This window comes from Varanus komodoensis, unplaced genomic scaffold (assembly GCF_004798865.1).
Source record: "Varanus komodoensis strain SLA01 unplaced genomic scaffold, ASM479886v1 scaffold15, whole genome shotgun sequence".
Classification (NCBI taxonomy): Eukaryota; Metazoa; Chordata; class Lepidosauria; order Squamata; family Varanidae; genus Varanus; species Varanus komodoensis.
The window spans coordinates 14493439-14565527 of NW_025335440.1; the positions used below are offsets into that span (position 1 = coordinate 14493439).

The following is a 72089-nucleotide window of genomic DNA, read 5'->3' on the forward strand; positions in this document are numbered from 1 at the left end:
TGCCAAAAAGTGTCCTCTTGATTACTATGCTCCTGATATCTTCCATTGGATGTGCCTAATTCTCCAATCCACACTGGATGGCACCCTAAATCTGCACTTCCGTGAATGGGTCTTACTTCCAAGTAAACATGCATAAAATTGGAATGGAAGGAATGAGTTGGGTACTGAGAAGATCCTGCTTGAAAACTTGTCTTCACCATAAATACACCACTTGGACTTAGACCAACATTTCCCTGCCTCATTCTCTACCATCTGCAATATGAGAATTTTGACACTGCCCTGGGTTGTTGTAAAGACCACTGAGAAAAGACTGTGCTCTGGACTCTTCAAAGCACTACCTAAATGCTACACAGTTTTATGAAAGTTCTCCCTCTCCATCAAGGCACACATCCACCAAAATTAAACATGGGAATACACAAGCCTTGAGAAGAGATAAAATATATGAAGAGACATCATATGGTTGCACACAACCCATAAGTATCAAAACATTTGTGAAAATCTGCAAGTGACCATATTAGAATTGTAGAGTCAAGGAAATGTTACCAAAGGCCAGTTTGGTCATTCAAAACATGACTATTTTTCTTTATACTCTTATTCTAGAGTCAATCATGCAGTGAAGGAATAGTCCAGTCTGAGAACTTAAAACATCGTTCTTGATGAGCGGCTGATCCACCAATCCATTTCTTCCCAGATTTTTCTTCACTGGGATTCTGCCTCACATCCAGGCTCCCTGTGGGTGATCACCCATGCATGAATGGGGGCACCGCGCCAGCTGGATTTACTCCCATGCTTGTGCCACATGTTGGGCAGGGGAGCTCTGCAGAGGGGAGCTGTAATTTAGCACCCTGAACCATCTGGGCTGTGGACCATGGGGGGACCTGACATGCATGGAGCGGAGTGCCTCTTCAGCTGCCCTCCCCCACATCAGTTCATGGATGGTGGAGAGCTGCCCAGGGATGGTGGGTTAACAAGCAAGCACCGCTCTCTCCCACACTTTCTCAAGGGTTTAAGGGTGAGTTCCTGAAGGGGCTGGAAAAGACTTAGTAGAATACATGGGCATTTAAGAGGTAACTGAAAACATACTCAGGCAAGGTATGGCAGAGTTTGGGGTCTTCTTAATCCACATGATAACCTATTAACAAACCACGGAGTTCCATAACCTACTGGGAAAAACAGCACTACCATTTTCTTAAGATATGTCCCAGTTTGTATAACGCCTCCTCCAAACAAAAAAGAAAGAAAAAACCCCTTTGGGATAGTGGGGACATTTGTCATTTTGAGAGCATGTCGTGGGCACTCTCACAAAATGCCTGTCACGAAGGGGCTTCGCATTTACAAATTCGCTGCTGTGGTAGGCGTGGCCAGTTGCCGAACCCCATCTCCCAGAAGGGCAACCTGGAGAAGTGAAAAGAGAACTAGCTAGGCCTAGAGCCAAAGGACCAGGCAGAGGAGGGGCTGGCGCTCCAAGGCATACAGGCATTCTCCTGAACCCACATTCTGCACTTCATCGCTTATTTCAAAGAAGGCACCCTTCAAAACATACTATGGGCTACCGTCAACTACTGGTTCTATTTTCCCAGAATGCCTCAGGGGGCTCTTTCCTTCTGCAAAGGGAAGAGGAGGTAGCAGGTCATTCTGCAGCCTATCAGCCTCCCTGTTTATTTTCCAAGAACACATTGCAGCCAATCTCAACTCTCTGGCAACTTGCACATAAGTGAAGCTGGGCAGGGGATGGGCAGCTCCACATGTTTTTTGTGTTTGGATAGTTTATGTATTTTATTTATTTAGTTAGTTAGTTATTTAGAAAAGTTCTATGCCACCCCATTCGCCGAAGCCTCGGGGCAGCTCACAACATAAATAACTTCAATTAAAATAATATAAATTAAAATTAAAATAATATAAATTTTGTTTTGGTAGGTGTATGTTGAGGCAGTACATCCTGTTTGAGTGTGGCTTATCCCTCCTCCTTTAGCTTGTTTCTCAAAACCAAACTAGGTTCCAGACTCACATGACCTCAGACTGAGTCAACCCTCCTTTTGTGAAATGGTCCTAAGAATTACCTCTACTGCTGAGTTGTTCAGGGGGAAAATGCAATCATGATGGCAAAGCAATTGCAAACAGAAACTGCAATACAGCAATCAATGAACAGGGTTAGAAACTAAACAGCAAGCACAAAGAACAATAGTCCAGTGTATGATACGAACGAAGATTCTCACATACAAAAAAAAGCAATCAAATTCTTTGTTAACACACTTAGAATTCTGCAACTGATTTTGGGTTGGGCCACAGATTTATGTTGGATCAACTGGGCTGGAGGAAGTAGACTTCCCCACCCTTGCCTATCTAGACAGTCAGAAGATCCCGTTCGACGAGGCGCACTGTTGTGCATGGGAGAGGCAAGGTCCCCAAAACTGGGTGGAGGGACCTTCTGCCAGCAGAACTTTTCCTCTTGCAGAAGGTAGATTCTGAGAGCAACCTGTACCGCTGGTCAAACCAAGCTTCCACGTATATCAGCAGATCTGCCATCTTAGCCATGTATGAGGGGAGACTCAAAAAGCCCCCCGGAATTTATAAAAAAATATGATTTTATTTTTACATGTTCAAATTTCAGTCACCTTCAACGTACTCTCCGTTTGATGCAATACACCTATTGAGACTTTTTTCCCACTGCTCAAAACAGGTTTGAATGTGTTGATTTTGATGCCTTTTAGTGCTTGTGCCGTTTTTTTTGTTCCACCTCTTCCACATCAGCAAAACATCTCCTGTTGAGGGCCCTTTTCAACCGGGAAAACAAAAAAAAAAAGTCGCATGGGGTGAGAATGGGTGAATAGGGAGTGTGGGGCACAGGGGTCATGCCATTTTTGGCCAAAAACTGCTGGACACTCAGTGCCACATGGGTAGCTGGGTTGTCATGGTGGAAGAACCAGTCACCTCTTTGCTACAACTCAGGATGTAAATCCTTCTGCAAATCATGATGCAACCTTCTCAAAACTTCCATAGAAAAACTTTGGTTTCCTAGAACACTCACCTAGTGGGAGAAGTCTGTATTACAATGGCCCACCTTGCAGAAGATAATTTTGGGGTATTTTTGGGTCGCCCCCCCCCATAGTCTTATCAGGTCTACGCATGAGCTTCCTTGATTTCACAAAGTTTTAGAACGGTCTTTGCACTTTGAAGCTCACTTTCATGGGGCTTGCTAGGGCTGGACCAACATCTTGCGAGGCTGTTCTCTGGGGAAGGCAACTAAGGTCCAGGCTGATGTGTGGCAGCCACTGTGGGCTGATATCATGACCTCTGGGAAAGCGACAGGTGGAAAAGCATGGCGGACACAGACTAGGAATAATTTGGAGATACTGTATAGCATGAAGTACGTCTTCACACAACATGTAATAAACCATGGAATTCACTGGCCCAAGATGTGACGGCCCGTATGGGATAACTTTAAAGGGGATTAGACAGCTTTTTGGCAGATTTCTATTCATGGCAGGGTGCTGTGCAGACTCCAGGTTCCGAGACAGCAAGCTTTTGGATTGTCCAGTTTTTGCAAGCAGCAAGGAAGGAGGGTTCTTGATTCCATCTCTTGTTGTGATTTCCAAGAGACATCCAATTAGCCACTGTGGGAAACAAGATGCTGAATGACTTGACACTTTCATCTGATCCACCCTTCTTATGTTCTTAACCATAGAAATCTCAATTGTTTTGAGACTTGACAGGGGTCAACACTTCTAAATGGACACTACCAATAAAACTGCAGTAAAATACAGCACTTCATATATTCCAGGGATACTTCATATGTTCCCTGCATTTTGACATGTTGACAAAAGAGGTTCCAAAGTCCACAAAAGCCTTTTCCAACCTGCTGCCTTAGCATGAATTGGAGCCCAACACATCTGGGAGGCACTAAGTTGGGGAAGGCTGCTGAAAAAGTTAGAAAATTTAGACCCCAATTGTGAATGGATATATCAATGGACATCTGGTCTGCCTTTGTTGAAGTTGATGTGCAATTCTTAGAAGGCTGTATTTTCATACATATTGCACGTGCATGTTTTCTATGCACATTTTCATTTTCCCCCTTTTCCTCCTTACAGTTTTGTTTCAGTTTGTTGACTTTTTCATAATAAAAAGTAATTTTAAAAAGTTAGAAAACATGACATGGACTGAGCTACACACACAGGAATATGTCCCAGAGTCTTTGCAGGCAACCAGGTGGTTCATATCACTGTGTTTTCCGTCTGCAGAGAAAACTGGGTTGCTGAATTACGATGCAACTGAGAGATGCTTTCTGAGCCGTTTCGAGAGATATAAGAGCTGTGAAGTCTGTAATCTCGGCCCATTCTTTGGTTTAAACACCAGCTCCACCACTTTCGCTTCACTTCGCTTTGTACCTAAACATAAAGCAAAGCATCAGGCAAATTATTACCAATGTGTGTGCATCATGAGAACTGTACCTCATAGGAGATAAAGGTTGGAAGAAACTGAATCGAGAACTCACAAATATCAACAATGTGCTTTTTTCTACACAATTTCTTAACATACGAGCACTGTGTTTCATATTTTGTTTTGCGGAAGAGATATTTTACATATCGATAGTGCAGGGATGGGCAGTGCAGGGCTGAATGTACCCCGCCCCCCCGGGCATCTTTGCAGTGTTTCCAGATTCTCAGTGATTCTGCTGAGAAACAAGATGTACAAACTCCAAGTGCCTTTTTACGTAGCAGCCATGCAGCCACCTTCGTTTTGTGGAGCCAGCAGTGGATTCGGAGGGGGTTCTAAAACAGCCCCTTCCCCACCGTCCTTTAAAGTTGCACTCAGATGCTGGTAGTGGGTCAGGACTCCGAACAGGTTTGGGGGGATGTTGGACACATCGAATAGGATGGGGAATGGGCAGGGACAACTCCTGGAGAACAGCCAGAAAAGCCCCTTCTGCTGAGCCCCCTTAGCCAACAGAGAGCAGTGGCTAACCTTTCATCCCACGGGCTGAATTCCACTTCAGAGAAGCATTTCAAGATGAACGCATTCCAGGGATGAAATGGAATTCATTCCGGGGAGAAAAGGAACAAGGTCAAACCACCAACATATTTTAGCTAAAAGCTCTTATTGCTAAAAGCTCTAATTAAGCGTTAGGAGAAGCATTTCAGATTTTCAGAATGGGAAGAAAGCAAGCCGGGAAGCCAGCAAACGTCTGGTGGTGGGAGGAAGGGAGCAGAGCCGTCTAGGGAAGCATGGGCGCCAGATTTATCTCTTCATTTAATCCATTTCTATGCTGCTCCGTAACTTGAAGATTTGCCCCTGTGCCTGGGGTTCCCCATCTCTGGGCTATCCCCTGGGTCTCCTGCCACACCAGATACGTGGAGCACGGGACCCAGGAAGATGCCTTACCTTGAATCAGACAAACAATCCTTTCAGCTGCTCACACTGAGTGTCAGTGGCTCCTCAATTTTTCATATATGAAATGCCAGAGACTAAGCCTGGAGCATTCTACGTGCAAAACATTTTATTCATTTATTTAAAAATAGTTTTGAGCTGCCTTTAAGGCAAAACCCTTCCAAGGCACAGTACAAGAATAAACCTTGCAAAATGGATACTATAAATATCAATAAATGCACATTCAATATGATCCATGAAAACAGGGATAACCAACAAAAATCAAGACAACCAAAATTTCCAATAAAGTCAGCTGCCCAAGACACAACAGAATTGCCAGAGAAAATAGAGTGCATTTTCAGAGCATCCCATGTTTTATCACCAACTCACAGCCCTTTTCCATAACATTATCACAATAAAATAAAAATAGGCTTACTTCACTGTTCAGGAAGCAATACAGGACTGCAACAACCAGGCCCTGTAAGTGGAAAATATAAATGAGCTAAACCCTAATAAGAAACTATATCAGTTGTAAATATATTAAAATGTGAAAAAAAATTGGAAGGATGTTACCTGAAAAGATCCCAGACACAGCTCAAAAATGATCTGGTAGTTATCAGAAATGGGAATAGGAAAGACAGCAAAGATCATGTAGTGGACTCCAAACAGTGGAATAAGAAGCAATGTTGATTTTGCAAGTCTCCTAAAAACACGCACACATAAACACAAACACCTAGTTAGGATGGATCAAAACTTAAAGGCTTCCTTCACTGCCCCCAATTCATATTCTCCTGATATAGGACACCCCCCCAAAAAAGTGACATACAGAGATTGCAGTAGAGTTTCACTTACTTGTACTGGCACTGGTCATTGCCACCAACATCTGGTGATCTCAACTTCTGTAGCAAAATCCTTATAATGCTAATGAAAAGTATAAAATTCACCTACAAAACAACCAACATGGACATCATGGAGATTAATAATCCCACACATTCATTTCCTGCTTGTTACCCAAGCAATCCACATTTTGTTTTCATTACGACAGGGATAATAAAACACCTTGCTGGGGAATCTTACATATATATACTCAGAAGTAGGTCTCACTGTTTCAACAGGCCGTATTTCCCTTGCCTGCTTTAATCAGAGGCAAGCCTTATTTGTGTTCAAAGGGCCAAATTGTAGAGGAAAGACCTGCACCTTTTACAGTTCATTCTCATCTATGTCTACTCAGAATTAGGTCCCTTTCAGTTTAGTGGTGCTCATTCCCAGGAAAGCCAGGTACAGAATCACCACTAACAGCAGGGGCTTTTTTGTACTTTTCCTCAGGAAGTCCCCTTCCTTCTTCAAGCTTTTAGGAAACTTCCATTTCTCCAGCACAGTTGAGTCAGTTTTAGGAAATGTATTGAAACAGTTTTACTCTGCTTAGGCTCTGAGTGGAGGGAAGAAATACTAGATGGCTTTTCTGTTTTAAAATTTTATGAATTGAATTTTATGGTTTGGTTTCACACTTTCTAAAAAAATGTACCTATTTATATCCTGGGCTTAAATCTAAATATGTTCATGTTGACTTTGAATGCAACACTTAAGAACAGTAGTCAATGCATAGGGGAAGCAGAAGCATCCCAACTTTTTGCAGAACAACAGGCAATAAAAGAAACACAACACAAAGGAAATGGTACTAGCTCACCACCACTGTTCCTCAGAAGCCTGGGCAAGTTAAACAAGAGTCTTAGTTTGCCCTCAACAGACAAATTGGCTTTGTATTGTTTATTCATTACTATTATGTATTTATTAAGTATTTATCCAATCATTCCTCCAGGGTGGCATGTATGACATTCATGTCAGTATTATTTTCAGAGGTTAGGCTTTTAGTAGAGGAAGCCCAAGAAAAGATGCACCCAAGGCCAGCCACAATATTTTGGTACCTGAGGTTCTACTAATGTAGTATATTCCAATAATAATGCATTAAGGATGCAATTCTTTCCTTTCCTGGTGCTTTATTTGTCCTCTGACTTTGGGGGCTTCCATGCATCTATAGGATTTCACCTTTAGAACTCTGTCCTATACATGTTGGACATGTTAAAGGAAAAGTTAAACAAGGTCCAAGTGGCTGGGGCGCAGCATTAGTTGCAGGACTTTTTTCTGTCTAAATGTGTAGGATTATGTCCCGAAAAACTAACACTCCTTTTGCCTCTTCATGACACTCAAAATCTGCTCTGCCTCAGGATAGGCTGGTGCATAATACTTCGTCTAAAGCCACCCAGTACACTTTGTGACTAAGCAACGGTTGGCCTGTGGTAATCCACACTCTAAGTCTAATCCTTTTACTACTGCAACTACATCAGCTTGGCATAAACTGCTTCAGTGCAAAGACAGGGTAGGAAAATGAGAAATTAGCCATTTATAATGTAATTTTGCAAGGGCCCCGTGTCCTTCCAATTCAGGTTTTTGCTAGCCTAAAACAACACTTTCATGGAAACAGAGAATAACGAAAGAAAGACGATTGCTCCGAGAAAAGAGTTTCATGTAGGATATCTCCAATTTAAAAAAAAAATCAGAGTAAGCTGTGAAGTACATGCACAGCATGAAATACCAAAGCTCGCCAAAGAAGAAGTTTCTTCTGAAGCCAGAATGCTACAAAAACTGATGGTGGGAGCTGTTTGTAACATCAGAGGCAAACAGCTCAGTCTGATAGCATTACTAAAGGACAGCATATGCACAGGCATTTAAATATGGTTTCACACAGCATGTTTAAGTCATTGTTAGCCAGTGAAACGTGGAGATCAAATTAAAGCTTACTTTAATTAAAGCTTTAATTTAACACGTTCTTTGCATTAGCATTGGAAGGCACTTAAAGGATTCATGGCCCTGGCACAAATCTGCATATAATCTGTTATGCCAATTTAGTTCTATAAATGAATATTTAAAAATAAAATAAAAGGATTGAAAAAGGATTTACCTCAATTACATGAAGCAGGGGTGGGTTGGGGGAGGGGGAGGCCAGCCAATTAATTACTCCTCCAAATCATATCAACAAAAACAAATCCTTCAGTCCATTTGCATCCTGCCCCTGCTCATTGCAAGGCAATGATCCCCCATCAATACACTGTAAGGTTGGCTCTGCGGGAGGCAAAGCAGTGGATGGTACCTCCCAGTCACTCACGTCACGGTGCCTGCAACCTAAAGTTAGCTGACTTATTGTGGCACATGTGGCAGAAAACTCTAGAAGTACCGCTCCCACTCTGTGACACCGAGGCAAACCGTTAACAATCTGCCACCCTTTTATGATGCTCAAAATTTGCTGCGTGAGATGACTGCCTTACTCTGCACCATGGCAGAGCCGGTCCTACTCAGCTTGATTGCCATACAGGGGAAGATTCTGGGTGCAGGGCAGTGCTGCTGCAGCCTGTGGAAAGAAAAGAGGTGACCCTTCCCCTTTCCACTGGAAAACCCTCTTGAAATTGTCCCGTGCACAGCAATTGGACTGAGGGAAAGGAACGCCTGCAGCTCTGTGAAAGATCCTGGCCCCCGGGCATAGATTTGGGGCATGGGACCTTCAGGACCCTCGTGCCTTGTGCTTTTGCTGACAGTGGTGTGGAACAGACGAGACAAGCAGCCATGGAGGCCAGATCCTGTTTCACAGCCAAGTCTGGGAGTTTTCTGAAGCATGAGAGAAGAAAAACCACATGGTCTGGTCCCTGTGAGGCACCTGTGCAACAGGTTGGCCAAAGATGCTGAACATACATCATGTGAGACAAATGTATGTTTTCTGCCTGTTGAGACAGAAAAATATCCTATACCTGGCTGGCTGGGGAATGCTAGGAAATGTGGCACAATTTTCTCTTTAAGCATGCTTAGTGTTGCGGCCATCAAGCTGTGACCATTGAATGGCACATTACCACAATGTCACATCACTTTGCTGCTGTTGTCGGTTTTTCTTTTTTACCACGAGAAACAAGCAGAGAATTGCTCTGGCTGCTCTTCAGTATGATAAATGCATCTATTCCCCTTTTATCATCAAGGCTGATTTGAGCTTCGAGTTCACCGAGGCCTAACTACTAAGTATACAAACCCAACTACTGCACCATCTGCGATGAAGAAGCAACATTTACAGGGTTAACACACACACTTTCTGAATAGCCTGACCCTCCAGCACTTCTGCAAATTATTTGCCCTTTGTTGCTTATTGTTTAGCATACCATGGAAGGTGTTTACTTTTATATGCTTAAAAAGATACTATCTGTGATCTATAAAAAGATGACTAAAAATAAAATAAACTTTGAAACACATCTTCAAAGGCCATGTCCCTTATCTGCTGTCTAACAAGGCTGTGCCACATAATTATGCTGAAAGTGGTATATCAGAATAACTTTAAAACAAGTGTCATGAGATGGATCTCACAAACATCAGTGGTTGACATAGAGAAGCTCTGTGTATTGCTAATGGTTCCTACAAACAGTGTTTCTGCAAGGGGAGAGAGCACCAGTGTTGGGTTTTTGAGGGCGGGATACTCTCTGTAGGCCTCAACTCTCAGGGAGTTGAGCTTCTCAGAACCGTTGCCACCTGCTGCTGTTGCTCCCACCCCCTTTCTCATCATTGCCTTCTTGCTTGCAAATAGGCCACAGATCTGGTGCTCCTCTTTCTTCCCACCACTGCCACCTGGGCCAGAGCAAGGGGCAGGCAAACAAGCAGGTGGCAACGGCGAGGCAGAGGAGCAGGTCCAGGGGCTTTGTTCGTGGACCCCCCTTGGTATCTGGTGGTGAACCACACCTACCATGGACGCCAGCCCTAAGAAAGACACATGTTGTTCTACCTACTTTGCCTCAGAACATCATCCACCATATTATTATTTTCATTTCTATACCACCACTTTTTAGATTATTCACTCCTTTGGAGAATCCTCTGAGTGAAAGACGGGTTATAAATAAAATTAATTAATGGTGAATGATGATAAGAACAATTTGCCTTGATTCACACTTCAGGCTAAAATTTAAAGGGATGAAAATTACAGTGTAGTAGTAACATGAAACACATGTCCAATGTTGAGTTTACTTACAAAAATGGAAATTAGGATTGGTACTCTTATGATCCACCAAGGAACATTCTCTTCAGAAATCTCCCAGCAACTGTTCAGAAGGAGGGAAAAAAGAACATTAGTATGAATTCAACCAGGCAAGAAAATATAATCAGTAAATTCAACACACTTATGGATTATGTCTCCAGGCATTAAGTTCAGCATGCACATTTAAGCCTAGTGAAAATGCCAAGCAAATTAGGAAAGAGAAACTAAAATAGAATAACATTTAATATCTAGGTAAAAGTAGATACTCATTTGCTCTTCCCAAGTCAACACAAAGGTCACTTTATTTATTTGGCATTGTAGGCATGCCCAACACAAGGAATAAAAAGTTCCCACTACTCCCCACTGCTTTTCCCTAGCTAGAAAAAGTCCTACAACTAGCTAGGGAATGCTGGGAATTGCAGGATTTTTTTCTATATTTTTGTTAACCATGTTAACTGTGTGCTTATTTGTTTACTACGGTTCTGTACTGCCCAATAGCTAAAGCTGAACACAATATTGTAACAAAGACTTCCCCACCTTGGTGATCTCCAGATGTTTTAGGCCCTAATTCCATCCGTTTATGTTAGCTATTTAGTTCTCTTGTGCCATTTTTACTACCAGCTACAGGGAAGGGAGTTTGTAGGATTTTCTGCCTCATGCACTAAAGTAACCTGACTGACTTTAAGCACTATGTACTTAGGTTTGGATTTGGGGGCTACATTTGCCCTTCTGCTTCAGGCAACAAAATTCCTTGAGCCTGCCCTGGGAAGTATCATCATGCGGCCCAGGTTCATATGTAACCTGAAGCGATGAAAGTCCCTCCTTGAGCTACTTCCCTTCCTCAAAAAAGGGGGTTCCATCAAGGTAGTGGTTGTGCGGTAGAGACAAGAGAGGCACTGCACTGGATAACGTATCATCAGTGCTCTTTAATTATTGTAACTATGCATTTATTAAATTTATCAGACACTTTAGAAAAAAGTCAAGCTGTCTTAACAACAGCAGTTAAGACATACAAAAATAAATTTATTCATTTATTTATAAAATTTGTATGCTGTCCAATTACTTGTGTCTCTGGATGGCATACAACATAAACTGACCATCCACACTGGCTGCAAATGAATAAAACACGATTTAAGAAAAGTGATAAAAATTAACTATGAATTACCAAGATCCAATAAAATACTGAAATTAAGAAGCTGTCTCATATGCCTGGGAGCTGAGGGAAGTCTTCTCCTTGCACTGAAAAGATGACTATCTGGGTGCCAGGCAAAGCTCACTGCAGAGAGCAATCCACAGCTGACGGCCACCACCAAACTACAGGAAGAATCTTCCTTGTTGTGTCTAGAAAGTGCAAGAGATCTAACCGTCTCTCCATGCTGTGGCCCCACCTTTTATAGCAGGACCTGGAAGTATGAAGTTTCCCCCCTTTTGGCACTTACCCAGTGTCCTCTAAATAGACCTTGGATACTATCCACATGATGATGAAAATGGTAGGGATGCCTGGAAGAATAAGACATGACAGAGAAAAGAGTGGAGAAAAAGACATCATAAAATATATGACTTGGGGAATATCACCTGGGCAATACATCACATTCAGAATGCAAAGCACAGTGTGAAGACTGACTGTAAGGAAGGCGCTAAGAAAGAGGCTCACCTAAGATGGGATGTGGGATTTCAGTGACTTAGGGCCAAGCAAACTAGACACTGAGCAGAACAGCTTTTTTCCTGGCCACCTCAGAGTTCCCAGAGGTGGCCAGGAATAAAGAACCACCAAAGAGAGGGGAGCAAGGTCAAGCAGTGGTGGGCAGGGAAGGAATTAAGGACCCTTCTCTGCCCTCTATTTTTGCCCTCCAATTGCGCCTTCCTCACACAACTCCTCAAGATTTCCAGGCTGCTGCGTGTCTAGCTTGCGTTCTCTGCTGGTATGTCTCGCTTGCCCTTAGACCAGCAGAGGGTAAAAATAACAAGAAACCAACACTTTGTACAGCCATATTTTTTTTAATGAGACCTCAGTGTCTCAAGCTAGAGACATGTTGCTGTTTCCTTGGAGCCAGTGGCAGCTACAATGAACTATGAAGTGAACTACAGCCTGCATGATTTGCTCAGTGCTAATCATGTGGGGGATCCTTATTTTAAGTGTAAGCTTCTGGGAGCCTGATCCTCTCCTAGCCACTTTCTCCTCCCAAATCCATCAGCCCAATATCTTTGCTGGTGGCACTGAAGGGTTTTTCTTTCTTTCTTCTTGTTAGCCCCCACAGTGTTGGAAAGGAACAGAAGCTTGTGTGCATATTTGTGTGTCCAACTGTCCGGTAATGCACTGTGCCCCCCATGTGGTCACACTCAGGTAAACAAAAAGGTGAAGATTATCTGCACATTGCACATTTAGTATAACATGTAGTACAGCCCTTGCACTAACCCCCAATGTGGTTAGTAAACAAACCATTATTTGCATGCAAATCCATCTATTCTAGTATTATCTACCCTTGGAGCAAGCAGCCTTCTATTCCTGCAGTTCAGACTTGCCACTGAACTCTTAAAAAATTGGCAATGCAAGCAACCAAACTTGGGACGTTTTGTCTGTAAAACATGTACTGTAACACTGAGTTATGGCTTCCCAGTTATTGGCTTTGGAATAGTGGGTAACATATCCTATGTTAGTAGGCCCAGTGATATGAATGGGGGTTTAATTAATCAAGACTGCCTGAAGGACCACTCTGTTCAACAGATCTGCTCTAAGGAGAATGAACACTGGATATTATAGTGGTTCACTATGAATAGTGATTCAACTTGCCCTGGGATTCTCTCATTTCCAGAAATTCTGCATGTCCTTTCCAGGGGTTCCGGGCTATTCTGGGAACACAACATCTCCTCCACAAGCATTCTGGGCCTGCCTGTCCAACCACTTGAGACCATAAGGCTGGTCCTAAGAGTCAAGGATTCCATTTAATGCATAGAAGGGAGAAAGAGAAAAAGGAAATTGTACGGCTTTTCTTACCCCATCCAATTAGGAGATATACAGTGAAGTGTCTGTTAGGAGAGAATATGACCATGAGGAGGATGTGGAGATAAAGTCCTTCAACTAAGAGCCAATAAAAGTTGGCCATTACACAGTACTGGAAAAATACCAAGCTAGCCTTGCAGCCGACCTGGAAAGTTACAAACCAAGGATGAAATGTCTGTGCAAAGAAATGGCTGTAACACAGTAAATGGCTTCCTTTGTTGAAAATCTGCTTTGATAGATACACACTGTGACATGCAAGATTTCTCCTTCTGTGAACTTGTCTACTGGTAGCCTGAAAGCACCTCTTTCTATTGTTTGGACTTAATTTGGACATTTTTTTTTAACTGAAAACAAAATGCCAAGTGATCCTCAGCCTGGTCTCTAAGAATAGCAGATGTCTTCTCTCCAAAATACACACGATACACAGGCATGCAGTGTTATTCCTCTTACCAAAACTTTCTTTTTTACTTTTCGTGTCAAAATATTTCAGGAATAATACTACTACCACCCAATGGTTCATCTGGTACTGGGGGACAATACTCAGGACCACCAATTAACCAGAAGTAATTTGGTTTCAGGAACATGCGCCTAGCACTTTCTAAAGCTAGTTTATTTTAGGGCAGCTGTGCCGGTAGCAAAAAATAGCTCTGTGGAATGCATAACTGCTCTTTTCCCTCATGTTATGTAACTAAGGGTCAGCAGAAACAATACAAGCAACTTTTCATGCTGTAGATATTACATCACCAGGCCCAAATTGCAGACACGAACTTATCCCACTTTAATTGCAGTGATACCTGCTCTTTTGGACTTGGGACAAAACTTACAGTTAGAAAACGCATTCGCCAGAAATAATGTAAACAAATGAGTGCGCACCTGTGAGGTCACTAAGCGCACAACCCTATGCATGAAAATAGCTGTCTGGGGCCTTGGTAGGCCTCTTTTCTGTCTAAACATACACAGGATTGCACCCTAAAGGTACCACTGCAGAATTACTGGCTTTTATTGCCTAAATTGAACTGAGTAAACCAATTACTGACAAAGGAATGGACATACCCTCCATCTTAGAAGACCATTAGTACCAGCTTTGCATGCAAGATACCGTATTAAACATGCTATCAAGCCAAGAGTTTCCTACTTTGATTAGTTTGTGGCAGCTCACCACCGATCAGTTCCAAAAATGCCACCTAGAACCTCTTTTGCATGAGCTGCCACATATTCAGCCTTGCAAAATGTGTGCTCTGATGAACAAGCTACTGTGTATTCCACCTGCAGTCCAATCTTAGGCATTTCTACTGATAAGTAACAGCCTTTGCAGTCTTAATGTCTTATTAGATGGGACAAACTAAATACAATGCTATGTCAACAAAGAATCCTATTAACATGTTTGTAGGAATAACACTGAAGCAACCCCAATTCTAAAGCCCTCATTACCATTTATTTATTACAAATTTTGAATGCAGAGGGTGTTTTACAATCACACTAATGCTGCAAAGTTGGTGGGATGAACTGATCCATTTTCAAGTTTTCAGATAAAGAATGATTCCAGAAAATTGCACAAATCCACAGAATAAGCTTGGATCAGGCTGTTCCAATTCTGATCCCCAATCTCTTATCTACCTTTTGCCAAACTGCTTTCATGTCTCCTTTTCCCTTCGTTTCATCATCGCCATGGATGCTCTTGTCCACCACCTAATTGTCAGCTTCCTATCTCCTTGAGGTGTGTCCTTGCTAAGCATAAATGTTCTGAACCCTGACTAGATCTCTCCCTTGGCATCTTTGGCTAACACATAAACACATCTTTGCCACCTTCCACATTACTGGTTCACACAGCCCCTCATCTTCTCAAAGGGGTGCCAGTGATGGACGCTATGATGGACATCATGTCCCTCACTAGCAGAAGGGGTTGTCTCTCCACCAGTGGAACGGATTCTTCCTCCCCTTGCAGCCCTGCTATACCCCCAAATGTAATCCAGAGGGCAGGAGGACCCCTTAGAGTAGACTGGAGGGCACGAAGGGGTTGCCAGGATGAAAGAAAAGGGAAGCCCTGTTTCACAAGTGCGGCCCACTTATATTATGCTAAATGCAGCTCACTGGCTCACCCCACGGTTACCAAAAAAGGTGCACACAAAAAGGATGCTTAAATGACTGGCAACTTGTTTACTTACCAAGGATGATTGATCCTCTGCACAGCGATCAGGGCTAGTGTTGGAAAAGAGGATTTCATCCTTAATTAAGACAGAAATTGCTCTTAGAATGAACGACAGGAACAAATTCAAATGTATATAGTTCCGAGTGCAGTGAAGTTTCCTGCATGTGATAAAATGGAAAAGCAGTTAAAAATTCTTCTGCTTGCTTTCAGGTTGCTTCCTTGCCCAGTTATAATACTGCAGAGAGTTTCTCTTGTAATGGACAGCCTATAACCATGGGAAGGTTTTTCTTGTTCTCTTTCCTTTTTTCTTGCAAAACATGCAATTTTCCTTCCTACCTCCTACAGTCTCTCAGGTGTGTTTGAAGATGACCACATGCTAAAGGCTATGGAACCTGTGACCAGTTCTCCAGTGTATTCTTCTTCACATGCATCCCAGTGCTGAGCATGAAAGTTGTTTCAGGGATTCTGCACCACCCGCCAAGGGTGCAAATTCCTTTGAATGAGTTCTTGGAAGTCTATGATTATAAGGCCCATGACACTTGTGATTACTTCATTTTACGTATTTCTAGGCTGCCTTTAGGTTCAGAACCCCTCCTATAAATAGGAATTCAAGCAGTTTGACTTCAACAGATGCTGCTCACCCATGCAGATTTTATGCGGCTGTTGCACCCTAAAGATGTTTGTTGAGGACTAACAGTTTCCCACGGCAACTGGCCCTTCCATGTGGCGGTGGAGAGGAAGCAGGGGGAAAGGGATGCTTTTAGATGGCGGGCCAGTAAGAACCTGTTGGTCTGAGGCAACTGGAATGCTTAGGGCTAAACTTTTTACATTCATTTTGGCCTCCCACTTACCCAGATTTTTTTTAACCCACTGGGCTGAACAGAATCATTGAGAGGTCATCTAGAGACCCCCATCTCTTTAAAGCAGATGTGCATCACCTTAAGCCTGCGGACGAATCTAGCCTTTTGTGGAGCATGTTCCCTCCCTTGCTTTGCCCCAGCCAGCAATCCTTTGGTGATTTCCTGGCTTTTGTGCCATTCCCTCCCTTTCTAAAAGGTTTAAATGTCTCTCCTGATTATACTGATATTTTTTTTTAGCATGCTGGGCTTTTGGAACTTGCCCTGTTGTCTTTGGCCCTGTCCACCAAGAGCTTCCCTCAAATAAAACCTGGTCCTTGGGCTAGAAGAGATTCTTCTCCCTATTTGGTCTGGTCTAGCATGGAGCTTCTTATGTTCTGAATCTGAACATACATTCTTTGCCCTGACATCAAAGCAGCAAGAAAGTGTGGAAAGCTTCCACATTTGTCTATCCCAGGCTTCCCCAACCTAGTGGCCTTCAGAGAAGTTTGGACTGGGACTCCTAGAATTCCCATCCAGCAGGGCCACTGACTCGAAATTCCAGGTGTTGCAGGCCAAACGTGTCTGGAAGATGCAAGGTTGAGGAAGGCTGGTATGCACCATACATTAGAAGGTCTGTAAAATTATCTCCCTTATTCCCTTGGTTTCCTAATTGCCTTGGTTTGGTCCGATCCAGCATGGTGGTTCTTCTATTATCCGTTATGCTATCTTTTGCACCATCTATTTCTTTTCGTATTTTAAAATTATAAACTGTCTTGGCCAAAAAAGCAATACATAAATAAAATAAATAACATGAACACATAGTAGTGATGATGGCTTAGGAGATTGCTATTTTAAAACTGTTTTACGGTTTATTTTGTTAGAAAACACCTCAAGCTTTGAATAGGCCAGATGTGGTGGATAAGGCTACCCTCTTATGCTGGAACACGAAAGGCTCGGTCTAGAGGAGACAGGCAAATTCTGCTCATGCCATATATGCAATCCTTCACATTTAAAATTGGTGTTACTCTCTCTTGTGCAACAATGGCTGATAGTTCAAAAGGGTGTAAAACTCTGAAAACTCTGTATGTCAATGACAGCCCAAGTAGTGTGGCTGCATGGGTGCTGGACCAGGGGTCCAGGAGATCCAGGTTCTAGCTCCCTTTTGCCCATGAAGCTCACTGGGTGACTTTGAGCCAGTCACTGACTCTCAGCCCAACCCACCTCACAGGGTTGCTATTCTGGGGATAAAACAGAGCTACTTGGATTCCCCACAAGAGGAAAAAGGTGGGATATAAATGTAATGTGATGCTAATATACATTTTCCTTATGACCTGTCTTTAAATAGAAGTGGGATTTCTATTTTGTAATATATCCTATTTGCACCCATTACTGGGATTCTTCTTCTTGCGATTCCAAAGCACCCAGGATCCCCTCCCATTTTGGGGGAAACTTACCTAAAAAGGCAAAGAATAATGCTTCCTGTAGTCAAAGCAATGAGAGACGCACTGTGTCCGAGGGTGTATATTGCTTTCACCAGAACATAGAATACCTATGGAGAGACCATGCACATTCCTCCGTTACCATATGAGAGCACGCACAGAACACCCACCGGTGGCATTCTTTTAAACAATGCACAGCAAGAATGCACAAGATGCCCAGCAGCTCCACCAGGGCCAGGATCTTGGCACATCTTCTATGCAGGATGCCTGGATGGGCTTCTTCTCCAAAGAAGTGACTGGAAACCTTGCTCAGGGCTACTTATGGTTTGAATGGAGGGATACACTCTGCCCTTCTATGGGGATCCACCCCCCCCACACACACACACAGAGGAAGATTGTGCATCTGTTTGCAAGTTGTAATGGGCAGAAGCAGTCATATGAAGTAAAAAGGAACCTCTTTTACAAATTCAGTTTTCAAAATAAATCACACCTCTTCCAATTTAGAATGGCTGTTTTTCATGCATGTCAGTTATCATCCGTTACTGAAATCAAGGAGGGACAAACATGCATCTGTGAACTCATCAAAACAGCAGGTGTAATGGGATGTTGTTCTCTGACCTGCAGTTTAAGTGGAAAAGAAAAAGAAGATTCCCCAAACAAGACCTAGCTGATACAACTTACATTTTGCCCAGCACATCTGCCAGCAATACAGGCATGACTGCCCTGCCGGCATTAGCATGGAGTTGTGGTTCTACAATATTGTTCTGGTGCCATGGTCACTGCACTCGACATTAAGCAGCTATCTGCCAGCAGAGTGAGTTTGCGACCAGGCAGCAAAAGGGAGAAGTTCAAGCAAAATATTCCCCAGTCTTCCTCCTCCCTTATCTGGCACTTTCTTAACATGGTCTTTCCCTTCTCCTACTGTTGACTCTTCCCTGCTCTCCACACATACTGCCCATTAGACCGTGTGGCCAGGGTCAGTTTCCTTGGGCCCTCACAGCATGTCAGGCTGGTTGCCCTGCAAGCAAACAGATTATTTCTCAGCTCAGGATGTGCAAAGTACTGACAATGGGTTAGTGGAGAGTGGCTACCAGGGTCAAGAGGAAAATCGATGGCTGGTTTGCAAAGTCAACTTTTCTGCCAATGCTGTAATTAATGCAATTATCAAGTAACTGAAACAGCCATCATCCTATTTCCTCGGGATTTGGAAATGAGCTCAAAGCCATTCCCAAGCATGTAAGACTTCACTGCATATATAGCCCAAGAACATTTATTTCAGCCAAAGAAACTTTTTGATAAATATCCAGTCATGTAGAAGAGGGACTATGCAGTTTTCTATTAATATGCTTTCTGGCCATAGTATGCTAAAGTTGGCTTCCTTGCATTTTGTTTGACAGGGTGTTCTTTCCACTTCACAGCATATTTCTCACTTTAGTTTGACAAGATAAAAAAGTTGTTAGTCAAAAGGTTAATTTGTTGCTGCGGGGCCTACGAAGCTCTTGGATTCACTGGAATTTAACATTCATCTCGCAGGAAAGAGCTACGCATGGCATTTGCCTGGTATCAAGGGACATTAAATGACAGGGTAAGAACAGAAGAACAGGCCTGGTGGGTCAGGATGAAGGTCCATCCAGTCCCATAACTTGCCTCCCACCAAACAGTTTGTCCAGGAACAGAATTTCAGGTAGGTCAGCAAAGCCTGCGGAAGGGACTCCTTGACCTGCTTCATATGGGAAATGGCTGTTTCCATTCGATGATGATGGAGACACTGCCTTTCTTCCTCTTGTGAGGAACACAGTGTGGCTGACATAACTTCTTCCACTCCGTATTAGCCTCACAACAATGCCCTGGGAAGAGGGTTAGGCTGAGAGTGAGTGATTGGCCCTAAGTCATCCAGTGAGGCTGGTGGGGACTGGAACCTGGCTCTCCTGAGCCCCCAGTCCAACACTTCGACCACTACCCCATGGAGGCTCTTGTTTTTTAGAAGCACAAAAGCCCCAATGTAATGCAACCAAAATAGCTTGGCTGGATGCTCCAAGGCCTCACAGGGCCCCTGTTTCACATGCCAACATGTCTAAATTTCCTTACCAAGCACAGAATTCGCATATTTTCTTTCCCACCCAATGCTGAGCTGCACAACTGCTTCTTCATTCCTGATAGGCTACAGCCAAGAGAGAAAAGAACTGCTTCTCCATCCCAATTTTGTTTTTCAGAGAAATAGTCTGAGCACATGAAGTTTCACATTTCAGACTAGCCAAAAACAGAGTATGAGCACAACTATAGGAACCAAATCGGAGTTTTTCTCTGCTACCCTGATGTTAAAACACGTTTGCCTTGGATGAAGCACTGTTTTGTGGTAGAATTGGGAAGCATATTTTTAAAATAATAAAATAAAATAGACGGAATGTCTCTAACTCTGCACATGCCCACCTGGCATCTCTCAGACAAAAGAGAGATGATGCCGCAACCAGAATCAACAATGACCTCCTGCTCTCCAGGGAACTATTTTCAATTCCACCCCCTGCAAAAAATCGGAGCCCTGGGGCACTGCTTTGGCTGCATCATGTGTCCAGGAGGTGCTCATGCAGAGCTTAAAGGCCTCAGAGCTGCTGTAGCTGGTGCTTCCCAGCAAAAGCGGCATACCAGGGCCTCTGCAGCTTTCACAGAGCTCTCCTGGCTAGCAGCCATCACTGGACCGGCCTTCCATTTATTTGTCTAATCCTCTTCTAAAGCCCTCCAAACTAGTCGCCATCACATCTCGTGGCAGAACATTCCACGTATTAATCATGCGTTGTCTGAAGAAGAATGTTCTTTTGTCTGCCCAGAGCTGGCTGCCAATTTCATTGGATGACCCCCTTAATGCACTGCATTGCAACGGGATGGACGATGACTATCATTCACCACATCTTTGTCTTGCCTTATAATTGCAGAGCACGAGGAAAGACAAAGGAGTACAATTTATGCATAGCGAGGCACACCCAGTCCTGCCAGCTGATGCTGCACATTCGTCCGTTCCCCTTCTCACCACCAAATGGGAAGCGCAGCATACAGCAAGCAAGCGAGTTGCCTTACGCCCTTGATGCATTCGGCCCGGTGCCCTTAACACTACCTGGCAGCTGCTCGCTGGGTTTTCAGACAGAAGTTTTCAAACCCTTCCAGGAGATGGCAGAGTCTGAACCGGGGACCTGCTTTGGAGCTTCCAAGCTGTGGTGTTCTGTGCTTGCAGCCTGCCTGAGTTTCCACAAGCTGGTGCTTCCATTCTGTGCTGGGCAACATCATAAGATGCTGAATGCAGAGCCAGAGGGAGCTGTGCATGCTGCATTTCATAGGTATACATTCTCCTGACCTCTCAATTTAGGAAAGAACCTTTGTTGCTGTAGGGCAGTCCTCCTGAAGTTTTGGCCTTCAGTTCCCATTTATCCCAGCAAGCTAGGCCAATGGTCAGGAATTCTGGGGGTTGCAGTCCAAACCAAGGAGAACACAAGGATGGGGAAGGCTGCTATAGGGGCATGCGGCTTTTGAACACTCGTACGATCAATTGTTTCTATGCAGATCTGGCTTATTCTGGCAGGTAAATGACTGTGGGACCATACAGAAGACACAGGTCACCTTGCCTTTCATGCATGTGGGATGCATGCATCGAATCACCCCAGGGAGCCTCCACACTGTGTTGGATCCACTCAGTCATACCTGCAGAAGACCTGCTGGTTTCATACTCTACATATGACTGGACCCAACACTAACAGTGCTGCTTCCATGATTTTAGGGGGTTCCTGAGAAGGCAGGCTTGGTGGGTCCTTTTCATCTGAAGTAATGGACTTACCAATCACGTCTCCTCTCATCATTTCTGTACTCAGGATAGCTTTGTTGATGTTATGAATTTATGACAGCTTCTCGGTCTTTTGGCTAAGATCAAGTGTAGCGTGGTGTGATGTTTATGACAGCTCTGTGTTTGAGCACATGCTTTCTAGGCAGAAAATCCTTGGTACAATCCCTGGCATCTCCCGGTGCTGCTAGGGAGGAATCCTAGCTGAAACCTTAGACAGTTGCTGCCAGTCAGTGTTAGCAATGCAGGGCTTGATGGACCATGGCCTAATGTGATGGACCAAGTTGGCCAGGGCGGCTTATTTTATATTGTATGTATTTTATTTTAATGTTTATATTTTTAATTATAATTATTTAACTAATTGTTGTAAGCCGCCCCGAGGCTTCGGCGAATGGGGCAGCATAAAAATGTTTTAATAAATAAATAAATAAAAAGTCCAAAGTGGCTTCTTGAGCTCCCATGACCGTTTTGGGTGCTCTATGCAAAGTAAGCATGTTGGTGGTACTGGCCTTTCACCAGTCTTGGGATGCCACCATATCGCCACTACCTGAGTTGACCCTTGTCATGGTGGCCTTTTCCTTTGAATTGAAATGACTGTGAAAATCATGGAGGTCCAGGCTGCAAATTCAGCAGCCTAGCTTCTAAAATGTGTGCGTATGAGAACTGCCAAGTAAGTAGCTGCCATAATTAGGACTGGGACGAACGCTTTCAGAATCCATCCCTCAAGTATCTGCAGACTTCCTTTCGTGCTTAGCCTGCCCAGCAAAGTGAGGCAAGCCAAGAGAAAGTCTGTGACCACTCCAGGACCACTGGTTGTGCAATCGTGCAATCTTAAATTTGAAACACTGGGACATGTGAGAAGATGCCTGCACAGTAAAAGCCCCCAACCAACTCTAGATTTCACATTTTTCTTAGCCGGCACCCAAGTAATACAGTTTCTTTCCTTTAAAACAGAATCTAAAATAACAGGTGACCTTTATTTTCAGTGGGAAAAATGTTTCATAGCACCTATGTTGATGATAGGGTAAGAGAAATACTCTTTTGTCTGGTCTTAAGGCCCTGCTCCATGTGTTCCTATTTAGTCTATTACTTTGCCTAACAATTCCCCATTCCCCAATAGTAAATTATACTCCACATTTTAGCTTCATCTTTCAGCATATGACCATGTTTTATTTGGTTTTAAATTGCTAAAAATAGATTCCTGCTAAATTGAAGTGCAGTCTTATGCACATGTGTCCCCTCTGGGGTGTGGATGGAACACTGAAAAGCTACGCATGGTGCTGCAACTATTTCAGAGATAGTCTTCAGGCCCATGGCTAACACCTTTAATGTTTAGGCTAAAACCCGGAGTGGATACAACGCCCAATGATACTGGAGCCACCAAACTCCACTGCCAAAATGAGAGCTAAAAAGGTGACATGGCCAATGTAGTAGAAACATGTAAGCTACAAAAAGAACACAAATTAGTTTGGCTTGCATCTTAATATTAACTTGATATTCACCCAGGTCAGATCTAGTTACATGCCAGATTTTTGATCAAGACATCTCTGTTTTTGCATATGGGAATATGAAAATGTGTGTGGGGATGTGTGCGTGCACGTGTGTGTGTGTGAGTGTGTGTGTAAGGGGGAAAGAAACATAAATGTCCATCATAAAATGACTAAATATACCATTATATTAATTAAAATAAATTCATGTCATGTTAGGGTAATACCTTTTTCTGGACCAGACAGTAATGTTTCAGTGCAAGCCAAGTATCAGAGAAATGTTCTGCCAGACATAAGCAGGGGCTGCAATCAAACACCACCTATTCCCTCTACTCTGCACTATGATATTTTAGAAGACTTGTTTGCATTATGTAATGAAAAGGACAATTTTTAATAAAAACAGTTTTATTGCTTTGTTTCAGAGATAAGAAGCTTGCAAAAATTTATTCCAGGAATGGATGCTTCATTAGCATTTTCATTCTTCTTGCACTTCAATTTTGAAGGCAAGGATGTATCATCAAATATTCCATTTCACTCTCTCCTAGCTAATCACAATATTAAGCATACTAAAAAATGGGATTGGGCAAGCCAGAGCAAAACTGACAGAGATGCGAAAGGGGTCCACGTGCCTTGGTCAGCCGCAGTGGTTTCAATCATCTCCCCAGAAGTGCTAAACTGACATTCTGAAATAGGCAAGGGGCCAATCAGGGCAGCCAAATTGGTGGGGTAGAAAAGAATCAGTGGAGGAGGGGGGCACAGAAGTGCCCCTTTGCATTCTGCCCCATGAGTCCTGCTTTAGAGAAGACAGTCCTATCTTTGAAGGCATGGTGTATTGGAAGGGCTGTCCAGTTCCCATTCTGCTTGCCCTTGGCTCCATCTCAAAATGGCGGTCATATGATGGCCTCTGAGTCAAGACATGCTGCTGTTTGACTTTTAATAACACAAGATAGGGAAAAGGAGACCCTGCCTTGCCAGCTCTCAAAACCTAAGCACCTGCTACCTGAACATATTCCCCAGTCAATCTTAGGTCCATCCAGTCAATATGGCTACAATCTCATCCACACATATGGATGAATGGGAGCTTTAATTTTTTCAGCTGGGACTTCTGCAGCAGAGCATGCTGGCTGCTTGGGTTGCATGCCACTAAAGCTGTAGCTTTTGCTAAGACACACAGTGCAACCTGAAGTACATCCGCCACAAAGCAGAAGTGCTCTCATGAAACTACAGATATTTCGAGCTGCAGCTCCAGCTTTGGGACAGCCCCTGGACAAGATAGCAAGGCACACCCTTTCCTCCCTGCGTCCACTTTCCTAACACCATTGTGGCCAGCTGCAGTGGCTCCTCCCCCTCCTCCTCTTCCACCTCTGTGACCACGAGACGACTTGTCAAGCAGGGAGTCATTAAACAAATAGGAAATGGCATTTACTGCTCCTTGCCTGACAAGTAAGCAAATGTGGACCTTGGAATAGGCCAGCCTAGTTCAAATATGCTGATCCTGTTCTATCCTGACAGCTGTACTATCTCAGAGATATTGCACAATCAGAGATATCTCAGAGTAAATATAAATATTGCCAGCCAGCTAGAAGAATCAGCATGTATCCCTTCTGCTTCCTTAAGAACTTTGCATTGTTTAGTTTTCTAAATTCCCTCAGTTATTGAGATCCACATAGAGGATTTTATTTTATTTTTTAAAGACTCTCTGTGTTTAAAAATATCCTTTTAAAGGGATTTTTAAAAAGTTCAGAAAGATCTACAGCCAGTGTCTGTCCACATATACAGGGTGCACAAGCATTTTGCGCCTGCACAATGGCTTTGGCAGATCGAAATGAGAAGAACCAGAGATGAGCTAATTATAGTTGTCAACACTCACCAGAGAACACATGGCTCAAGTTCCTGCCAAAAAGGTCACTTGAAGATATATTAAGCAAAGGGTCACAGGTACAAACACATGTAGTATGACATTAATTTGGGATTCTAGCCATTTTGCACAGTTCACAGGATGAGGTAAGAAGATTGAAACGACAGAGGTGTGGGAGGGAGGTATTTTCAATGCTCAGAGTTTTTTTAATCTTCTAATGGAATGAAATAGCACATTGGTAAGACAAGTTTGCTAATACTTTCACTCTGATGATTAAGAGCAGAGAAGGCCGATAACTCCTTATCCATGGCAGCTTTTGTTCTGAGCTGCACAGGAGCTATCCATGGTGCTGAGCTGCTTCACCATACTAGACTTGCCACCACGGAGCTCCATGAATAGCTCTTATAGAGCTCACCATAAAGGACGCAGAAGGTAAGACTCTGCGGTCACCACAGGGCAGTTTTAAAGCACCAACAGTTCTGTTCCCACGCCTCCAAATTCAAGTAAAACCATCCAAAACTCTATCAGCACATTCCAGAAGGTACCAGCTGGGATGATGTGGTTCTGGCCAAGGTTTCAGCACAGATGTTCACTCTGATTTTTAACTGGTAATCACCAGCTTCAAGCTTGAAATAACCAGGATGACTAGGAGGGGAAAATAATAAAATCTAGCCGTGTTGTGCCATGATAGTATGTACTTTTAATCCATGCAGTGGAGACATCGCACATGGCAAAGAAGGTGCTTGGGGTGTTAATGGCGGGCGCGTCTGGACAGCCATCAAAAGGCCAATGATATGAATCCCCTAGATTGCCCCTTCTTCTCAGCCCTGCAACCTGCTTCCTCTCTTCCCTCCCATTCTGGCCCCAGACAACAGTGGTGGTGGATGGAAGAGCATCCAATACCAATAGCGGTGGATGGGTGGGGTACTGCGGATGTCTCTTCCATTGCCCTCAAAGACCTGGAGCCAGCACTGAGAATTTGCAGGTCCCGTGCATTCTGAATTACACCACTACATGTCTTACCGTGGTATCCTCAACCTCTTTGTACCCACATGCAGAGAAGAAATCCGGAAATATATCTGACCAACCATTACTTGTACAGTTTTTGTTGATAGTTCCTAAAACAAACAAAAAACATAGCAAAGTAATCCATAAATGCCTAACAATTTTCCTTAGCAAAGTCTTTTGTATACAGTATACAAAACAAAACCCAGAAGCCTACATTTGCCAAAGTCAGAACTCTGTTTTTAATGCTTTAAAATGTGCTGTGCTGATCCGGCAGTTCAGCTTTCAGTCATGGCATGGTCCCCAAAGCTCAGAGAAGTATCAAACTTTTAAAAATGGCAAGTAACTGTGTTTTTTAGCAGTAAGTGGAAAGATCTGCACCACATTTAAAAAGCACTTGGCAGATCTAGCTTCTAGCCTTGGAGTAGGCAAATTCAAGGGTTTAAATTTCTTTGATGAGAAAGTAATTTGAATAATATGGTCTCTATAAATACTCTTACTGCTAGCCTATTAGTAAAGTAATACTGAATGATCTACAGCAAGGTTATTAAAGGCTTCAGATCCTGCAGTTACGAATAAGTAGCCAGAGGGATGAATGCAGTTCTGACACACAACAAATTCCAATTTTGCTTGCAATGCCTTTTTAAAAGCATGGTCTAATTATGTGAGGAGGCACACAGAGGAGGAAAAATTCTAGAATAAAGGGCGAATTGTAGGACTTTCCTGTTATCCTTCCAAAATCATATAAGGACCAACACTGCAAAATACATGAACCTTTAAGAAGTCTACTTATCTATAAGCATCTTGGAGAACTTGACTCAAAAACAGGGCAACTTGTAGCTCTTCAGATATTTGGGGTTCAACTCCTGTTAGCCCCATGCAGCACAGCCTGTGGTGAGGGCTGTCAGCTGTAACATCTGGAGGGCCACATGTTGCCCATGTCTGAGCCATCACAAGCACATTTTCTCCACAGTGGTGGGACGTGAATGTGCGCCTTTGCGCACTGCCCCAGGAGTGAGATGGATCCATGGGCAGGGACTGTCTGATCCCACAGACCACCCTAAAAGGCTGACAGATTGTGTTGGTCTTGCCTGATTTCATGGTAGACAGACCTAATATAAAAGAGATACATTCATAGTCATCATTCAGAACTTTTCCTAGATGCAAACTTGAAGCCTAACAGTTGTATATTTGCAAAGAAAAGACATGCAGGCCAGGTTTCTCTAGTGACAGTTTTATGCTGATTGAGAAACAGATCTACAAATAATAATCAAACCATTCAATTGGAAACTTCTTTCAGGATGTGCTTTGCAGCCCACAAATTCAAAATAAGCTCCTGAACTTGTTACTGATATTCACAAGGATTCAAAAAAACAGAACATGGCTTCAGGTATGAAAAGGAATTTGAAATATACCTGGTTTGTTGCCAAGGTGGCTGAAGATCTTTGGACAAGGGACTGTCACAGTTTCTCCGATTTCTGCAGGATACCAGCAGGTAATGTTATCCCAGACACCAACACATCCTGGAAAAAGACATAGAAAGTATGCAACCTGAAGCCAGTTAAGTGAAATGAATAAAAACTGCTGGTTCCAACCCTGAGACCAGAAGAGAGCTGCTGTTTAGTTAAGAGAACTGCCCCTTCAGCCTATTTTTCAGACTGGACATGATTGCTTCTCAAGAACCTAGACTTCTGCCTATGGAGAGATTTTAAAAAATAATCCTCAACAAATGCTGTGAAAATGAACATCATCAAGTATGTTGGCTTTCCTTTCCTCCTTTAGACTTGCAATATATCCAAGAGAAAATCTCTGAGCTTTATTGTGAATCTTGGGATACCCCTGAGCTAAGCAACCGAGGCAGTGGCAGAAGAGAAGGAAAATAATAAAGCAGATCATAATGGGAAACAATAACCCTCTAAAAAGCCTTGGAAGCGGGGCGTAAGATTCATTATGATCTTCAGGGGCCTGGGGGCAAAGAAGAACATCAGAGAAGCCCTGTTGGGTGAAGACCAGAGACTGATTCAGCCCAGCACTGTCTTTCCAGCCATTGTTAGCACACCGCACTTGGCAACACCATGTTCTCCACCGGCCAGGAGTGCTCAGATTCATGTCTCCTCTGACCCCACAGACAGCAAAAGGTGTGAACAGGAGCCACTGGGCAGCTCCACAGGTTACAACAAGGCACCATGAAAGTACGCCACGGTGGGTTGTTCGTTCACTCTCTAACCCACAGCTGATCGGGTGCTCCGCAGCTTGCCATGATTTGCCTCCTTCACAGTCCTTCTACCCATGCCCGGCATGTAACCCATGAGCCAGTGCAGCACAACCTCAGCAACCCACTCAGTTCCTCTCCTAGTAGGTGCAAAAGAGCTCATTGATGGAATAGAATTTATTTCATAGATTTTTCTCACTGTTGGGCAGATCTGTGCAAATTTAATACATTTTTTCATCCTTGGAGAGAGAGATTTTACATAAATCAATCCATATCAATTGCACTTAAAAAAACAAACAAACTGCTGGACTTTAGTGTTGTGATTAGTAAGATTTTTGCAAGGCTCCCTGAAAGAAAGCTATCACTGCCTAAGGGGGTGATAAAGTGGAGAGGTAACCTGATTAGTATCATTTCAAAATCTAGTTGAGAGGCAATATAGTTAGCTAGATTGCAAGCAATGACCCTGTCTTTCACTGCATTAGCCAGGTGGCTCCGTAGTTCTGTCTCACAAGCCACACACAAGCTACTGTGCCAGGTGTGTTATGTCACAAGCCACTTAGACAACGATCCACCCTGAACAACCCAGCAACAAACCATGTATGCACAAGGTGGCTTATGCATGATTAACAAACCTTGCTGAGGAAACCATACTGGCTTTGGATGTCTCAGCAAGTCAGTTAGAACACCCTATTATGATGCCCTGCATGTCCCTCTTCAATGGATGCTTAACTATTGGATCTCTTCCTCCTACCCTTTGCTAGAAGCCCATGTTCCTATGCTTTCAGAAAGACCTTGTTGGTTTTCATAGCCATTCTCATCCATCTCCTGCTCTTGCAGACTTGATTCCTTGGCAATCTCTTCCCCAGGATCAGCACCCAGGTCTCCTTGAGGCCCAATCTGTATACTAAGCGTAACACATGGTCTGCCCTGCACCCCCTAAGCTAGCCTGCTCCATCAGGAGCAGTGGGAGATGCCCTTTCATCACCTGCAACCTTTTGGTCCTTCCCTACCATAAGGCAGAGTGAAATAGTTGCCTGTGGGAGCTGGTTTGGAATTTCATGAAAGGGCAGCAAGTGGCTATTTAATGTGCTGCTGTTGGATTTTTTTAGGGGGAGAAAGTTTTTGGGGTTTTGGTGCCAACCAGTGCCAGTGTGGTGTAGTGGTTAAGAGCATGGGACTGGGACTCAGATGACCTGGGTTCTAGTCCCCGCTTGACCATTGAGCCAACTGGGTGACTTTGGGCCAGTCACAAACTCTCAGCCCAACCTACCTCACAGGGTTGTTGTGGGGCTAAGATGGAGGAGGAGAATGATGTAAGCTGCCTTGAGCTCTTTGTAGGAAAAAGGCAGGATATAAATCGAAATAAATAAAATAAAAATAGCTTGACCAGTTTTGAGTTACTGACCTGCCTGGGAAGACAGGGGCTATCTACTGCAGAAAAAAGAATACACCCTGCCACTTTGGTACCTAAAACTGTCATGCTAGCACTGCAAAACAGTTTCCTAGACTCAATAATAAACAAATGTTGCTTGACAAGTCCTCTGGGACTCCTACATCAGCAACTCCAGTTGTCTTTCATTTTTTCTTGAGTACACTAATTAACCAGATACTTTGTTAATCATCTCCTTTGTTCGCAGATTGTCTGTTTTACTAAGATGATCTTACAGGCGGTATCATTGCTATGTAATTTATGCAACTGATTCAGTCTGTCTGCTGATTTTGTTGAATACAATAAATGACAACAAAGTTTAATGAACCATTTCAACACATGCATTCCTATTAGCAACAAATCATTTGGAATCTTATGAAAAAGGCTTCATAAGAGGAAAACATTATCAATGAATTGTGCAGCTGTCTTCTCCCTGAATAATCCTCCAGTACATGGAGCAGCAGGTTGGTAGAAACCCTTTGGGCATGTTTTACAAATGTTTTTTCATTGCCTTCCTAGTACCATTGTCCCCGTGCTACTTGATTTCTCCTTTCTGTAATGATAGATGCTGAAAGAGGGGGGGTCATTAAATTTTGAAATACAACAACACCTAGTAGGGGCTAGAACTCAAATGTCCCAGGTCCTAGTGCAACACCCCACTGACTAACCAGTATCATATTAAAACCTTAAGTCTAAAACAGAATAAAACCAAATTTAATATGCCCTGACTACTCGCCGCAGACTCAGTGCTGACTGAACTTTTCAGCAAGTGGATTCTATTTAAACACAACATTGGACATTGCAGCAAATGGCGTATTTGCTGTCACATGCAGTAAGGCCTTCAGTCCTAGATATTCCAGCTGCATCCCCAACTGTCTTCCATGGCTCCTGTTCCACTTACCTGGCCATGCACGATCCAGTATTTCCTATTGATCAAAGCCCCTGATCAAAGCACATGACATTCTCCAGGCACTGACTTCCTTTGGTTTGAGCCCCACAGCCATAACACTGACCTTGCTCTGGCCTTGACCAAGTACCTGGTGTGTCCTCCTTCCTGCTGGTTTCAATTTTTAACAGATGCATTGAGCATCAAAACAAGGACTCGCTCTGAGCCACAGAGGCAAAGTCAACAAGACAAAAGGAGGCCTGCCCCAGTGTTCTCCTTGGGACCTGCTTCCATAGAAAGCACCTGAGAGAGATTGATTGCATCCTTGTTCCATTTCAGGAGAATGGCTTGGGGCACCTACAAGCCAGCAAGGAAGACTCACGTGGCAAAAAAGTACATTTGCCATTCAATATGCTTATTATCTTATTTTGCGGGAACATTAAGTGGAAAATGTATAGCCTGCTTTTCAATCATTACTGAACAATTGTTCTCTGAGTACGCTTATGAGGAGAAGAGCCACAGTTCAGAGGCGCAGCAGAACATTGGATGCGTATTTATTCATTTAGTAGCATCTATATTCAACCTGTCATCACTAGGAAGGGATGGAAAAGACTCAGCAACACCTGGAAAGCTGCTGCCATCTAGTGCAGGCAATTTTGATTTAGGGATCCCTAAGCTTTGTGGGTAGGTGGGCACCTGCCTGAAGCAAAGCTTTTGAAAAGTGCTTCATGCTATCCTGATTAGCAAGTTAGCTACAGAACTGGACTCAGAATCATTGACATCACCTTCCCAAATCGGGAAGAGGAAACGAGTGAGGGCCCAGCAATCTTCAATATCTTTTTTAATGAGGAGATACAAAGAATACGGGTCAATTTGCAGATGAGACAAAACAGGTGGGATAGGTATTACTTGGAAGGCAGAAACAAATTCAAAGTGATCTCGATAAGTTGGAGTACTGGGCTGAAAAACAGCACAATTATATTTAATAGGCACAATTTCCAAGTTCTGAACCTAGGAAACCAGATGCATAGTTACAATATGTGGGATACTTGGCTCAACAATACTACAAGAGAGTAGGATCTTAGAAGTGTTGCAGATCACAAACTGAATATGTGTCAACAATAAAAGAGGGAAATGCTATTTTGGTCTGCATTAGTAGAAATATCACTTCCAAATCTCATAAAGTACTAGTTCCTCTCTACTCGGCACTTGCTAGGCTTCACCTTGGATACTACTGCTATTTCTAGATGCTACATTTTAGGAAAGGTGCAGATGAACTAGAAACATTCAAGTTGCACCTGGACAGCCATCTCTTAGGGATGCTATAACCTGGGGTTTTGCACTGAGCAGGCAGGTGGACCTGATGGCCTTCTTGGCCCTTTCCAACTCGACTGTCCTGTGATTCTAGAATCAGGACTTCTGAAAGAGTATTGTGGGCACTTTCCCATAATGGCCACAACGAAGGGCTTGCTCACTCACAAAATAGCTACCACGGTGGGCACAGCTAAACACAAACTCATCTGCCAGATGGCAAACTGCTGAGACTGAGTGAACAGTAACTTGTCCAAGGCAAGACTGGGCTCTGGTTTCTAAAACACAAAAGCAGTATGTTCAACTCCAACATGCTAGTGGATAGCAGTTTGCTTTGCAGCACGCTAGTTTCCCGCTTACTTTTAAAAAATATAAAAATAAAATTATGAGGGATTGGGACCCTGGCACATTTGTGACCACACTGGAGGCCCAGGGTCTGAATCAAGGTTTTATGGTAACCTTCTACTTTCCTAATTAAATGCAAAGGGATGCATGTTCCCAGTCCAAGCCATTTTTCTACTTATGCATGACTAGAGAATCTTATTCCCAAAAGCAACATTAGAATTAGAATCTTATTCCCAAAAGCAACATTAAATATGAACATTGTACCCTGTCTAGTTCTGTCCATCTGTCTGTCCGTCCGTCCGTCCTTCCTTCCTTCCTTCCTTCCCACAACAAAATAAATGCTAGCAAATAAATCTTTGCACAATGTATGGGTTACAATCCATATATTTGAAAATGAATTGTAGCATACATCAAGTTCTACAGAAAAAAGCACCTTATACTGAGCGCATTCTGGAACAGCTAGAGATGATGCCAGATGGCAGTCTCAGTGCTAAGAATCCCTCTTAACATTTTGCTATACAGGCTAGTCTATTTAAAGGTGCATTGTGTGCCCAGAAGCAAAGGGAATTTCAGAAACACAGTTATGGGGTTACAAAGATGAGAAAACTAAGAAAACCGTTTCTCTGACTGCTGGAATCTAAGAATATAAATAAAAAAGCAGGCAGGATTAATGGTTCCTGTTCGCAGAGACATCAAGGATGGTTCAATGCACAGTTAATCATGAGTTTGTAATACCTGTTAGTGCTGTGAAATACCCAGTGTATAGTGACCGGGGTGCCATAAGGTTACCCATGTTGAATGAGAGAGAAGGAAAAAATGACAGAAAGAAAGCATGACTAGAAATGCAAACGTTCTGACTTGGTTCTCCTCCTTGCCACTAGCCCAGGGTCCCCATCTACGACAGAGTGAAACGAAGAGTTTCCAGGCCAGGTTCTTGATGGGTGTTGTAACAGTGACCTGGTGTTTAGCTCACATGCACTCACTTTCACTAGTATGAAAGCAGGAAGCATTTTCCTATCAATCTTGGGCTGCCATCCTACCCCTTCAACTTGTACCACACCTTTGTCAGGAAGGTTCTTCTGGGAGAAGAATGCGACAAAGCAGGAGTTGTGCACTTTTGCCTTTTCTTTGTCATCTGTTATCATCGTTCCATCTACACTGAGCAGCTGAATTCCCCTGTCTTTTGTCTGTTTTTTGCTTTGGATGGATTTGAAGAAGGCTTTTCTGTTGTTTTTAGCCCCCCTCATTAGCCTCAGTTCATTCATCACTTTCGCCTTCTTGATGTCCTCCCTGCAGTTCCTTGCTACTTGCTTATATTCTTCCTCTATAGCCTGGGTGCTCCAACTACGGCCCACGGGCTGCATCCGGCCCGCCGTGCCCCTTTATCCAGCCCCCCTCAGAGTTTTTGGAATCCCCGCAGCTGTGCCCACTGCCACCACCTTTCAACTGGCCCCCTGTTGGAAAGGTTTGAGGACCCCTGCTCTATAGCCTGGCCTTCCCTCCACTTCCTACACATGTCCTTTCTGTTTTCAGATTATCTTCGTAAGTCAAGCCTACAATAGGGAATTTGTCGATGAAATCCTGCCGGACTGCCTGCTGGAACAGTACCGTGCCACAGATAGCAAGTCAAAGCCAAACTCTATATTATCAAGAAATTATTACACATCAAAAGGGATATTTAAAGAATACAGTACAGTTATGTGGTTCAAGCACATCAGAGCTACTACCCCCATTGGCATTTTAGCAAGAATCCTCCTATGCATAAGAATCAAGGGCCTCTGCAAAAGCTGTGAAACTTTTTGCACCCTCAGACACAAGTAGATGAGAATCCAGCATGTTCATCTCAGCACTTTCTTGACTCTCAAGCAAGAATGTGAATGGAAGATGCACTGGGTGGTTGGAGAGGTTGGGCAATAAATGTGCAACTCGGCTGAGCGCATTATCTGGGGCAGAGGCATGTTCCCCAGAGATTGCAAAAGCCCTTGAAAAAGCATGTGTGGGTGTGAGCTCAGCCTGGGCTGACATAAGGATTTTATCTTGCTTTGATAAGGGGATGTGAAAACCTGGAAGGGGATGTGAACATTTAGAATGGGAAAATTAATCTTTTTTTCCTTTTATGAGAGCAAATTTTTCTTTCTATTCCCTTTTAGAACCATAGAATTATAGAACAGTAGAGCTGGAAGGGGCCATGAAGGCCATAGAGTCCAACGCCTGCTGTTGCAGAACACCAAGTTGCACCATCCCGCTCAGATGGTTCCACTGTTGCATTGCTCTGACAACAAGGAAGCTTTTCCTGATGTCCAGCCTGAATCTGGGGTTTTGGGAAGCAGAGGAGAAATGGAATGCCACCATCCTTTAAGCTAGGTTGGCTGTGGTGGACAAGAGCCATCCCTGTGGTCTCTGGTGCCTGAGATGAAGAAAGAAAGGCTCATGGTGCTGCTGTGAAGGGAAATAACTTTTTAAAACCCATGGCAAGAGGTATTACCCTTGTTCTCAGCCTGGGGAGAAGAATGAGCAGGTCAATCTTCCAGGAAACTTTGAGGCCCATGGAGCATCCAGTGGGCTGTTCAGGGAAGCAATATGACCACAAATAAGGGAGGACATGCTTTCCTTTGCTTGTTTATATCCTCCATCTATGTTTCATCACTGCATCCAATAAAGTGTAAACCATCTTTGACACTGGTTCCTTCAGTTCACCCTAAAGTATCCTCAAATTTGTACTAAGGTTAAAACACCAGCATGCCCCTTCTCCTACCTTCCCCACCTTTTCTGAGGCCGCAGCAGATCTTAGAGGATGAGCTGCTGAAGGGCTTTCTCTGGTGGCAGCAAAAGTCAGTCTCAGATAGGATCCCACTCCCCGCATCCAACACACATGCTAAATCAGAGCCCAGTTCATCATGCAAGTGCCTGAAGAACTAGGAACAAACTGGCAGGTGCTTGCAGGGAACAGCTGTGGGGCAAATCTGGAGTGACACTGGAAGCCCTGGGGAATGGCAAACAAGGCTTCACTGTACTGCAGCTTCTTGCCCTAGCAACATGAGCTGTCTTGGTGGCCACCTCGTGGTCTGGCTTCCAGCACTGCCTCACCTGAATCCTTGTTCCTGCTGCCTGATAACCCATCCACCTGACTCCTGCCTGTCCACCTTCCTCCTTCCCAGCTCCAGCCCACTCCTGCTTCTATCTCTGCCTCCAGCCTGTCCCAGCTCTACTCGGTGCCTGCACCCATCCTCCCTGACCGTACCTTACTCCAGAATGTGACTTTCGTCTTAGTACCTGACCTTAGGACTGTACTCTTTGCCTGTGTGCTCTTTGACACAGGATTTCTTGCTTGCTTGAAACTTCCTGTTTCACTGGCTCTTGAGCTCAGACTGTTGTAAGATATGCCTCTTGACTCTGGCCCTCTAAACCTGGTGCAAGGCTCCACCTTGTACCTGGACCCTGGACCTGGCATCTTCCTTGTAGCCTCCGACTGCCCATGCTCTGGACCTTACAGTAAACTCTGGCACAGGGCGGGTAATCACCATAGGACTGCTCTTTCAGGGTATAGTGCTATGCAAGTTTAGACAGAAAAAAGCCTACAACTCCAAGCATCCTGATTGTTAACTTCATCTTCAACTTGATCCTTCCTTGAGCTTACCTAACTACATAAAAATTTTCAGCACCTGTTCTAAATGAAATCCCAGCTAAAAAAATCATATATACTGTGTGTGTGTGTGTGTGTGTGTGTGTGTGTATATATATATGATTCATGGAAGAAAACAGAAATATTCTTTAAGACTGAAGCAGCTGCTTTTAATTGAAGTAATTACTTCAATTAAACTGACTGCATTACAGAGAAATTCACAGTTTTCATGAGACAGAAATCATAGGCTGGAAACCAAGGTTAATTTGTATTAGCAATTACACTGGAATACAGTTCACTAATTTTTACTACCAGAACATGTTATCAATGATGTGCAATTAATTTCACCAATATTATTGTAGAACTGCTTTTCCAACAGAAGAATGATGCAATATTTTAAATTGCTATATAATTTAAACTATCTATCCTCTGTTTTTCAAGCTAATTTCCCAAAGTTGCTAACTCTTGATTCTAGTATGAAGAACCTTGCATTGATTCAATGAGGACCTTAAATCCTGCACCATAAGCCCCTTCCGAGATGCCTCCAGGCTTTCAGGTAGGGTTCCATGAAGCATGAGCAGGTCACATTCAGAAAGGAAGATGCCACAACAGGTGCAAATCTCTACACCTATTTTCTGAGCCAGTGCTCACTGTTTTTTTTAAATATCTTCCTCTATTGGTGTACTTTCAATTTAATTTCTTGCTTGGGATTACTTTATAATGTTTGCTTTACATTGAATGTTGACTGGTTTCTCTTGATGAGAAGCACTTGGTGGCGAGATACAGTTTGCTGTGGAATGCAGTACTGACAGTTCTTTTGTAGAACATCGGTTTATTTGTAGGAAAAACAACAAAGAGACTCGTGGCACCTTAAAGACTAACAAGTTTATTTGGTCATAAGCCTTTGCGGATACTGCCTACTTTATCAGATATTCTGTAGATAATATAATAGACACCAGTGCCTACACATCATACAAGATTAGAACAGGATCCGAGGCTGTAATCGCAACAATTGTTGGGCAACAACTGAGAGGTATGAGAGGCTGTGAAATCTTCACATCCTTGAAAGTTGGTATTATGTTCTTAGAGAACACTGGAAAACGTACTCCAATGTCAACAGTGGTTGAACTACAGCTTTTATTATCTTTGTAGTCCAACACATTTGAAAGACATCAGGTTGGAAGGCTGCCCTAGATTATACCACAGTAGGAAGACTTCCATGGACTTTAGGAAGCTCTCAAGATCAATCTCCGACTACTAAGGCTGCCAAATTTTCAGCCAGGCATTGGCTGTGCATTTAGGTGCTGCTGGATATGGAGAACTTAAGTGACAAAAAAGGCATTTGATAAGACAGTGATCACGAGGCCGTGTCTCACTTGTGGGATCCCACTCCATGCCAAATGGCACAAGGACAGTCTCATACAAAAAATCTAATTCAGTCCATGAGTGGATAACAGAATAAATGACACCCAACCATCTGCGAAGGACAGAGGGAGAGAAATGGGCAAAATCCAAATGCCCCATTTCAAGCTGCTGCTAAAGGCATCAAAGCAAACCAAGTCCATGTTCTTACCTGCGGGCAGATCAAGTGCTCTGGCCTTTAAGGGTTCCACAAGATCTAACATCAACTATATCCATCTTAGAGCCTTTTGGTGGGCTTTACGTTACTGTTTTTGGTGGTCCTTATGTTAGTGTCAAACAATATTTATCTGAAAAATGATCATGGGAGAGAGACACTGGAGATATTTGGCCTCTATGATGTTACACTGACATCCTAAACTGAAGTAAAGAAACAGTGCTTTAACGCTCCAATTCTAAACATGCTTAGGAGGAAATAAGTCCCACTGAACATTCCTTTAGTTTGCAACAGACTTCAGTTTAACAAATAAGCTTGATTCCAGGGCTTTAAAAATGAGTGTAACATATGCCTAGTTACTCTGGTGTGCCAGAAATCGTCTCAGAAAAAATAGATCTAATGCAGACACTGGTAGCACCATTTCTTCCCTTACAGCTTTGACTCAGGTATGCAGACAGACAATACTCTGTCCAGCTTTGGGGAAGTGGCAGTGCTGGTGCTGAACTGAAACCTGTCCTCCAGTTTCACAAAAGGTTTGTTCTCCTGCAAAAGAGGCTCCCATTTGTTCTGCCTCATACCCAGGGAAGGTCAGAACTTTTTCTGGAGGTGCTTTTGCGCTATCTTGTCCCTGCAAGGTGGCTGAGGTTGCTATGCATGCTCTCTCTGTCACTCCACAGCCGTCTCGTTATGCTTCCAGATCTGAAGAACTGCCATTAGAGAGGTGTGACCACCTGATATCTTCCCTTGCGCTTTCCCTGAATTGCAGGAAACTCTGCAGGCCAGAGACTACCAGAGAGATGATTCTGCCATGAGAAACAGAACACCAAACACACGGGCCTCGATCACCTAATAAGCAAGATACTTCCAGATCCCCACTCATGCTTCTCTTGTGTTTGATGTTTTGTTCACTGTATTTCTTTTCAAAAGCAGTTTCTTTGCTATCAGATTGATTGAGAGTGGTAAAAAAAATGTGCAGGAATGTTTTGGCACAGCGTTAATGCAAGCACCTTAAAGAGGATTCAGTCCACCTACGGCATTTCAGGCCAGCTTTTTTCCCCAGCTGAGTTCAGGCCAAAAGCTGCATTAGTAACCTGACATGGAAGAATCCAGAAAGGACAATAAATCTATCTTTTGGACTAAAAAAATAAAAAGATTCTGGCAACACTGATAATTATGCAGATACTGAAAATGAGTAAATCTTCTGCTCTAATGGATGTGGAATTCATACCAGCAGTAAAGAACAGAAGAATAAATTACTTGGTTTACTCCAGTGCTATGTCTTTGGGTCTGTCCCAAAGACCAAGGGCAAAGGTCCATGCTTTCCTCACTTCTGGAAAATAGCTGAAAGATGTTGCTAATAAGATTGCTTTTCTTCATGTGCAAACTGCCAGGGTACAGCTGCGGGCAGCAACCTAGTATTAGGAACCAGGACTGGGAAACCACTGAGGCATCATGACCAAAGAACATGAGAAGAAACACAAAGCTCAGCAAAGATCAGGTGCACCCAAGTTTTCCCCAGAAGCAAAAATGACAAAACTGAGGCTATCATACCTTGAACACACCATGAGCAAAACTCCCTGGAGAAGACAATCAGGCTATGGAAAGGCGAAGGCAGAGGAAGTATGAGATGGATTGAGTCCATAGAGAGAGCCACAGAGTTGAGTGTAGAAGAGCTGAGCAGGGCTGTCACAGATGGGACATTTCGGAGGGCTTTATTCATAAGGTCACCATAAGTCAGAGACAATTTGGCAGCGCGTAACAACAACAACAACTGGAAAACAGGACACGTGTCTACCTTACTTGATTATACCTCTGCCACTAGCCCAGGTGATCTTTTCTTGCTGCTCTGCGTCACCCCTGCCTGGTTTAGGCTATATTATTTCCCCTGGCCCATTTGGACTGAGAGCCATGTGCCCTGAGACTGAGAGCCTGCATGGTCTTAGCTGAGGCCTAACAACTACCTTCAATGTAGGTCCTACAAAATCCTAAACTGTTTGGGTCCTACATACAGAAGAGAATCTTCCCTCAGGATCACTAGTACAGACTTCTGTTAGTGGAGGTCTGCTTACACTGGTATCTGTGGACTTAAATATAGACTTCCGTTTGAGAGCTCCCTCAACATCGCAAATGCAACAATCACAGTGCACAGAGAAGCTTCAAAAGAGCCAGGCTACACAAACTGCAGAATTGTACTGGGTTCTCATCTGAGCCCTGGAAAAATCTGTTGTCAGCAGGTCCCTCTCTCTAGATTTTCCTCTCCTAGACAAGAACTTAGAAGCACAGTCTTTTTGTTAGTGCTTAACTGCTGGCACTACAATATAAACCCAAATACTGCTCTCCTGAAGATGTGGGAGAAGCACTGCCCATGTAAGGAGCTGAATCCAAAAAAATTTCCCTTCTTTCCTTCACTTTCAGAAAAGCTTCCTACCTGGGTGGTTCCTACTACTTAAGGGAGGAATGGAGGAATGCCAGACACTGCATTATTGGTCCACTTGCTTTCCTGTCATCCCGACAGGGCAAGGAACTCCTTCTCCATCTTCTCCTACGTCCATTCTGAAAAGTCTCCCACATTTTCCAAAGTGGCTGGTTCTTGCACTGTGCCCAAGAATCTTCATCAGGTAACCTTGAATCCACCAAGTCATCTGCCCAACTCAGAGGGGGCCTGAAAGGACTGTCCCTCAACAGTTCTGCAGAGTTCCACATTCTGTTCATGCAGAGACAGGCATGGAGTTCCATATTCCTCTCAGCACAGAAAAATCAGCCTGAATCTGGGGGCTCTCAGAGTCATAGAGTCATACAGTTGAAAGGGGACTAGAAGGACATTGGGTCCAATCCACTGCTCAATGCAGGGCTCAAGTCTCCCATCCAGATTCTAACCAGGCCTGACCCTGCTTAGTTTCCAAGATTAAGCAGGATCAGGCTCTTCAGACCTTCCAAGGTGACATCTTCTTATTTTAAGCCCAAGCCTAAAACTTTACGTACACAGCAGCAGTTAGCCAAAGAAGCCTCTGAGTTTAGCACTGTGGTCTTCCTGGAAGAAAGCACACAAAGCTTTAGATGCAGAGATGGCATTTATTTACAGAAAGGGAAGACAAAGTCAGGGAAAACCTTTAAACCAGTTCTCCGGGCAAAGACAACAAAATGACATCTATTCCATGTTACCCAAATATGGGTCTTCCAATTGGACAGGGCCCAACTCAGGATCCAAGGGCTCAGAATGACAAACGCAAGTTAGCATAGGTGGATGAAGATGAATGGACAGCCCCAAGCCTCTCCCTTGACTGACCCTTGACCACTCAGGAAAGGTCTCATGTGGCCACCCACAGGCCAACCTCAGGAACGATCCTGTGGCCTGTAAGGGAGGATGGAACTTGCAGCAGGAGCACAGCGAAGACACTGAGCCCTATTAGCCTACTTTAGCTTGGATGTCTGGGGCAATCTCAAGATAACAGACCCAATGGCGGTTCCATTGCTACGTGCTTTTAGCTTGGCCACATGGAGAGATCTCATGTCAGAGCCATGCAAATAGCTGGAAAGAAATTTGAGTTCTTCGCAGCTTCAGAATTTATGTTTCTAACTGGTTGTTGCCCAAACTCACCCAGAACCAAAGGATGGGAGGGAGGAATGTTAATGTAAAAGTTAAAAACAAAACTGGTGATTGGCAGTTTGAGCTAAACAGCAGCTGCATTAGACAATAAATTTTATAATCTCCAGTCCTCACAAAGGATGGGGAAGGTGGGAGTTGTAGCCCAAAATATCTGTGTGGTGCCAGGTTGAGGAAGGCTGCAGCAGCATTTGGACCCAGTATATTACCACACCAATTCAACCCCTTGCTCCTCCCCAGGATTTCCTAGCAAGTGAGCATACATAAGATTGTATGGTAAGGACATTAAATTAAGAAAAAAAATCTCCCCTGCTCTCTTTTGAGGTGGAGGTTAACCCCCCTCCATTTTTATTTTACAAATCCTCAAAGAACTCCTGTATTTTAAATTAGTTTGGACAGTTCTTTCAGTGTCTCTGCTTTGAAAATATTAGAAACTTTGAAATACAGCCTTTCTGCTGTTTTGGTTGATTTGGGAATTAGCACTTGTGCACAGCTGCTGGTAAGGATTGGGCAAATGACTTCTTCTTTTTTAAGCATTAAATATGAAGGTTTTGCTCACAGAAAAGATATCGTAAATCTCTCTTGGCAAAATACAGTTACTATCAAGTTCTCATGAAAAATTTGTAATCGTTTGTTCTTTTTCTCTGAGTGAAAACTAAACTCTAACTTCATCATAATACTGCTGAATAGGATAGAAAACTCACTAGACATTAATTTCAGCGAACACTGTCATAAAATGAGTTATTAAAAAGATGCAGCCCATAAAATTTCTCAAGGGCAAAAAGAACAATTAAATTGAAGTCTGTGCCTGTCAAAACAATACAAAAATGGTTTTCAGTTTGATTTGTGTCTATGCAGCAATTAACCTGTTATTATACAAGTAATGGAAAGCGCAGACAATAAATATCTAGAATCAATTTATTACCATGGAAAGGTATGTTCTCCTTTTAGAAATGCATGCAGGACAGAGATATTTCATTTAGTCTGAAAGCTTGAAAACTTACCTTGAAACATACTTTCTAGACATCCTCATTATTCCTACCTCTACTTTGAGGTTTACTTTCCTTAGTTTCTCAGTTGCAGTTTGACACAGTTTGAACCTACCAAGTTGAGAAGGCTGTTGAGAAGGTGTTACTGTTGCTATTAGGAGCATCAATTTCCAAATTTTAGTATTTCTGTTTAAAATTATGAATGGATTTCCTCCCATTTTCCAAGCAGCACATGTCACTTCCAAGTTTGCAAGTTGTCCCTCGTATTCTCCACCCCATACAAATGCTTTAACCCCCAAATGCAGGGTTTCAAACAACCACTGGGTTGTATCCAGGTGGAATATTTTCCTTATGACTAACCTAAGTATCATTTCTTTCAATGGGTTTACTCTAAGGGTGACTAAATCTAGATTCAGACCTCTGTTTGGGACAGCTATTTAGTGCTACTCCTTGAATCACAAAAACACACAATGTACTCGAGATACAAAAACTACTACAATATGGGAATTACCTCTGCAGGGAAAGCCCAAACACATTCCTTTAAGCAGTATTCATAACGAACTCCTTTCCAAAATTGGTTTCAAAATCACTTTAAGGCCGGAATCCTATGCATACTTTACTCGGAGCACTGAATACAGTAGAAGTATTAATTCCCCCTGCTTTTCAGAGCTTCCTTTTGGGAGCATTTATTGTTGAGGATAATGTGGTTCCCCAGCAGTTCTAAAGGCAAACCAGTACACAAATATTCACAAATTCAATAGCTGGGAATAAAGAAATTTGCACACCTGCCAGAAACTTGTGGCAAGTGGTTTAAAACGGAGCTGCAGAAATGAAATTGATTAGGCAATGCTCCCCATTTGGGACAGCCATAAGCATTAGGAAAACTGCTGATCAATTCTCAGTGGCTGGGAGAAAAATAGGACCCCAGCTAAACTCTTGTGAAGCTAGAAACAGAAGAGGGGGACAGACAGCAATGAAAAGTGGTTGGATTGGGGTGGGAGAGTTGAGACAGGTATTGCTTGGACGCATGCTGGGCTACCAGTGGGAGGATGGGGGGGGGGGGGGTGAGCCTGACTGTCTGTTGGGTGTACCTTGGGTTGGTCAGCAGAGCAACCCATCCGCCATGGCTTATTCACGGGGAGGCTTAAGGGGATGTGTGAATATGCCCATGAAGAGGAAGGGGTGATGCATGGCTGTGCACAGTGCACACTTTCTGGGGAGTAAGCCCCACTGGACAGCGGGAGTAGACAATGCGTAGGATTATGCTGCACAGCCTAATAGGATTGAAGTGTCTGCAGGGGAAAGCAAAGCCCCATCAACTATCTCTGCTAGGTGCCTAGGCAGGGTTTAATCCATATTTATGATATATCAACAGTGCTGCCAGAGGTGGAATTTCCTTCTCTTCCTTTTAACAGCATCCCCACCAGGCCCCTGAAAATGCTACATAGAGAGTTAGAAAATGTTGCTGAATGGAATGAACTGTGGGAAGGAGAGACAGATCTCCCAAAATTGGGCAGAGGGATCCTCCATGAGCAGGTCACTTCCATTCATGGAAGGAAGATCCTGGATCCAACCATGTGTGTTTATCTTCTCTGCATTCCATTCTTCCTCGAAAGAAGTCAGAGCAAAATACATGAACTTACTTCATTTTAGCCTCATATTCTCACTATGATGTAGGCTGCGCTGAGAGACCATGACTTGCTGATTTAGTGTGCTTTATAGCAGAGTAGGGATCAAGATTCTTGACCTTCTGGCCACCACAGCCCAAGCCCAACACAGTCACTCTTATACTACACTGGCTTGCAAATTACTCTGCACAGCATCCCTGAGTTCCCAAAACAACATGGCCTATTAACTGCTGATTTTACATGTTTTAATTTTGTATGCCAGCTTGAAAGAACTTTACTCTTAAAAGGCAGGGTAAGCATAATTTTACTAGCACATAAAATAAAAGTTATCTCCTGGGTAAAACTGAAGGGAAGCTCAAGTAGAGAAACCAGAGTTTAACTAAGGTCACTGCCTTCTTCTCTAGAGCAATCTTCCTATGACGGTAATCCTAAACCAGCAAATTTGGCCAGATGTTCCACTGAGTGCAGTGGGACCTTCCTTGAATTACACATTCAAGGCCATAAAGGTGCTCCTTTTGTTCAGGCTTTGTAGATACTCACCATGTTCTGAACCTGAAATTTCCCCTTATTCCAGCTAATCGGTGCAGTTCTCTGGACCAGTGGCAATTCGCAGGAGCAATGTGATTGCATGTACATTCAAATCAAGGATCCTTACTAAAGGTGTGATTTACCCCTGGCTGAGCTAAAGTAGCATTCACATATTCACATGCTCCATCAATGGAACACAGCAGGGATAAGTAAGTAGTCCCAACCCGGCACCTACTTTTGTAACCCTTTCAGGATCCCCCGATAATGCTCACTGATGCAGCCCATTTGCTCAGCTGTCATCAGAAATCCTTTCAAGCCAGCTAACGCCACATTCTGTTTCCAGTTCTAACCTTCTATTTCTTGTTACTTCCTTAAAATCTGGTTCGATTACATTTTGTGGGGAGGATTTATTTATTTACTTACTTATTTCAATTTCTATGTTGCCCCATAACCTGAAGGTTCTCTGGGCAGCTAGGTTCTCTGGAAAAATGCATAGACATTCCAGAACCCACGTGCTACATCCCAAGCTTACTTGTTCCATGTCATTCTCTTGGCCTAAACTAATTTACTTAAAAAAAAAAAAAAATAGGACATTCATTGTTAGATGTGTATGCCTGAACTTTCAGAAGCCAGTAGCCTTCAATAATCCAGTCTCAAACCACTTAGGGCTTTGAAGGTTGATACCTGCATGTGGATACCTGCACATGGCCTGGTAGCCAGTGGAGATGGTAAAGCACCAACCTGGTATGATCACACTGGCCAGTCCCTGAAAGCAAACTTATTCTGCTTTGGACCAGATGAAGCTTCCGGGCCATTTTCAAAGTCAGCCCCATGTACAACCCTTTGTGGTATCCAGCCAAGCCGTTATCGGAGCATGAATGACTTCAGTGAACCCATCCCTGTCCAGATAAGGATCTAGTTGATCTACCCTGAGCTGAAATCAGGGTCTCCATACACGGAGTCCACCTGTGCTTCTAGCGACATTGCTGGATCCAGGAGCACCCCAAATTCTGAACATCATCCTCTAGGGAACGTGCAACCCTCTCCCAAACAGGCTGGGTATTACTCATATGGGCAGGCAAACCAACCACTAATAGAACCTCTGCGTTGTTAATGATATCAAACTGATTGTCACACACACACTCATGCATGCACACACATTACGCACAGACACTTTCTGAAAACATGTGAACATCTGCAGTTCAACACATCTGGGGGGTGCCAAGATGGGGAAGGAAGGACCAAAACACAAGTCTTTTGGCAGAAGCCTTTGACTGCTGCCTTACTTCTGGGTAGATGTGCATTTCTAAGAAAACGTGTGTAAGATTGCAGTGACAGTCTGATGCACCTAGAAGTCAGATTGGGCAGACTCAGGATCAGTCCTCTACTCAGCCAGCCATGAACCTGGATCAACCATTCTCTCTTTCCAAGCTACCTTGGAGGGCTGGGAGAATGCTCTCTGTCATTCCATGCTCCTTAGAGGCAGGATGGAATAGAAATGCAACAAATGACATTTCAACAAATGAATTGAAACACAGACTAAGAAGAGAGTCTATACTTTTCCATATTTGTCATTGCAATGCTCTTCCCACTCCCAGTTCTCACATATGTGGGCACATGTGCATGCTTGTGCAAACACACATGTATGTGTATTGTCGGACAATGGTGTGCAAGCCATGTGAAATAGGAGGTCCTTGTTAATTAAAACAAAATCCTACAAAAGGCTTTTTAAAGGTTCTGATTCAGAGCACCAAGAACAATGTAATTTCTTTTTACCGATCTGTTTTTCTTTCTTTCTTTTATGTGGTAGACATATATTCCTTTCCTGTTTTAAACCCTTGAGCATATTTATTGTTTGAAAAGACTGAAATGTCATTTATTTACACTGTGAGCAGATAGCGTTGGTTGAGGCACTTACTGGTGGAAAATGTCACACTTTTCTATTTGTTTTGCGATAAACTTCTGTTCTACTAGTGCTCAACGCTAGAGCAAAATGTTATTTTTAAAACAGAGGCAGTAACGGAAAGGAAACGGTCGTATTTGCAACACTTTCTCCCCTTCTTCAAAGCATAATAGATGGCCCACAATGTACCTGATACTTTTAAATACATGCTCATTTTTGGAAGCCAGAGTGTGGAAATACGGCTTTGTCCATGGGGTACTCACCAAGACTCCAGGCTTTTCCACTCGAGACCACTTTACTGAGGGGTTCTGCATCCAGATACTTAGTGAGATTAAGAGTGGCTCCTTTACACACGTTTTCTTTCCCCACTGGGGACGCATTTCTCTGCCTTTCTAAATGTTCCATTACACAATCACAAGGTAGCTGCAACGCAGTGGAATTGCAAAGATGCAGCAGCATTTTCTGTTGGTTCACTCAACCATTTGGAGATCTTAGCAAGTTTTCCTCACTTGAAAAAAAAAAAAAAAAAGCCATGGAAATCCTTGGAAAGCAGGAGGGAGGCCCTAGAGCAGTGGTCCCCAAACTTGTTTGGGCTGCCACCCCCTTTCCTCTTGGGCAACAACCCTAATGTTCTCATGCCTCTTTCTCTGCATTAGGTCTATTGCTCTACTGCAAATTTGAATCAAACAGTCACTGCCCCCTGGATTTTTCTATTGTCCCCAGGGGGGTGCTACCACCCACTCTGGGAATCACTGCTCTAGAGGGTAACAATATCATGTAAAGCCCCAGCAAATTGACAAGAATGAGGAACCATGAGCACACAATAAATTACTACTACTACATTGAATTTTATCTTGCCTTGTTTATACCTTGCCTTTTGCAAGGAACCCAAGGCAGCTTACCCAGTTCTCCCTGCCGTTTTATCCTGTGAGGCGGGTTAGGCTGAGAGTGACTTGGAGAAGACAATTATGTTAGGGAAAGCTGAGGGAAGAAGACAAAAGGGTCAACGGACCAAATATCAGATGGAGTGACTCCAAAAAGGAAGTCACAGTCCTGAATTTGGAAGAGCTGATCAGAGCTGTCATAGACGGGACTGTGTGGAGGACTTCCATTTCATTTATGTGGTTGCTGTAAGCCGAAGACAACTTGATGGCACATAATGCACACACAAGCAACTGGTTGAGCAGACCACAACCCAAATCTCCAAGGTCTTCAGTCCAGCACACTAGCTGCCAGAAGAAGCCATGACAGCCAAGCCAAGTATCGGACACAAATGAGTAAAACAATACCTTTACAACCTGCTGTAAAAGACCAAGAGGGAAGCTTCTTCATGAAAGGATGATGGGAACAGAGAAGCAACAGGGAGCTATAGTTCGTGGCCTTCCCAGACACTTCTCCACTGCTAAACTACCTTCTACAGGACCCACCCCTCTGCAGTGCAGAGGCCGCTTGGAAGAGGTGGCACCACAAGGCATGGACTGTGAGGCCCAAGCACATGGCCCCACAGCTCCTGCTCTCAGGAGGTGGTCCAAGGGAGGCTACCCAATCTGTTACTGCTCACCCAGCAAAATCACAGCCAGGAATTTAAAGGAAAAGAGGTAAAAATGTTTTATAATGCAGACATGCAGCTTAAAGAGGGGGACTTACTGACATGCCAGCAGCAAACCAAACAGTCAGCTGTTGCCTTTACAAAAACTAAACAAATTTACAAACCAAACTGTGAAGGAGTAGGAAGGAAACTAAGCAATATATCTAACCTAATATATAGAAGTGAGGTGGAAAAGGTTGATGACATATCTTGCTGCATGTTTAGATATCTTTTTGCAGGGCAAAACAATGTGTTCAAACCACTTTGTGTGGCCAGAATGTGTGCACAACTTTTCAGCCCTGCATGCAAACGCACATGTCCACGCCCACACAAATACACACTCTCCATAGAGCCATTTCTTCCACACAGAAACAGAAACAGGGGCAGGTTCGCATGTGATGACAAGCCACAGAGGAACCTGCAGGGCCTGGCTTGGTCTTAGGTTTGAACCCAGCATTGATAGTGACGCGTGGCACATTTGGTCTCCATGCAACCTAACAGAGAAACAATGGCTTCTTGCAAGCCTTCCTTGTGTCATCAAGGCTTACTTTCTTGACTCAACCTGGAAACCGCGCGCCTGTGCATGGTAACCACAGCTGCAGCAATGAGGGCTTGCCGGCAGTGGGGCATCGTGTTGCACTGCCTCGAGCAGCAGTGACTGGCACCCCCCTCTGTCGAAGTCGCTCTGGAGCGGCATTTGGTTAGTCTGCTGCATTTGCACACTGCCGTCTTCCTAGGCGAGCTGATCGGCAGGCGAGAAGCACATCGGCAGTGCTTTCAACCAAAAGGGCAAGTGTCCCAAGCCCTCTCCTCCACGTGCCTCCCGCCCTCTCCTCCACTCTCATCTTATCCCAACCAATCCTTAGGAGTCTTAACAAGCCCGGCTGTCCCTTCCCCATTACCACACAGCTGAGGAACACTGCCCTGATGCAGATGCCCAGATAGGCACCCTTGGGAATGTCTGCCTGGCGGGACTCTCTCCCTCTGCCCCTGGGACAGGCGCCTACACTGATGCCCTCCATGTGCCTGGCTGTGGGTAGAGCCCAGGTAGGGTTAGGAAAGGCTGGCTGAAACCCTAGACCAGGGGAGGGCAACTTGGAGGGTGATTTTCACTCACTGAACACCTGCCTGGCTGCACTTCCCTTCCCCACCATGCTAAAAACATAGATAAAAAAAAAATATTTCAAATAGTGTCCAGGGATACTAGAGAGCACTAAAAGGGTAAAAATGTCAATTCAAGAAGTCCAAGGGGGCTACCAGTCCACCAGAATACAATCAACCTTCAGGGCCATCTCAATTACAGAAAAAGCCCAGCTGGTGCCAACTTTGTTATCTTTCGGCACCAGGTTAAGACCATGTCAGCCTTCCCCAATTTTGTGCCTTCTGGACACGTTTGGACTTCAACACCCAGAATTCCCAGACAATGCCCTGCTGGATAGGAATTCTGGGAGTTGCGGTCCAAATGCCTCTGAAGGCCACCAGATTGTGGAAGGCTGCCCTATGCCAAGTCCTTTAACAATCCGGAGCAGCGCATGGAAGGGACATTCTGCCAGTTCTTTAGCTGGTTGAGTTGTAGTAACCTATCCCAGCTATTTTTTTACAAAGTTAGATCTTTAAATCTTTGTAATGAAACTTGATGATGTTCTCATCGTTCACATTTTCTATTTTATGGCATTTTCTGTGCTGTAAACTGCTGTTGCTTCCTGCATAAGGAGCCTACAGGCAGTGCAGCTCACAGAAATCTATTGCTGTTCTCTAAGGCAGGGAAGAAATAGGACTTCAAAGGGAAGGGGGAAAGCAGCACTGTGTGCAGAAGGAGAGAAACAGCTCAGAGGAGAGAGGAGTGGGCTTATAATAAGGGATGGGCCACGTTTGCCTCCATTCCTGATCATGTGGCTACTTTAACCTGAGCTTTGAGATGTTGGTGTACACTGGTTTTGTTGTTTCGACTTGGACCAATAATTTAAAGGAAATGAAAAACAGTTTTACAAGTGAATGGAGCTCTGCCCAGTTTGGGATGCAGGGTATTCCTGGACACCATTTTGTTCCGTTTCATCAAAACGACACACAGGCATATGCGAATTACTGTGCCCACACCGCAGGCAGTTGTCTCACCTTTAAAACCCACTCTTTTGGCATTCTTCAGCCGCTCCTGACACTTTATTTCCTCCTCAAGGATTTCCAGATGAAACCTGCATTCTGGATGAACACCATTTACCTGTTAATGAACAGAGAAGCTGTTGGTGTTGATTTTAGTCAAAGCATATAATGCTCCAGATAAGCAGAAGCGGAACTTTACAAATATTGTGAAATGAATAAAACAAGCCCAAAGGTAACATATTTATATATTGCTTTGTGTTCAAAGCAGGTCACATAATTGTCTCAGCAATTCTTAAAGAACCCTGTCAGGCAAGGTACAATATGTCAAACCGAGAGTCAGGGCAAATCTGGCCCTCCAGGGGTTTTCTTGGAAGGCTACCCTCTTACTGCTGACATCCAATCATTTGCTGGTTTCTGGGATTTGGGCAGTTTCTTCTCCTTTCTCCCAAGTCCTAATTCTGGCAGCAAGAGTTGTAGTTCACGATCCTAAGAATGTGTCTGGCTGGGGCATTCTGGGAGCTGTGATCCTTCTCTCTCTCCAAACAAGCACAGGAACAGTCCTTGCAGGAAAATGGGTGGTATAAATATTAGCTGATACATGCTGGTATTTTAGCCCCAGCCCTTTTGCCTTTGGCTCAGTCCATCACGACTGATGGTGCTGCCTCTGAGAGCTTCTCCAAGTCCTCAGCCTTGACAGCTCCAGCCCTCCAGACAGAAGACACGTCTGCATTGTTAGCTGCAAATGGCACGCTGACTGTAATGGAGGGGTTTGGCCAGCTTGGCATTCTGGCTATCCTGTTTACAAGGTTCAGAAGTCGGAAAGGTCAATAAAGCCAGACTGTTCTACTTCCAGTTGGGCCACTCCAAAAGCGTTTGCGCAAGCTGTGGTGGCTGGTGCACCCTCCTAGGTGACCCAAAGGTCTTTCCCAAGGGCAGAAGTCTGGAAAGAGCATGCCATTTATGGCCAGCAGCTTGGGTCATGGCACAGGGAAGAGTACAACAGTGGAAACCTGGTGACTCCTTCGTCAGTGGAGCTCCTCATCCATTGCAGCTTTTAGGCTGAGCTTTACAGAAATTCTCCATGGTGCGTCATGGCGGTGAGCCTATTTTGAGCATGGATCGCAGCACCATGGAGAGCTCCTTATAAAGCCCAAAGAGGAGGTTCCAGTGGATGGGGAGCCCGACACACACAGAAGTCACCAACCTTCTCTGCAACGCCAACATTCTGGTTAATGGTGAGGTGATTCAGCTGTTTGGCTGGGGAACTTGGGGAACTCGGGTGCTAGTCCCCACTTGGACAAGAAAGTTACTTGGTGGCTTTGGGTCACTCACTCTCAACCTAACTTACTTTGCAGGGTCAGTTTGAGGATCAAATGGAGTAGAGGAAGACTATGCAAGCTTCCCTGGCTTCCTTGCCATAGGAAACAAAGTGGGATATAAATGCAGTGTAATCATAACAGCATTGTCTCTTGACCACTCGTTCCATTTTTGCGCACACTTTTCTGCTAAATCAGATTTCAGAAATCAGGCAACCTTGTTGTTCACAAGCGGTATCAGATGAAGCTTTGAAACAACTCTCTTCTGAACAAAGAAGCACGCTTAATTCCTGCCCTGAATGCTCCAAAGTGAACAATGCAACCCCAGGTGACAATCACAGCACATCGCAGGCCTATCTGACCATATCGATTGGAGTGACTCACTGCTTTTCAAGGAAAGATGAAATAATTACGAAGCAAGGAAACACACGCTTTTACTAGCAGGATGGAAGTGTTTAACAGGGGTGAGATCCTGGCCACTTAGCTTAAAGAACCTAAATGCACATACTTTATTTTGTTAACTTTTTACCCTCTCTTCCTATTTCTCTTATTTCCTGAAGGATGCAACGATTCAAACAACATAGCCTAGCTTAAGCCAAATGCTAAGAGAGGGAAAATAGACTGTGATGTGAAACGTATGCTTTACACATCTGTGTGTCTGGCAGCTCTTCAAATCACAGAAGCATTGACAAATTCAATTTCTAAAATGTATTGTGTATTTCTTTTCAAAATGTATACCACACTGTCCTTTTGGAAGAAATCCCGAGCCAGCTAACAATCAACCAGCCTTCTCCAGCTTGTTTCCCTCCAGATATTTAAGACTGTAGTTCTGAGCATTCCTGAGCATTTGCCATGCTTGCTGGGACTGATGGGAGACGAAGTCCAAAGACATGAGGAGTGCATCTACTTGGGGAAAGCTGGCTCTGAGGCAACACCAGGAAGTCCCGAGTTTGACCCCTGAAATTGCATATTAAGGGATTAGCAAGCAGGTGAAAGAGAGACCCCTGCTTGAAATGAAGGAGAATTGGAGAAATGCTGCTGATCAAAGCAAATAATTCTGACTTAAATTGGCAAATACAGTATGAAGTCAGACTATTAAGCTACAATCTGCAAAGAACCAAACATGTAAGCTCTGGGATTCCAAAAGGCTTAGAAGTCACTCTTTTTTCTTGACACTTGCAAAGCTATTTACTAGCTTTCCAAAATTTACAAAAGAAGATGACATGGTTATTAACAGAGATTAAGTTGTTTCTTGCAGATAACAGGAAATCATGGAAAGGTAGAGTTGGAAGGGGCCAGTAAAATCATCAGATCCAAGCCCTGCTCAAGGCAGGACTCCAAGCTAAAACAGCCCATGGGGTGCAACTAAACACACTTTTGTGATGGTGTTGACAATAGGACTTGAGCTGGATGCACTTCTGTATGGAACAGCTAAGCCCACTTTCTTAAGACACCACCGTGATCATATGAATAGGACCTTGCATAGGAAGAAAAACCTAAAGAACACGTCACAGAAAGGGTTACGTCCCTCCACCATGCACTTGATGCATGCCAAGAGTATATAGGCTTCCAGGCTTATACAAGTGAACACCCATTAAGATGATTATTTAAAAGAGAAATTCCAAAGCAAGATCAGTCTGCGTACAACTGGTGAATGATAAATCTCAATGCATGCATGTGTTAATTAAACAATGTTTTAAAATAGTTGTCCTTGTTTTCTCTTTAAATAATGTGGTTGAAATGTGCTATAGTGGTTTAGCCAATATGCTTGGAATGCTGGTCTGCCTGATATGCAGAACACACTCTTTCCGAATATTCCTTGCATGCCCCATTATGTAAGAGCACATTCATTTTCCATCAAATCAACCAGTTTAATTCCTCTGCCCTCAGGAGAAAATTGAAGGCCTTCAGGAGCCGAGGGATCTCATGTCACACCAGAATGGAGTTCACCATACTGCGTACTCAGGGGTTTGGAGTAATTTCTCCATGTGTCTTATTAAAAGGTCATTTCAGTAAGTAGGGAATACAGACTGGCGTTACATGCTGAACTGTAGTCATTAAGGTACAGTATGATTAAACCCAGCTTTTAAGGGGTCAGAGAGGAAGCAATTTGGCACCAACCCAACATTTCTGATGTGCACTGTTTGCCAAGTTTGGTACTGACCATGCAGTGAATGGGTGTGAGACCCTTTTATGAATTTCTACTTGATGGGTGAATTAAACAGCAATCCAGTAATTCTCCTTAACTGTATCAGGGCGCAGTTCTATGGTCCCCAGGAGGCAATCCTAGGGGGCATAGATTTTTCCAGTTTGCCCTCTCTATAAGCAGGAGGAGAACTGTGTCTCTAAAGTTGGAGGCCTGTACTTCCTCTTGCAGCTGTGGTAGAAAGGATGGTCACCAATGCTACTCTACAGGCAGCAATATGAAAGGGGGAGAGGGAAATGGGGGGATTCTGGAAGCGCCTCTGGATCTTCTGGATCCAAAACCCTTAACAGAACCCGAGAACAGGAGACAGAATGTATGTTGATCCTAGGGCAGGCACACTAGCACACTAGTTTTCCTTCCTCTGGGACTGAGGGGGAAAGAAAGGGGGGAAATGCCACCGCCTCCACCACATATGGGCACCCACCTCGCAGGGCTTTGGGGGTGGGAGTTTGTGTACTGGGAATTCTCTGTCTGGCTTGCTCCACCCAGGCTCAACAGCCTGATTCTATTTGTGCTCGACTTGGCTTAGGTCTGAGTGAACATGTGTAGTATCATGGCTTTCATTGTGTTTTGCTTCTGAGTATTTGTGTGTGCTGGATTTCAAAGCACTGTTAAGCCACTATTCAGTCTGCATAGGGATACAGGCGTGTGTCCCCTTACTTACTTCTAAGTAAACGTGCAGGGGATTTGTATATCCATGTGGGTCACCCCCCACTTCCCCCCCCCCCAGGAAAGGATACATAAGAACAGCTGCGTGGAGAAGGTTGTATTTTCCATTTTGAAGTGCTTTTTGGCTCTGTTCACCGCTGGTATTTGGATCCTGACACCTTCTCTGAGATTGGATTCAGCTTCTGAGCTGAAAAAAATGCGTCCCTCTCCAGGGGCCAGCAATAGATGTTTAGGATAAGATGAGTACAACAACGTGCCCTGCATTTTTTAATTAACGTCATGCTGCAGTCTTGTACAGCATAGAATTCCAGAGGAGACCTGACAGCTAATGAGAACGGTGAGGAATGATACGTCTGGCATTCTAGAGTCACTTCAAGCATTTTAGAATTTAGCAGCAGAGATGAAGAAAGCAGCAAAAGTGGATTTCAAAAGGCAGACAGGGTATACTGACAGCCCTCCAAACCCTGCTTTTGACATAGATAACTATGTTGATCAATGCTACACTCACCTCTACTGATATCTATGAGATGCGGGGATACCATAACAGAACAACAATGAAAAATGTTTAAAAAGGGATGTTTGCTCCGTTGCTCAAGGCAAGCAAAAATCTCTTCCACATAACTGGGCAGGGAAGTATTTAAACAGAACAGCTTCCTAGCCCTGCTTCCCTGTTGGGCCACGAATTAATACTGAAGATATATAAAAGGAAGCAGGTGATTCTAGTGGGCTGGTAGCTTGAGGGAAATATTTACTAAGCTGAGAGACAATTTGTCCAGAAGAACTTCCTTTGAATAGGAGTGAGTCATTCCATGCAGCCCTTGGCCTAATTTCTAAAGTCCTCCACATGAATCCATTCTGTATCTCTGGTAAGAGCAACCCGTCTCTTCCTTGGCAGCCTGATGCTTAGGAAAGAATGAGGAGGACAAAAAGAAAAGGGAGGCACCTCTGTTTTGCTTCTGGACTTGCTCACTGCTGGCTCCAGTTCTACCCCTGCCACCAGGCAGCCTTCTCTACCCCAAGAGTTTATTCATGAGGGAATCCAACCCTCAACAGAACAAAGGTTGCCCACCCCTGCCAAAGAACCCTAAAATAAAAAGGAACACAATGGAAGCGGTCTGCTCCAGTCCCGTCTTAATATAAAAGCATTCTGGAAAGGACGGAACAGCCTCATACAGAGGTGGAATCCATCTCATACAGCATTGTTGACTTGGATTGTCAGTGGTTCCCTCCAGGACACTGGAAGAGGGTGTTCCCCAGCCTTGCTATTGGTGATACTTTCACAGGCTGTCCCAAGGAGCTGAAGCTGGGTGGGGAAAGGATAAGCTCCACCACTGAGCCATGGCCTTGAATTACTTTCAGGGAGGAAAGCTACAAAGGCTCCTTTTTGCAGTAGATCTCCTGTCTTTTTTGGACATGATAAGAACCCTTTCAAATCAGACTTGAGTCTTATGGGATCTGCTTGGCTTTCCACTGGGACCCCACGGTCTGCTGGCCAGAGCCAAATGCTACATAGTGATGCAGGAGCACAGACCTGAGATAGCTGTGTGCATATGATCTTCAGCCCCAGAATGAGAACTCCTGCCCAAATCCTTTCCCACACATATTTCTGCTCTTTTCCTTCCGAGCTTTCCTAAGATGACAAATTTATTTCAGGAGAGGAACTTATGCTGTCACTGTTGTTAAACTTCTGGGAGTTGGAAACCCTTACTGATCTACTGCAAATCAGTGCGGTGTAGTGGTCAGGAGCTTGGGACAAGGACTCAGGTGATCTGGGTTCTAGTCCCTGTTCAGTCATGGAGTCAACTGGGTGACTCTGGGTCAGACACAGACTCTCAGCCCAACCCATCTCACAAGGCTTGGATCAGAGCGAGAGCAGCAGGAGGAGAGTACTGTAAACTGCTTTGAGTTCATTGTAAGAAAAAAGTGGGATATAAATCCAATTAAAAAAAGACATAAATCACCCAGAGATATATCAGTAGTTGATCCACCTTTTGTCTGCTCCAGATTTATTAACATTCTTGTTCTGTGGACAATGAACATAAATAAATACAAAAGGAAATAGATCAGACTTCCGCCTTTTCTGATTCCAAGCTCCTGTAATCTAAGTAATCTTTCTGGTGGAATTGAGAATCTAAAATCAGTGAAGGATACTTGGAGTTTGTTTTGCAGGGATGGGATTTTGTCATTGGCAGAGTACATGCCGGACTGCACAGAACCCCAGGTTTAATCTCCAACGTTTTCAGAGAAAGGTCAGATGGTGGGCTATGGAAACTCAGGACAACTATCTCTAACTGGATGTGTTGAACAATGTAACCCATCATGCAGAGTCTGAAAAAAATCTCATTTTCCCCACTCTTAAGAGAAAAGAGAGTGCACTTAATATACAAAAGTAAAATTGGCGGATCACATCATGATCGAAAGAATCCATAAACAACCAGGAGCAGAGATCCTGCTATACACTCTGCTCATGATACACACACTAAAAGCATCTTGCAGCCTTACAGCTAAAAGGACCCCTCTGCATGTTCATAATTCACTAAGACTGGCTTCTCGCCCCCTTCTGCATCCAGCACATTTTAATTTTAATCTGAGACTAGCCCTACCCATATTCTTTGCTTTCCCAATTGATTCTCAGCTGCCCTTTTATCTTAAACAACTCTCCCCATTCTTCTTTGGTGTCCTAGGCTTGGAAAAGGCTCCCTAGATATCTGCACCAGCCTTCTCCATCCCAGTGCCCTTCACATGATGAACTACAGTTACACCTATCAGCAGCTTGCTGAAGGACACCATGCCCCATTGATCAGCCTTGCAGTCCCTTCTAAAACGTGCCCGAGTTGCTTCATCCTCTCTCAGCTCGCACTGCTGACCCCTTAGAAGATAGGTTAAGCTGAGATAAAGATGACTAACTGCAACCATGGCATGAGAATCATGGCTAAGCAGAGATCTGAACTTGGATCTGACCTACTGAAAACCCAACAAATTGAAACCGATTGCTTGAAACTGATTCACATAGTATGATGTCGTTTGTCTAAACTAAGATTATCTCTGGGCTCTGAAGAAAACTGATAAGAAGAAAATGATGTATTTGAAGCATGGTGCTGAAGGAGAGCTTTTGAATACCCTGAACCAAAAGAAAGACAAACCAGTGGCTCCTAAAACAAATCAAGTCAGGACTTCCCCGGAAGCAAAAATGATGAAACTGAAGCTGTCATACTTTGGCACCACGAGAAGGCAAGACTCCCTGGAGAACACAATCATGGTATGGAAAGTTGAAGGCAGAAGAAGAGAAAAAACAAGGATGAGATGGACTGACCCAAAAAGAAAGTCACGACCTTGCATTTCCAAGAGCTGAACAGGACTGTTGGGAACGGACATTTTGTGGAACAGTCATTCATAGGGCCATCATAAGATGGAGATGGCTTGATGGCACATCACAACAAATTATCTCCATGTAGGAGGAGAAAGGTTCAATAATGGCATCCCACATATGCCTTGAAGAGGATGAATCCACTCCTCTATCTTAGAATGGTAGGCATGGTACCATTCTGCTCTCCGTGTGGCCCACACAGCTCATGCGTACAATTCTATGCAGACTTGGCTGAGAGTGGGACTTACTTCTGAGTAGACTGTTGAAGAGTGCCTTGCCAATAAGCTTTTTTGGTTCACTTGATGTGCATGATCCGTGGAATAGGAGATATACCCAGAATATCATCTAAAAAACAAAAACTTTGTCCCTAGCTTAGTTTTTGGCAGGATTCTTATAAAAACTTGCCAAGGACAGATTTGTGTGCTAAATACTATTTTTAAAAATTCTCCTTAGCTTATAGTTTATAATACCATTAAAAATATATTGTCTTTAAAGTGCCAGGACACTAGATTTCCCATTCCTATGCTTTTATTCCAGATCATTTGATCCATTGGATCACACCCTAGTTTCCTATTCAAAAACACACGGAATAGAATTTCAGCTCCCAACTATAGCAATGCATTGAAAGAACAGGAAATATCCCCCAGGTTTTCTCTTTAGCAATCTCAGTTTTGAGCTGAAAAGAGGCTTGGTATCATCCATTGGCATCAAATGATCTTGAGCATGCAGCCCATAATATATTTAGCCTGGGGCTTACTTTGAGTGTATGATTGGTGCTGAAAGTGGGCAAGGCGCATATTTGCAGTACTGATACCTAGCTGATTAATATTACGTCTTTTGACCTGACCTTCGTCAATGCATTGCAGGAAGATCCAGAAGTTTACAAGGATGGGGAATACCTCTGGGTGATGTCATCCTGCCCTGGGCTTGCTTTCCTCTGCTTCTAATGCTGAAATATGTGATCTTAGTGATCTTATGTGGTGGATTCCTCTCCAGTCAAGAGCGACTTCACCTTCCAACATCCTTCCCCACCTGTGCACTTGGCCAGTTAAATCTACATTCAAGCACTTTCTATAGTTACAATCCATGTCCACACGTTCCCAAGTTCCCCAAGCAGGTTGTTTGCTTTTAATACTGTGCTTCATATAGATATATAGGAGGCTGCCCAAAACAGTCCATCTAGCCCAGTCCTGTCGCCACAACGCAGCAGCCATTCTCCAGGCTTTCAGGCAAGATTCTTTTCAGCCCCACCGCACAGGAGCACACGAGGTCTTCTGCGTGCAAGCATGAGCTCCTCCACTGGCCACCGCCTCTCCCTAAGTGTGATGGGTGAGAACAGAGTGGTTGCCCCTTGATATTTTTAACCTGTTAGTTCCAGGCTCCATAAATGCCTGGCTGTGCACCTGAAGAAGCCATTCACAACTGGGATAGTGGTATGGAGTTTTGCCCGTGTGTGTGTTCCCTGCACAGAACATATGCCCCAAAACTGAGCAAAGCACACATGTGTTTGCCTTTTCAAATGTTTCAGCATCCTCCACCCAGTCACCTTTACACAGGTGCACACCCACCAGGCTCCCAGGCTCCTTACTAACAGGGAGACCTATGTTACTCTGCACCCTGCCCCAAGCTAGTGCAAACCACATGTGTGAGACTTCCGCTCCCATCCACCACAACCACTGGAGATCATGGGGGTTGTGGTCCAACACATCTGGAGGTCAGCATCGTGGGGACCATGGAGGGGGCCACGGAGGGCCATGCAGTTTGGGGGCCATGTGGGGGCCATGTTCGCATTTACTCTTCCCACTCCACATCTTATGGGGTTTTGCTCTGTACTCCCTTTCCCTTCTGTTTCACTTTGTGACCAAAGAAGAGGGCTAGTATGATCTGACTCCGAAAGCCCCCCACCCCATTACGACGCACGGAGAGCATGGGGGGTGTGGGGAGCGCGGGTAGCAGATGAAAAGAAGTAGGAGAAAAGTGGAAAGTTGCCGGGCTGAATTCTGAAAGGGCGCGGAGAACCAAGCCGCCTTCTACTTGACGCGCGGGCGGTAGCGGCGTCTGCTCAGCAGGTGAACTCTGCTCATGCTCAAGGGCCAACCCGCTCCCAGTTTTAGATTCTCGCCCTGGTCGCAGGCGCCGCGGCGAAATCGGCAGCTCCGGTGATTCCCCCGAGTGTTACTCACCAGCCCCAAAGTCCACCAGCAGCACGTCGAAAAGAGGGCGAGGAGCGGTAAGTTCGGCATCCCAGCCCCCACGCTCCGGAGAGGCGGGATCGGCTACCCTGCGCAGTGCGGAGCGGGGCCCCGAAGGTGCCGAAGAGCGGCAGCGATTCTCCGGCGGAGCCAGCAGGAGGCCCAGCGGGCGCGCCCGGTCCCGTCCCGTCCCGTCCCGACCCGGCCCGGCGGGCTGTGCTCCCAGGGCGCGCACGTGGGGCCGCCGCGCGCGCGCCTCGCCGAGCTCCGTCCGCGCCTGCAGCCCAGTCTGCTCCGCGGCGCTCAGGATGGATCGGGTGCTCCAGCTCAGCCCCCGGGACTCCTCCTCCGCCTCCTCCGGTGCCTCCTTCTCCTTCTCCGCCCTCCCCCTCGCTCTTCTTTTTACATTCTCTCCTTAGAGCCGGTGCATCTTTTGCGCTTTCCCTTTCCTTTCTTTTGCAGCAAGTGAATCGTAGCAGGGCTGCTTGCGTTTTTCTATGGCTCCGGAACAGGCACAATAGAATAAGTGCGGCGCTGCAATTTCCCTTTATTTCCAAACGTAGAGCAAGGGTGGGGGACCTCTTTCAACCCTCTCACCATTCCAGTGGTGCGCAGCGCCGGAAATGCTAGCATAACGTAGCCAGTAACGAAGCATTTCAACCTTTCAGAAAGGGGGCAAAATTGCACAAAACCCGAAAAACCCGCCAGGCAACCCGTGGTCACGAAAAGGGTCCAAGGAAGGGCATGGCCTACTGGCGTAGAGCCTTCTTCCCACTCCTGGCCTAGGATAGTAACTTGAAGTCTTCCCTAACCTCGTGCCTTAAAAGGGCTGCTCTCTCATGCCTCTGGGGGATGATGGGAATTGTACTCGAATGTTTTTGGTGGCCCCAGTGTAGAGAGACCCAGCACAGCCAGAGGAGCGCCCTGAATATCTCTTGGCTGGCCACCCCCTCGGTTTCTTTCAGCCTAACCTACTTCACCAGGTTGGTGTGTTGCTCTGCTTATTTATTTACTCACTCACAGTATTTCTATCCCACCTTTAAGGCCTAAAAGTTCCCCAAGCAGCTTATGTAGCAGTCCCTGCCCTTGGGTGTCCAATCTAAATTTAAACATCGTGTCCAAGCATAATTTATGTATTTACCAAAATATTTTACCCCATCCTACACAGAAATCATCCCAGGATGGCTTACAATAATAGCCAGGGAGGGAGGGCTTGTTTTTAAAAAGCATATTTGACAGGACAGTGATGGTGACCATTTATTGCCTCTCCTGGGGGCACTCAAAGCTGGCTTTTTGACCAGCTTTTTAATGCCTGACTCACTGGCCTGTCGCATTATATCCCTGCTAAGCCATCCTCCTTGCACTATTTCTGCCATTACAAGCTGCATTTCTTCAAACCTACTATGACCCTTTTATATATTATGGATCTTTCCTGTTATAGTGTGATAACATGAAGTCTTATGAATGCGTGCCATACTTTTGGTACTGTTGGTACAGGGCCTGGAGAAGTAGCTTCAGTGGGCTGGTGGGGAAGAGAAAACATCCTATCTGGGAGATCCACCAGTTTCCATTCCTGCCTTGCACAGTTTCTCTTTCTCCCTGACTTGCAGATGCTGTGCTGATTCCTGTTCCTTTGGACAAATAAAGTTTGCAATGTCCTTTCAATCTTTCCTGATGGTCTCCTTTGCCCTCTTGCCCCAAGAAACAACTAGTTGAAATGCTTGTCTATTCAGAAGTAAATCACATTATTTTTAGTAGCTTTACTCACAAGTAAATCACCCTTCATAATTTTTGGTGAGGGGGAAGAAAGATCTGGCTTTCCCCCTTTTCCTATCCCTTAAGTCTCCATTCCTTTGCTCCTTTGCACTTGCACCCTAGCTAAGCAAGTAATTCCCTGCACACATTACCTTTCCAACACCTCCTCCTTCTGTGACACAAGCTCTGATTTCATCAGCAATGCATTCTGCATGAAAACCAAGATTTTGCTTCCTTACAAACAGAACGGACTGTCATGTAGTTCTTCACAGGCAGGGCCTTTTGTTGGATAAACATATAATATAGAAATGTAATGCTTATTACACACACACACACACGAATGAGACAATCTTGTGCACATTGCCCTTCTGAGCAGTTTATTTATTTATTCGATTTATATCCTGCCTTTTTCCTACAAAGGGCTCAAGGCAGCTTACGTCTCCTCCTCCATCTTATCCCCACAACAACAACCCTGGGAGGTAGGTTGGGCTGAGAGTCTGTGACTGGCCCCAGTTGGCTCCATGGCTGAGCGGGGACTGGAACCCAGATCGCCAGAGTCCCAGTCCCGGCACTCTTAGCCACTACACCACACTGGCTGTCCTTCCATATCCTGCTAAAGTCTCTCCCTCCCCATCCGTCCAGGACAAGTAGTTCAGCCGTCTGCTGCATGACATTTATTTGAAGCCTTGTTATCCCCCTCTTCAGCCAATAAGCCTCCCAGAGGAGCTTGAAAGCAATAATACAATTATACACACATACAAGCAACAACAGCAGACAACCAGAGGCTTGCAATTGGAAAGGAGAAACACAAGAGAAAACAATATTTGGAAGGAAAAGAAAACTTGGGCATATATTCTTCAGGTTAAAATAGTGCTGCTAAGGACCAGCTGGAAACAGTTTTGGGAAAGCACGATCCCGAGAAAACTGCTGTTTCCTTCCCATTTCCTTCTATGGCAGTTTAATGGAATGGTTGGTGCCTGTTGGTATTTGAGGGAAGAACATGATGGAACCAGTCTCTGAGCAGAGTTCATGGTTATGAATTAGTGTCTGACTTGGAAATTATTCCTTCAGTGTGAAATCATTATTCAGATGCATTTAGCCTGAGAGCCTGAAACTGAAGCTTGGCACACAGGCCAAACCCCCTCAGTGTTGGGTACAAAATGTCATCTCCAGCTGCCCCAGGCAATGAGCACTGGCCTAAGAGGAATGGTGGAAGCCGCAAGCAGGTACATTAGCCCCCAGAAACAAAGGAAAAGCCATCTTCTCAGTCCAAACATGCATGAGATTGTGCCCAAAAGCTATCTGAAAAGGTCTGATTAATGACAGCAATGAGCAATACAGGCTGTTCATGCCAGAATTCAAATATTTGGAACACAACAGTACATATGCTTTATATATGTGTGTTTGTGTGTATATATATCTTTGTTTTCACTAGTGTTCACATTTACACTACAGTTATCAGTAATTTATTGGAAGTGGGTGAGGGGCAGGGTTCTGGCATGGATTCAGCCTCCTTTTCCAGTTACTTAGTCAGAAAAGCAGACTACCCATCCTGGGACTTGTGCCAAAAAAGAGGTGCATACCTTGAATCCTTTCGAACAGCTTCCAGATCAAGTCTGCCTCTGCTTCAAAGCTGGTGTACCGTGCTGCACAGGCTCACGAACTCTGCTTCCAAACAAACCTACGTTTTATCTAAACAAAGCATTTCCCCTGGGCTTTCCCAAGCTGTGGCCTCTCTCAACCTGGGCCAGAAGCTGTCGGTGCTACTCTCAACCATTTCCTAGTTCTTCCCATGGAGTGCAACTGACTCAGGCCAAATCCCGTCCTTATTATGTTGCCATATCCTGTTATATTTTGAGAAAGGAAGAGAAGAAAGACTAAAATAGAAGAATAAACTGGAGATTTGTATATAATTTTTCAGGGATGCAGGAAACTCAGAAAGTTGCCTACTTCATGTACAGTATTTCTTTGTTCAGTGATGGCATCTTTTGTAATTCTTTATTCTACTACCCTCAAGATTCTTTTTATCATGTTCTTCTGCATCATCTCTCCTGGACTGTCCTTGGATATCTCTCTGCCATGGTTAGCACATGGCAAGGATCCCCTTCTGGTCACCTGCTTTTCTCTTTCAAATTCATTACTTCCTAGTTGTTTTGTTTTGTTCTGTTTTCCTTGGAGGTCTTCTACTGCATCTCGGTATTCATCTGCTCTTCATTGAACTTTATATGACCATAGGATATCACATTGAATTACGGTTGCTTGTGCCAAGCTCTTCAGGGCTGGACTTTCACTGTATTCCCTGAAGTTTTCCAGATGTAATACCATGCCCTTTGTTGCTGCTGTGGTCTCTTCAGTCCACCAAGAAATGCTCCCTGAGCTCTCACGGCCCGCCACGTGTTGGTAAAAGTGTCTTTGTCCTTGTTGCATTCACCTTTGTACCACACTTGAGATTAAGCCTTAGAAGGTGGTGTTTAGCTGACCTAGACGTACTAGATATGGGCATGCCCTGCTGTTTTTGCTTTTCCGAAGAGTGTCTTGGCCAGTTTTACTGTGGGGTCTACTTTGGCATTACTTTCATAACACCATGGAGATGTAGCAGTGTATTCAGACACAGAGAGAGGTGTGTTAAAACATGAAGTAAAACATAAATAAGGCAGGCACAGAAATGACAAAGTTGCCATTTAATATACTTTCTTAAAAACTGGGGTCTAACTGCGACCCCTCCAATTAACCCTAGAATGTCCACTGTCGGCCATTCATCAGTCTATGTCCTGAAACAGATGTTTCCAAGAATGTTACATATCACAAGATTCCCAACGAACTGCACTTGTAAAAAAGATTTCCAGGGACTTTATTCTCAGCAGAAGTGGTCAAGCTGTGTGGGACTGGATGCTGGTATAAAATCTTGAAACCCTAATAGTTCGAAAGTATTTGCTCACGGAATCCCCTAACAGCTTAGCTAAGTGAACCTGGACAATATGGGTCCCCAGTATTTGCCACAACTAAATAAACAAGAGGCAGCATGTATGATAGTTACAGTACTGGACTGGGAGCTGGAAGATGCAAGTTCTAATTCCCACTGGGCTGGGCACTGTCTTTCATTTTATCATACCTAACAGAGGTGCTGTTAGAATAAAATGGGGAGGAGAAGGAGCCCCTTTGTGTTCCTTGCAAGAAGCAAAAAGGTGGGATATAAATGTAATAATTAATAGAATAAAAAAGAGCCATACTTTCCCCATGTATGAAATATTGAACTTTGTTGATGATGATACTAGTGGGAATAATATTTGATACTGGTTGATTGGTGGGGTCCTACCCTGATTTTCAAGCATTATATCCGCAAAGTGGCCCACAATGCGGATGCACACACATTTTTATCTGCTCTCCGACAGCTCGACTTTGGACCTTACAAAGACCAGAGGAAGTTACTTCATACTACGTCAGAAAATTTGTCCATCTAGTTTTGTGATGTGCACACCATCTTTCTCCAGTCTGGTGTCTTGATTCCTAATGGCAAGCATGGTCGTTTGCTGCTGGGAATGATGGGGAGTGATAGTGCCACTCATCCGAGGGGACCATACTGAGGAAGGCTGGCTGAGGAGTCACAATTTCAACAAATCAGCTAATATGATTGCATTTATGATGGGTAACGCCCAAAGCAATTCCTTCTATTCTGTTGGCAATTGGACAGGCATATAAGTGACCAGGAAAGAGATCTTTGGCTCATGGTAAATGAAGATGATGGTTGGCTCAATGGAAATATCAACCCAGCATATGGCTGTGGTGGAAAACAGACACATTCCATGTTAGCCACTATAAAAAGAACTGAAAATAAAACTGCCATGATCGTACTTACACACATTTATGGTGCAGTTATACTTGGAATAAATACTGTGCACAGTTTGGATAACCACACCTAAAATCCACCCTGAGAGTCACTCAGGGAACTTTGGTTATTGGACTATATACAAACAAACTGAATCCTCGGAAACAGGTGAGAAAGGGGAGACATGGTGGAGTAGCACAGAATTATGCATGGTCGAGAGATGCTCCCTCTCCCATAATAGTAGCACCCTGCATCATTCTTCTAGACTAAACAATTTCACCTGTTGTAACCCTTTTAAGAGGAAGTTGTTCCAGTCCCTTGATCATTTTAGTTGTCCTTTGCGGCATTTTTTCCAATTCTACAATATCTTTTTTCAAGTGAGGTGACCAGAGCAGTACAAAATGTGGTCACTCCACAGATTTGTATAAGGGAAATAAGATACTGGAAATTTTATTGTTTGTTGTTGTGGGGATAAGACTGAGAGAATTATATAAGTTGCCTTAAGTTCCTTGGGAGGAAAAATGGCAGAATATAATAATTAGATAACGCAAATATAAATTTTCCATTCCTTTCCTAATTATGTTCACCATGGAGTTTACTGTTTCACAGCAGCCATGCACTGGTTCAACATTTTCATGAAGTTGTTGACCACAACTGAACCCTTTCTTAGTCAACTCTACTTCCAATCAAACCAGCCTTTACCTGAAGTAGGGATTTTAGATTTTAGATTTTACTTACTTACATTGAGCCACATTCGCCAGCTCTCCCAGTTGGAGAGGTCCTTCTGGAACATGTCACCTTAAATCATTTAGTGTCTTCCGGAAACATGCCCACTACTCCCTCCCAGTTCCAGGGCATTAATGAATAAGTTTTAAAGGAATGGTCCTGATACAGAATCCTGTGGGACCACACTGTTTGCATCCCTCCTTTGAGAGAATTTACCATCTATTCCTGTTCTCTGCTTTCTGTTCTTTAAATGTCATAGATGTTGTGAAGCAACTACAGAATGAACTGGGTTGTACAGGCTAGAAAATGGAAAACAAAAATAGCTGTTCATCAAAAACCTGGCTACGTATCATCAATGCAATAGAAAAAATTGACCATTGCTTATGTCAGTGTTTATGTCAGGAGTAGGTAATGTATGTGGCTTTGGTTATTTTGGTCTGCATCTCCCATCAGTTCTTGCCTTTGGCCGGGCTGTCTAGGGGCTATGGGAATTTGCTATTATTACATTACATCTATACCTTGCCTACTTTACTCTTGCAAGGAACCCAAGATAGCTTACACAGCCCTCCTTTACTCCTTTGTATCCTCACAACAACAACCTGGTGAGCCAGGGTAGGGTAGGCAGAGAGTGAGTGACTGGCCCAAAGTCACCCAGTGAGCTTCCTGGTGGAGTCTAGAACCCAGATTTCCCATGTTCCCAGTCCCACATTCTAACCACCATGCCATACTGGTCTTCATCTACAAGGCAAAGCACTAGACAGTGTGTTTAATATGCATAAATAAATTTTATGAGGTTAAGAGTTTCCTTCCAGCCGTTCCTACTTGCTCTCCTGTTCCTGTCTTTGTCTTTCCTTTTCAACATTGCAGCCAATTTATTTTGTCCCATGCAACCTAATAAGACTCAGTGAAACCTGAAGCTGCCCCTATCTGCATAGTTCTGGTCTGCATTCATGAGCGCTTTTGGGTGTGATGTGATGGAATGTTGAGAGAGAATGTTGGAATTCAGCCGGATATTTCATAGACTAATATTAAAAGGGAAATAATGGAAACGCATCTTCTGATAACAACTTGGCTACACCAAATATTATTTTTATTTGTTTTTCTACATAACTCTTTATCCAATTTTTGCTTAATAATTTTACTTCTGTACATGAAACCTTTACTGTTAAATACGGGATGGTATAAAGAAAAGAAGGGTTAACCAGAAGGGTTGGAGCAACAGTCCCATTTTATGAAGAATTAAGTGACTTGAAGATCATCAGGGCAAAGTATGTCTGTGTTGTTGCAACCATACAAAATTATTCTACTGCTAATCATGATCTCTCAGAGGCACAAAGAAAAACAGTTTTTGAAAGAAAGCAGCAAGTTCTGAGAACATTCAAAATCCATCTTTTTGCATTTTGCAGTTGCAACACCATTCACGCAAATGCATGCTTTCTGAGCCGTGTGTCTGTGTGTGCGCGTGTGTGCGTGCCATCAACAACCCACTTCCAGTAGAAAGTGACTGAATGAAGTGATACTGTCATCAATAGATTTAAGCGGACAATAATCACATCCTGCACAAAAGTATTTCTTTCAGTCACATTCTTCTGGTTCAGCAGTAGTTCACACTGCAGAGAGAATCAAGTGACTTTAATATCATGAGAGCAGACAAGAGTCAGGGAGGGGATCCACACAACCGCACATGATAAGGGTATCAGAACCACACAGAAAATGAAATATATCCATGTTCTTCAAGAATCTCATTGATTTTAGAGAACTGTACTGCTTACATTCTTAGGAAATACATCTGGCAATTTCATGTGGCTTCATACCAGGTAATTTATAAACTAAATTTTGCAAGCCACCTGGTTTGCTGGCAGTCTGGCTGTTTTCAGTACAAAAATCTACTTATGTTATCGTCTTGAAGTTTTTGTGTACATGTCTTTTTCATTAGTCAGCAAAAAATGTTTAATGGGTAAATTCCAAGTCATGTCCCTGAACCCACAGTTGAAATGGGTAAGAATATGATAAGATGGGATAAAGTGGGGTGTTGGAATTTCTTCTTCAAGATATAAATACATCGTGTGGTTTTTGAAGTCTTACGTTTTATGGCTATATAAACAGGTTTAGAGCAAGCAGCAAAGTGTTACACCGCTAGTTGAACATGCTACTTCTGGCACTTACGTGCAGCATGCCAAAGGCTTCTGGAATACATCCACCATCTGAGGAAGTCCCAACTCAGAAGCAGCTTTCCCATGGGACCGGGCAGCCCTCACCAGGGTTGCTCTGACCTGTGATGCCCATTGTAGCGGGCTAGGGGGTCATTCCACCTTTGCCTTGGAGCTGGCATTCCCCTATTCTTATGGGGCTGAGCTTCAGGACATCTTGCACTCGTGCTCCCGCTGGCAAAAGCTGTTCCTCAGTGCTGTTCATCACTGGGAACTCTAACTCCTCCGTGAAGAGGATTCTTGCAGCAGGAGCATGGCTGGAAATGACAGGCTGTGTTCATCCCTCGTTTTATCTAGCCCAGAAGATGGTGGCCCTGTCCTTAGGGTTTGGTTATCAGCAAAGGTAAAGGGCAGATACTTTGTCAGCAGAAAGATATTCTCTGTAAAAGGTGCCACAAGAAAATGAACACATTTGTGGATCATGGAGTCATCAGGTTGTCTCCTGGCTATGTCTTTGGGTGCAAAGAAATTGAGCTGGATGATACATAGTTCTTTATAGAACAAGTAAGCCAAGTCAATCTGATGTACTTATTATAACAATAGACTGCACTAACGATTTAATGGAAACCTTCATTTATACTCTGTGATTTATTACTCCATTAAAGTGGATATAAAAGGGAGTCAAACCTTTTAATTTAAGCTATTGAGGGATATATATAAAATCAAGTCATAGTGACTGTCTTTTGTTAACACAAACAGAGAGATTACTCTTTGCTTTGTAGCCCAGGCAGAGTTGGTTGGCTGACATCATTCATTCATTTATTCATTTAATGGGTTTATATGCTGCTACATTAGCCCATATCTGGGCTCTCTGTATGACATGTTATTTCGCTGATTTCACCTTACTTTGTGTATTAAGCAGATAAAGTAAACAATAATTTTGTTTAATTATCTAATATCCTGTAAAGCTGGGGTGGCCAGTTCTGTATTTGCACTAATCAGGGTTGAGATATTGGGTTGGTTTCTTTTCAAAGAAGAGCTCTTTACAGTTTAACTGTACTGTAATGTAGAAAGATGATGTCTCCAAATCTGGAGAACCTTTTTTACTCACCCGGGCCATTGAACAAGTCTTTTTGCAAGTGATTTCCTCTAAAATTGCTGCTGCTCTTCCAGGGTTTATTCACAAAGTTGATCATATTGTATTTCCCAAATTCGCAGTGCAACACAACAGTGTATTAGGTATTTTGCTCTGCAGTTGCCCTGCAAGATGTCTTCTCGTAATATGCACAAGAAGTCACGGAATATCACGAATCTATTTTATCCTTCCACTCAAGGCTCTTTGGATCCATGTTTTTAATGTAGCAGTGCCAATCAATCCTGATCATATTTCTGTTAGTTCTTAGGCAATATAAATATTAATAAAATGTAATTTTGCACTATGGTTCCTGGGAAGAGCTGTCAGATTCTGATCTTAAAGTGCTGAGTCCTGGTAAGCCAATGACAGAGACTAGCAAATAAAGTACAGCAGATGGCAGTGAACTGAATTAATGGGCAGGCCGTTGGACAAACCCCATCCAGTCCTTGTGGGACAAAGGCATCACTTGGTCCCCAGGCAATGCACTAGGTGTATGGTTTCATTGTGCCTGGTGTTTCCCTCATTGGGGAAACCTATGTTCAGAAAAGCTGCTGCAGGTGAGTTGGTAGCTGGAGGAGCTCAGCCTGGACTGTTTCACTGGTGTAGCATCATCCTCGCTGTCCTACGTAGATGGTACTGCTCCAACCAAGTCAGCAGCTGAAAGAGAGCTCCCGCCCCCAGATGGGCCAGACACCTAGCCCATGAAGCAGGTTTTCTTGGCTCTGCCTCCTGGAGGAACTTATAAAAATCTGCCCATGGTTTGTGCAGGGAAGGACATCAAAAATTATCAAACGCAACTCCTCTGTGAACCCCATGAAGAGAGTCAAGACAGATCAAAGGAAGGTGTATAGTTAAACTATGGAATGTACTTGCACAAGATGCCCAACAATTTGGATGGCTTTAGAAGGAGGTTGGACAAAGTCATGAAGGTGAAGGCTATCCGTGGGTACTTATCCTGACGGATATATGCTCCTTCCAGTATCAGAGGCAGGGTGCACATGTACACTGATTGCTGGGAAACATGCTCAGGAGGGGGCTGTAGCACATGTGGGTTTCATGTGCATTGGCCGCTGCATGAGTACTGTGTGAACAGAATCCTTGCTTGATTCTGCTTGGCCCTTCTTGCGTTCAGATGGGCTGCATTTGGCCCACAGACTGGAACTCTGCATCCCTGTATTACAGCAAGTTGTGAGTGGTGTTCAGAGCAAAGCATTCTGGGGAGGCCAGCTCTGTTTATTACATTCTCACTCCATAAATTGCTTCACAGGCCAGGAAATTGTTTATATGGACCAGCAAGGTTAGGAATGGTTGCCATGGAGACCCTATTTTTGGCTTGCATATAAAGCTTGCAAAGTTCAGCCAGACTGTCACAGAGTTCATATGTCCTTCAGCATCTATCAAGACATTTGTGGGGGCTACCAAACCTACAGAATTTTAGTCAAGATCCTGAAGCTGCTGCAGCTTAGGTATGCTTCCTTTCCCAATATTAATTGGAAGTCTTTTTTGAGTAATGGGAATTCTGAGCTTTCAGAAGTCCAAAATCAGATTGCTATGTCGGGTTGGCAGCCTGTAAGCGCCCTTTTTTATTTTTTATTTTTTTATTTATTAAAACATTTCTATGCCGCCCCTTGCCAAGGCCTCGGGGCGGCTTACACCATCAAATACAAAATACATTAAAACAATGACAATTAAAATATATACAGTCAAATAAAATAAGCCGCCCTGGCCGAATAAAATTCAATAATATTAACATTTAAAATGCTGCATAAATAAAAAGGTCTTCGCCTGGCGCCGAAAAACAAATAACGACGGCGCCAGGCGGACCTCTCTGGGGAGCACATTCCATAACTTAGGCGCCACCGCTGAGAAAGCCCTCCTCCGAGTAGCCACCCTCCTAATTTCCTTCACTGAGGGCTCCCGGAGGAGGGCCTCTCCTGCTGATCTCAAGGGCCGGCTGGGCATATATGGACGTAAGCGCTCCTTCAGGTAACCAGGACCCAAGCCGTTTAGGGCTTTATAGGTCATCACCAACACCTTGAATTGGGCCCGGACTTCAATGGGAAGCCAGTGAAGCTGACGGAGAACTGGAGTCATGTGAGCATAACGTCCAGTTCCCGTCAGCAGCCTGGCAGCTCTATTTTGAACCAATTGAAGTATCCGGACCGTCTTCAAGGGCAGCCCCACGTAGAGCGCGTTACAGAAGTCAAGACGGGAAGTCACCAGCGCATGAGTCACTGTTGCGAGGCTGTCATACTCCAGATAGGGGCGCAGCTGATGAATCAGCCGAAGCTGGAGGAAAGCGCTCCTCGCCGCTGCTGTTACCTGAGCTTCGAGTGAAAGCTCCGGGTCGAGGAGCACTCCCAAGCTGCGGACCTTATCCCTAGGAGGGAGTGCAACCCCGTTCAGGACAAGGTTCAATTCACCTTCTCTGAAGCCGGAACCGCCTACCAACGGGACCTCCGTCTTGTCTGGATTGAGCTTCAGTTTATTGGCCCTCATCCAGCCCCTTTGCATGCTGCGGGGCTGATCCTGAAAGTAGATTTGCTGCATTTACTGATGGGTATGCATCTGCAAAGGGGCAAGTTTGAAATGCAAGCTCCTCTATTTGAAAAGCCTACACCATAGTGCTTTGGGGCAAGGTACCCCTTGGAATGCAGGGCCTGCTTGGAAGAGGACCACCTGTCCATCAGCTGATCCTTCTTGCCCCTCCCTTTCATGTTCCCAAACACACTGTGAGCAAGATACACAGCGTGGCTTTTAAGCCATTCCATGGAAAATGCACCTGTCAGGCAATCAGGTGCCTTGTGGGTAGGGCACCTCCTCTCCCTCCCCGATTTCCCAGGGGTACCATGGGAGGACTAATCCCCCCCCCCCCACCGTGCCTGCAAGCCATTTTGAGTTCACTGAAGCTTGATTGTTGTTTTTAAAGCTACTTTTTGGGATATGGTGAAAGCCAGCTGTCAAGCCAACTGTCACAGTCCCCATATCCAAGAGGT

General features: G+C 44.1%; 1 protein-coding gene across 1 annotated transcript; it reads right to left on the reverse strand.

Moving 5' to 3' along the window:
• Positions 1–2076: 2076 nt before the first annotated feature.
• VIPR2 (vasoactive intestinal peptide receptor 2) lies at positions 2077–59628 on the reverse strand. Its single transcript, XM_044424937.1, has 13 exons — positions 59493–59628; positions 49767–49869; positions 27446–27553; positions 26049–26143; positions 17870–17964; positions 15593–15734; positions 13422–13572; positions 11866–11926; positions 10421–10490; positions 6217–6308; positions 5938–6067; positions 5801–5842; positions 2077–4385 (listed from the first exon to the last, which is right to left on the reverse strand). The coding sequence occupies exons 1-13, from the start codon at positions 59550–59552 to the stop codon at positions 4212–4214; spliced, it is 1323 nt and encodes a 440-aa protein (XP_044280872.1). The 5' UTR covers positions 59553–59628; the 3' UTR covers positions 2077–4211.
• Between the last annotated feature and the right edge of the window lie 12461 nt (positions 59629–72089).

Coding starts and splice junctions, on each gene's coding strand:
- VIPR2 (XM_044424937.1), bottom strand. CDS start 59,552: ATGCCGAACTTACCGCTCCTCGCCCTCTTTTCGACGTGCTGCTGGTGG. Junction 13,573..15,592: donor CAGAGGATCAATCATCCTTG/GTAAGTAAACAA, acceptor GTAACTTTCCAG/GTCGGCTGCAAGGCTAGCTT. Junction 10,491..11,865: donor GTCTATTTAGAGGACACTGG/GTAAGTGCCAAA, acceptor CCTTCTGAACAG/TTGCTGGGAGATTTCTGAAG.